Source organism: Pelodiscus sinensis, chromosome 27 (genome assembly GCF_049634645.1).
Source record: "Pelodiscus sinensis isolate JC-2024 chromosome 27, ASM4963464v1, whole genome shotgun sequence".
In the NCBI taxonomy this organism is placed as follows: Eukaryota; Metazoa; Chordata; order Testudines; family Trionychidae; genus Pelodiscus; species Pelodiscus sinensis.
The window spans coordinates 3,681,165-3,753,253 of record NC_134737.1 but is presented as its reverse complement, the minus strand read 5'-3'; the positions used below and the strand labels follow the sequence as shown (position 1 = coordinate 3,753,253).

Here is a 72,089-nt window from a genome sequence, read left to right as displayed (position 1 = left end):
GTGAAGCTCAGGATGAGGTCTTTTAAGAAGGCACATTGCACCTGTATGAATATGCAACACTTTGCTCGATGAAACTGCTTCCTCGGCAATCCTGAAAATCAGTAAAGATCTTTGTCTTTCTAAAGATCTAGTGATATACAATATGAGGCCCGATGGTGACTGCCAGTAGCAAAATTCCCCGACTGCTGGAGACGGCACACTAGATGGGGAGGGCTCTGAACTACTAGAAAGAATTCTTTCCTAGTTATCAGCCTGGAGGGTCTTGTCCACAAGCTCAGCTTCTGAGTGCCATATTTGAGGTGAGGAAGGAATTCCCCCCCTCCACAGTCACATTGGCAGAGACCCTGGGATGGGGGTCAGGGAACAGGTGTAAACTTGTGTCAGTGGTGAATTTTCCGTAACTTGAAATCTTAAAAATGATGTGTGGATTTCAGTAACTGAGCCAGAGGTGAGGGGTCCATTTCAGGAGTAGGTGAGTTTCTATGGCTTGCAATGTACAAGAGGTCAGATTAGATTATAATCATGTTCCTTCCCTTAAAGTCTGCGAGCCTGCAAGCATTTGGAAATTGTCAGGAAATGGCCTTATTTCCTCAGAAAGGAGTATTTGCTTGTGACCAGAATCGATGTTGATGCAGTGACTGTTTCATTAGAGAATCCAGCTCCCCTTATCTGTTTCTCCAATAAATGTTGACTAACAAGAACAGAAAATCCCCCAAGATGTTTTGCACCAGGAAAAACTTGGCTTTCACTGATGTGGCAAACTAATTCCATAAGAGAACTTAGACATCTTCCGCCGCATTTAATAGAGATTTCATTCCTTTCTCCCATGACTTGCTTATTGTTAATGTTTCTTAGAGACAATAAATCGACTTGAAAACATAGTAAGACTGAATCATCACTGTGGCCTTGTGGGTATGTCTATGGAATTCTGCAACAATTTTTTTAATTAAGTGTAATTAGAAGAGAGGGGCCAAATCCACAGTTGGTGTAAATTTCAATGAGCATCAGTGGAACTACGCCAATTTATATCCTAGGTGACAACCAGCCCTTTATCTTTGTGTCAGTCAGAGCTATGTAAAAAGGCAAAGTGTCTTGATAATGACCAGGAAGAAATAAGGGAGATAAATGGCTCACGGTGCTGTCTTAAGAGCATGAGACAAGAAGGTGGATGCCCTTAGCGATCAAGCAGCATTTCTGTTAACCCTTTTCCCCAAGCACAATCTGCACGCTATTATATCATATGTATTATTTTTATTACACTAATGTCTAGAAGCCTCAACCAAGATCAGTGCCCCATGTTATTAGGAATTGTATGTAAACATAGCAAGAGGCAGGCCCTGGCTCAAAGAGATTACTGTTTAATAAACTACCTTGATAGACCAGGGCTACGTCTACACTGGCCCCTTTTCCGGAAGGGGCATGTTAATTTCAGAAGCCGTAATAGGGAAATCCGCGGGGGATTTAAATATCCCCCGCAGCATTTAAATAAAAATGTCCGCCGCTTTTTTCCGGCTTTTTTAAAAGCCGGAAAAGAGCGTCTACACTGGCCCCGATCCTCTGGAAAAGGGCGCTTTTTCCAGAGGATCGGGGCCAGTGTAGACGCTCTTTTCCGGCTTTTAAAAAAGCCGGAAAAAAGCGGCGGACATTTTTATTTAAATGCCGCGGGGGATATTTAAATCCCCCGCGGATTTCCCTATTACGGCTTCTGAAATTAACATGCCCCTTCCGGAAAAGGGGCCAGTGTAGACGTAGCCCAGGAGACTAGAAGAAGGACAAAGGGTGGGAGAAAGAGTAGTATTAGCCCCATTTTACAGATGGAGAACTGAGGTTCAGAAACTTTAAATGATTTACCGGAGATTTCACAGAGAATCTATGACAGAGTTGGGGTTTAAACCTCAGATCTCCTTATTCTCTGTACAGGGTAATTTGCCAGAAAACATTTACTCTAGCCAGGCCCGCTGACAGAGGGTGGAGAAAAGGTGCAATTACACGGGGGCCCAGCGTTTCAAAGGAGCCCAGAGCTCTGGGCCCCTTTGAAACGCCATGGGAACACTGCTCAGTCACTGCATGGGGCTCTGAGGGCCAGAGGTAGAGCCCAGCACCATGCTCCAGGTGATGCTTAGGGATAACTGCCCTTGGCTCTGCCCCTTCCTCCTGAGGCTCCGCCCCTTCTGGGGTGTGAAGCCAACCCTCCACTCCTAGCTCCCAGGCCCATGGTGGCTGTCAGCCCCGCTGACTTTAGTTGCACCTGAGTTATTTCTGTTAAGATATTTCAGATATAGAATGGTAAATAATATTTGAGCAATTTGTAAGTATGAATAAAAGATGCCCATCCTCCTGAGGAAGCTGTACTCCTTAAAATTAAAGGAACAAATGAGTTATATCCATTTCGAGCATATTTCCCCAATAAAGTCATTATCCTTGGCATTGTTTATTTGTGGGCCAGTCTAGCTGAAAAACAGATGCTGTAAGCTGACTGTGTTCCCATGGAATGCTCCATTATTTTATTACTTATTTGTATCAATTATTTATCTGGAGAATTGCTGATCCTGACCTATTCAGATAAGAAATGTCTTTCAAAGAGAAAAAAACACTTCTGCAGGGACCTGGCACTTGTGAAGAAGACAAAACATTGACAATGGATTTTAATTCTTTTTTGTTAAGGTTCTGGAGAGCCAGTTGCTTTCCTGTGTATGGCTTTGCTTTACAGGAGGTCTCCATTACATCTGTAAATTAGATTTTTCTGGCAACTTCAGAATTGGCTCTGCATAGAATCTTTTTGTGTCTTGTTTATCATTGAATCATAATACCTTGACTTGGGTAATCATAATATTAAAAGGTTACATTTTATTCAAAATGCTGCTCTGGTGACAAAAAGGTCACCTTGTGGCACCGTTGTTGAGAGCCATTTGCTGGTACATTTCACTTTTGCATTGTCATTTGGGTGCAGCTTAATAGTCAAAAGTCTAACAATTGCAGGTACAATCTGCTCCATGTAGCTTTCAAAATAAACAAGTAAACAAAACCTGAGCCCCGGCATGACTGCACTCAGTCCTTTTGTCAGCTAAGCCCTGCTTTTATTGCTTGCCCATTGCTGTCTGTTGGAGAGAGACGTGTGCAGGCAGAATACATACTCCATATACTCCAGTGCTGAAAAGTTCACATATGTTCAGGCAACAGAACTTACCTCCCATGCTTCCAAATATTCCATGACAGAGCACAACAGTTGCACAGCTGACTATCCCAGGTACATCTTCACCAGCCCATTCTGAGATCTGGTGGGGCTGAGGAAAGAAAAAGAGCTAAAAGCTTTCTGGAAAGGAGCAAAGGGGGATGGGATAATTTAGGACAAGCTTTGGCTGATTGTCTGCATTTGCAGTGATGTTTTGCTTGCACCTCTCCACACACTTTTATTTTACCTGTTTTAAAGATGGGGGAACTGAGGCACGGAGGCTGAAGTGCATCCAATCCACATGTGTGGACTTCCTGTACTCACTGGCTTCAACTAGAGCCATATTGTCATTCTCAGGATCCCACAGTGAGTGACAGAGGATTAGAATTTAGCATCCTGCCTTCCCAGCGCCTCTACACCTTTTATGGTTTACCTTTGATCAGCTGCCAACCAAAGTATTCTTTCCAGCAGTCATCATCCCCAAACACTAACCCAACAGTCGATTGGTTTACCACTGCATACCCTGGAATGGTGTATTGACTCACTGTACTACACAGAGCCCACTTGCTTTTTACTGATAACCTCCCTCTGCCCTAATTGTCCTCATCTGTTTTTGATATAAGGTTTACTGTAACCATAATCCTTCATTCAAGGTTGCTACTTCAAAACCTGTTGCTGTGGTAGGTTCTCACGATGCCGACTGTATAACCACAGGGTAAACTTTCACTGTAACGGGTCTGGCCATGAAAGCTCATCACCTAATAAACCATCCTGTTAGTCTTTAAAGTGCTGCATAGTCCTGACGTTTGTTACTGTAAAAATCACTGCCTGTCAATAGTTTGCTAGGGGTGCCCTCAACCCAGAAAGTGATCATGGGGTTCTGATGAAGCCCAAAGGGAGCCAGACACATAGATACAGTTGCACTATTAATCCCCAAAGGGTCTGAGACTGAAGACTGTCCACATTTTTCAGTAAGATAAGCAGAGTCTTTTTCCCAAAAGCAAGCTCAGAATGATGGCTTGTGAGCCTGGTTCTTAGGTGGTATAAATCATTGTTGAAAGAGAATTTGGTTGTTTAGAAATGCACAATCTTGTCTAGAACCTACAACAATGAATATGGGACCATTCAATGCAACACGGCAGCATATTCGCACAAGTAAGGACTACCCATTTAAGTAAGGGGTTCAGAATCGGACTCTTGAACCTTAGTAACAATAATTTGCTTCAAAGTTGTGTTGTAAGTAGACTTTTTTTTAAATGAGTAGGTCTTTCATTTACTGATTTAAAAGACACATGAGAAATGATCTTTCTTCTGTTCAGTTATTGCATTCTAGAGCATAACTTGGAATGCCAAGTGCTTCCAATTGCTATTTCTCTCCTCTCCTTTCCACCCGAATTCTTAATAAATGTTTTTGTTCATTTGCTGTTGCTGCTTTGGATTCATTCGGCAATCGTTCATAATGCACAGCGCCGCTGAAGTTTACAAATATTAGATTTGGCTTGGAAATGTTTACGCAGCAGAAAGCATAAGTGCTTCCAAAGATACTGAAGGGCTCCAGGACTGTATTATATAATGGAACAAATAATATGTCAGGACTGTAAATCCAAAGAGCATGCAGCCCTGCTGTGCTACCGTAACTAGTTCAGTCTGATGCAAAATGTTAGAATTCATCTGAACTTGGGAAATATTTCTACATCTAGAGAATTGAGCTAAGTGATCATATTTGACCCCCTTAGCAGCTCATTTCTGGGGTAACATCAGAGGGCTGATGTCTTGCTGGCAGTTAGAGCATGCATGCTTATTATTAGTCTGGCAATTGGTACATATTTTGTGTCCATTCGACTTCCTTGCAGTGGGTTTTTTTTTTTATTAAGGTGCAATCTCATTTTGCCGATTCCACCTGGCTCCACTGTTTTTGTGAGATTATTGCTACTCACTGCCCTTTTTGAAGAGGGTATTGTACAGCCTCTGGCTTGCATTGCTGAATGTAATCAAATACCATTTCTGACTTTTCTGCCATGGGAGTGCGGAGCGATGTAGACAGGCTGTGAGGGTACAGTAGCCAGGAAAGGTAAAATGCCTTCACACAGTCGATTATTAACCAGGTATGTGAAGAGTTAGATATCACAAGCTCAGAGTTCCCTATAGTGCATTATGCTCTAGTGAAAAAGCCCTCACGGGATTTCTGTATTATTAAAGGAATTTTCATTATGTACAGTTGCTGTGTATCTATGTAGACATTAAGGCTGTATCTAGACTGGCAAGTTTTTCTGCAAAATCAGAAGATTTTATGGAAAAACTTGCCAGCTGTCTACACTGGCTGCTTGAATTTCCGGAAAAGCACTGACGGTCTCATATAAGATCATCAGTGCTTGTCCGGAAAACTATGCTGCTCCCATTTGGGCAAAAGTCTTTTTCCGAAAGACTTTTGCCCAAAAGGGCCAGTGTAGACAGCATAGTAGTGTTTTCCGCAAAAAAGCCCCGATCGCGAAAATGGTGACTGGGGCTTTTTTGCGGAAAACCGCGTCTAGATTGGCCACGGACACTTTTCCGCAAAAAGTGCTTTTGCGGAAAAGCATCCTGCCAATCTAGACGTGCTTTTCCGAAAATGCTTTTAACGGAAAACTTTTCCATTAAAAGTATTTTCAGAAATTCATGCCAGTCTAGAAGTAGCCTAAAAGTAGCCATTCTTCTACAAAGGAATTTCACTACCCAATTACAGAGAGAGTCCGCAGAACTGGAATTTGTTTTCAGATTAGACACCTTTTCCCTGACCCCAAACAAAGACATTAACTGGTTGGCTCATTACAAATCCAATTTCTCCTGCCATTAACATATGCATTTCCACATCAAAAGCTATGCATGGGACACGTCCAGCCCAATTAATTAGCCTCATTAACAGGGGTACTACAATTGATAGTTACTTCTGCTGTTATATATACATATATCTTGGTTTCTGTTATTTCCACTCCAACTCAACAGATGAAGTGGGTTTTGCCCATGAAAGATCGTGATCCTACATACTTTGGTTAGTCTTTAAGATGCCACAGGACAATTCATTGTTTTTAAAGTTACAGACTAACTTGGCTAGCTCTCTGTGTATGTATAGAGATTAATCTATTAGTAGGCTAGACATTGCCAGTTTGAACAATGCTTAAAATGCTTACATTGGTGGTATCTTCCTCTAGAATCAGTCATATTTTTCTGGGCAAAGAGTAAAAGAAAATAGTATTTTTACATACACTGAACGTATATAGGCCTTCACATCGATGTGTTCCAATCTGGGAGACTATGCATTTTTAGATAAAGTCCTGTCCTCAGAAAGTAATGTGGACTAGACCACCTACTCACACATTGTGGGAACTTAGGCCAATCATACTGACACATACAATTTGCTGAGACTCCGCGAATGTGTGTATATACATTCACACAAGAGATTGGCTAACGATACATCAGTGATTGGTGTAGCCCATGTTACTTTCTGGGCATAGAAATACATTCATTGTTTGTGCATTTTAAAAGTCAAAGATGCAGTACGGCTTAATGAAAGTCAGTCAGAACACTTTAAATATTAAATTGAATAAAGGCCTATTCAGGTTTCCGTGGGGTAGACAGCAGGGTCTATATACCCAACTCCCCCATCTATCTTTTTCCAATTAATCACTTTTTTCCAGTAGATCAGAAACCTCTGACAAAAGAACTGTCCTTTTTAATCATGGTCTCCCCTCTTCTTCCATTCTCTCTACATGCACTCTTACGTTCCATTTGCTGATCCCATCTGAGAAGCCTCAGGGTCCAAAAAAGTCTTTTTTAGTATGATTATATACATCTCTTCACCCTTTCTTTTGCCCCTTTCCTTTTGACTGCCATTCAACATTACACCGTTCCATTGCACCACAAATTGAATGTGACAACCGTGTTCTTTGGATGCGTGTGCCGTATACATACACTCTATGGTATGTGTATCAATAAATGCATTCTTTTTTGTAAGTGATAATGAGGAATCCCACAGCGTGCATCCTCCCTCCAGTAATTGATTGCATTGTTTTCTTTTGTTCTGGATGCTCAGCAGAGATGAATAATGGAGTTGACAGGAGTCAACTGATATTCCAGTCTAGTATATTACTCTCTTCAGAAGCTGGGAATCAGCATGGAATGTTATTCTCCTGCAAACTGTTTGATACAAAATTCTGTGTTTCTTGATTGTTTAGTTTAGATGTCTACGTAAATGTAGGTAAATCCTGCACAATACTCTCTATTCAGCTGCCAAAACTCTTTATGTTTCTGTTCTTCCCTTTGTCTATCTAGACAATGAGATTGTAGGAGGCTGCCAATCTGAAATATGCATCGGCACTGTGCATGGAAACTCGTGGTTAAACCATTAATTACTTCTCAGATTACTTCTTTCTAAGTTGTTTTCAATTCTGCAAGTTATGAGAACAATTACCATAGTAAAAGTATTGCTTATATAAAGTCTTACCTATCCACTCTGCACTGATTAGGGTCCTACTCTATGCTGATTAGGCCTCAGATGAAGTACTGTGTCCAGTTCTGGGCACCACATTTCAGGAAAGATGTGGACAAATTGGAGAAGGTCTAGAGAAGAGCAACAAAAATGTTTAAAGATCTAGAGAATATGCCCTATGAGGGAAGAGTTCAGTTTTTTTATTCTGGAAAAGAGAAGTCTGAGAGGGGACTTGATAGCAGGTTGCAAGACCCTCACAAGGAGGGAGAAAAAAATATTCTCTTTAAACTCTGAGGACAGGATAAGAAGCAATGGCTTAGATTGCAGCAAGGGAGGTTTAGGTTGGACATTAGAAAAAACTTCCTAACCATCAGGGTGGTCAAACACTGGAATAAATTGTCTATGGAGGCAGTGGAATCTCCATCATTGGAGATTTGAAAGAACAGGTTAGACACCTGTCAGGAATGATCTAGATGGTGCTTGGTCCTGCCGTGAGGGCAGGGGACTGGATTTGATTACCTTTCCAAGTTCCTTCCGGTTCTAGTGTTCTATGATTCTATATTACCCTTTTCCTTTTTTAGTTCTGCACATTGAATGCAGGGCCTATTTTATATATTTGGTCCTAGCAAGTGACCTGGGGTGAACCGAATGGCACAGCTCCTAATGGATAATGGCTCTCTCAGACACTGAGGGAAGGGAAGCCGCTTGATCTTACCCCATCATATGGGCCTACACACATCTTGTCAGGGTGGAGTTGCTGCAAATGAGTTAAGGAGGCGTGTGGTGAGTCACAAGCCTTGTTTTAATAATCACCTCTTAACAGGGGACACAGAAGTATTTACAGACGGCACAGGGCAACACAAAAAACCTTTTAATCCCTTTATCAAAACAATTGCAGCTCCCATTGGAGTGAAGGTGAAACAATGACAAAGAAACCAGGAGGAGAGACCATTTGCATTCAGAGCAGAGAAAGGTAATCTAGAATCTGGGCATTGTATGAAATAGAAATCTGTAGATAAAATAGAATTAACTGTGACCAGATCAGGAGGAGAAGTGGATGACTAGGCCAGGGAAAAGCAGTTGGACTGAAAGGAGTGGGAGGCCCTGGTGAATGATGACAGGCTAGGAAGGTTAAGTAAGCCATCTCCTAGGAGACTAGAAGCCTGTTTCACCACTACCTTGGGCTTGCTCATGTGCACTCACTTAGCACAGGTATAAATGACTGCAAAAAGTGCAAGGCTGTGGAGAATTAGGTCCCAAGCCTTTGAAAGAGTCTTGAGACAATTACATGGCAGTGAAGTTCATCATCATCCCCTCTCCTCCTCACATTCCTGAGGGATAGCGCATCACTTGGCCAAGGCCATGCCACTGAGGGTCTTTTGCAGTTAAAGTCCAATCAAGTCAATGAGGGTCTTTCCCTTGAATTCTGGCCCAGGGTGAGGATGTAGACAAGACACTTAGTTACCTAGCAAAGTATCCTCAAGTTTGCAGTGAGACATCGGGCCAGAAACTCATCTTGGTGACTTTGTCTAGCTCCATTGACTTCAGTGATACTAATGTTGACTACACTTGCTAAAGATCAAGCCCTCCATCCTTACGCATCACATAACCTAGTACAACCCCACAGAACTTCTCTATCCCCTTGCCGCATCCACCAGAAGAAGTGGGAATTCAAGGCTGTTAAAAGCATCCCTATGAGGTTATGTGTTTAACAGCTGTAAACCAGGATTGCTCCCCTGACTTCAAAGTCACCAGGTGACTTTTTACCAGATGACAATCTGTCCCCACAGGTCTCACCCTTAGGGTGTGTCTAAACGACACCCCTCAGTTGGCAGAGGAATGTAAATTAGACACATTGGAAGTGCAAATGAAGCGGGGATTTAAATATCCCATGCTTCATTGCATAATCACATTCTGGTGCTGTTTCATATGAGAGTCATTTCAAAACTGAAACCGCACTTTAGACACGGTTCTGCTGACAGCGGGATGATTTTTCGACAGACCCTGTACTCCTCAAAAAAAAAAAAAGGAGTACAGGATCTGTCGAAAAATCACGCCGCTGGAGTAAGGGTTATTTTGAGGGAAGGATTTTATCTCGAAATAACCCCATTTTTTCTCTCGACATAGCACTATTCCACAATAGCGCCATAAAACGATTATGCAAATGAATCATGGGATATTTAAATCCCCGCTTCATTTGCAATTTCCGGTGTCTGCTTTTGTATTCCTCTCTCAAAAGAGGAATGAAGTGTAGACATTCCCTTAGAGAAACACCTGGGCTAAATATGTTGCAAACTCACCCTATGTCAATCAATATAGGAAGCACAGAGTCCTGAACTTTTGCATTTCATCTTGTGCTGAAGGGAGAGAATGTTCTGATTTATTTAGACTAGAATTTTAAGAGAGGATCCTAAGGGAATTAGGCTCCAAAATCTCATTACATTTAAATCCTAAGGAAGTCAAGTATTTAAATACCACAGAATTGGCTCCAACTCCCGTAGGGTCCTTTCAGAATCCCTTATTTTAATTTATTTGTTTATTACAGGATCTTCCTATTAATCACCTGACATATCATAGAATGCTCTGCAGGCCAGGAAGAACATCTTAGGGCTAAAACACTGCCCAAGGACAGAAGCTTCCTTCAAAGATCCTGGAGCTGCCCTTGTTTCTGTCTTCACAAGGCCACATGGGTCTCATCCTTTTAGGCTGGCAGGGATTGCTGTGACATTTTACAGTTCCGCTCACGATCCTCAAGACAGAGTTTCTCTACCACTAATCATTCCAATGAACTTAAAACAAAACTAGTTATGGTATGGATCACATTATTGCCTTAGACTGCTGGTATACTTAATGTGTAGTGACCTTATCATGTTGCAGTGGGGATTCACTTGGGGGGAAGTAAAATCTAACTTTCCAAGGAGTATTTTAACTGGGTTAGGAAAGTGACTTAATGCCATTTTGAATGGTGCCAGGGAAATTGCTTGATTGAAACAAGAAAATAAAACTGAAAATGGGAAAATAATGAAATAGTGGGAGAGTTTACGGGAAAGTGCATTATATAAAAATGGGAAAAAAATGATACAGACAGAAAGAAAGAGCATTAGCTATGCTGCTCAAAAAGGTATTAGAGATAATTAGTCCACTGGCCTCTGGGCTGGGATCCAGGTGTGTAAATTAAAGTGATACAAAGTTTTGAATTAGATTAAAAATATTTGAAAACCCTTTGAGGTTAGAAACAGTTGGGTGACTATTCCTTGGGCATATACTCTTGCTAAAACAGGGCAAAATCAGTGGCAGCAGGATGTTTGAATAGAATAGATCCTGATTTTTAGCAAAACAATGAAAGAGGAAAACTGGGCAAAACTATTATAAGTTTCAGCCAATGTAACAACTATTTTCCTATTCTCAAAGGTGATATTTGAAAAGCAAAAATTTCTGTAATAGGAACTCATGCATATGTGCCATGGGCAACGCAACTTAGTGTAGTATTGCAGATTCATGCTCCGAGACTTGAAAGGTTATTACAAGAGAAAATGTACAGTATATAAAGGCTTGCAGCAATCAAATACAGAATGAGAGTATCTCTGTGGGAATATAAGATACACAGAAAATAAGCTGCAGCTTTGAAATCTTACTTTGCTGTAAGCATAGAAGAGACTACTCTACACCAAGTGAACACATGTTGATTTTAGGTACATGCCCACATGTGCTTTACCAATTTATCTGACACGTGAAATTTTACAAGTGCTGTTCTCATGACTAATAAGTGGAGCAGACAGGTTTTATTTGCGAGCAACACAAGTTAGATTAATACAAGTTACATAAACATGAGCTGTAAAATGTGGAACACAATCAAAATCCAGATGTTATTGCAGAGAACTGCTTCCTTCGGTTTCAGAAACCAGGTGGGTGTGGTGATATCTTTTATCGCACACACGTGGGTGGGTGAGAGAAACCAGCTTTCAAGCTACACAGAGTGCTTCTTCAGGTCTGCGAAATGTACTTAGTGTCACAGCTAAATACAGTTTGTGTAGCAAAAAGTTAAGGTAAGTTTCCAGATTATTTTTTTCTTTCAGAGTCAGGGAGCAGATGATGATTTCTTGTTTGAGACGTGTGATCTGCTTGTGCTCCGTGTGGTACTGAGGGTGGGAGGAGGGGAGGCAGCACTCCAGGCTGGCTGCTTTGCACTCCCCAGGGGCAGATGAACCTGGACTTGCCCCAGCTGGAGGACATGCACCCTTCCCCAAGCTGTGCCCAATGGAACTGCAGTGGCCACGGAGAGATGCTTCTCACTGATCTCAAGCTGCTGGGGTGACAGAAGGCTGCGGTAGTCCTCTCTGCCTGGGGCAGCCTGCATCCTGAACCCCTCCTCCCCAGCCCCACCCCCAAAGAAATGATATAAATGAAGAAAAAATGAATTGAGTTAAGGACCCAGCCCATGTGGGGTAAATTTTATAGGTTAACGTAAGCTGTAGAATACCAATGAACTGGTGCTTTTTCTGGGAACTCACCTGGCCTGGAATGCTGTCATCTTCTAACTTCAATCTTTGCCTTTTGGAGCTAGATTCAGATCATCTGAAGAAGAAACATTCCGCATGCCATTATCAATCCCCTGAGACATTTTCTCCCCACCTCATAAAATAATTGCACTCCTGGCAGTTTGCACTCAGCCCCTCAATGTGTGTTTTGCTTCTTTTCTGAGAGTCTGATTCGAGGCAGGATTTTCAGACCAGGAATAGGTCAAGTTTAATGCTTCCCATGATCAATTCTGCACCATTCTGTCTGTGAAAACAGAACAATAATCAGAAATAAAGAATGAAAACTTTGTAATATAAGTAGAGCTCTGCAAATCTACAGCTATCCACTTTATATCCATGAATATTCGCATCCATGGATATGAATGAGGATATCTGTGGCTCATTTTTGTGGATACAGAAGCAGATACAAATTTTGTACCCACTCACGGCTCTAAACATAAGATTACATAAGATTTCCTAAAGCCTGTTAGTTGATATAGGTTTCCAAATTCTGAGCAGATGTAAACTGGTGTTACTCCATTTAATTCAGTGAAGCCTGTCTTCAAGTGATATAAATCAACAAAGCTCTTGCAGACTTGAATGGATCCAATCATAAAATGCTGTAAATCAGTGTAACTCTACTTTAGTAAATGGTAGTCAATTACAAGGTGGACCCTTAGTTTTGTAAATTTTGTATTTATTAGTGACTGCAGATATGTGAAATGCATCCTGGAGCTCACTCAGGGTACATCTACGCAGCATGCTTATTTTGGAATAAGCTATTACAGAATAGTTATTCTGAAATAGCTTATTTCGAAATAGCACATCTACACTGCAGGAAAGCCTCAAAATTAGTCTGAGGCAGGCTTCCCTAATGTTGACTTGATATCTCAATTTAGAGCCCCAGGAGGCACTGGGAAGGACTAACTTAGAATGGCCCTGGTAACTTAGAATGGCCCACAGTGGATCATCTACACATACCTTATTTTGAAATAGCTATTTTTAGAATAGGCATTATTCCTCGTAGAATGAGGTTTACAGATTTTGGAATAAGCCATCCGTTATTTCAAAATAAATTTGAAATAATGGAATGGTTGAGTAGACCATTGCGTGGTTATTTTGAAATAACACTAGTTATCTCGAAATAACGGTGTAGTGTAGACACACCCTTACTGAATAGGGGGACTGCAAGGGAAGCCAGTTACCTCCTGAAAAAATACTAACAGCTGCCAAGATACCGAAGTTTCATGTACAGATGGTGAAGTTAATCCACTAGATTAGTGTAGCAGAGTAAAATAATGTCTAACGTTAAGGTACTTATTTCTCAGCCTGTCTGGTTAATGTTACCATGCGTGCATATGGGTTTGAAGAGACAAACTCTAATGACCCACTGATCCTTGTTTTGCATGGTCTCATAGACATTGCAGAGATGTCTATTTTGTACAGTCAACACATGTCTGGGTAACAAAAAATAGCCAGAAGTGGCAAATTACTCAGATGGAACTTGGGTTTGCATGCATCACACTACAGATGGCATCCCTGCAAACACCCTGGCTAGATGGCAGTTTTCCACTAAAATTAGCGGGTGGATAGTTAGCAAGAGAACAGAATTCAAACAAGCCTAAAACATGAATCACATTGGATCAGGGCACCCCGGCATGATTAAATATACAGTGTTACAACAGATGAATAGGAAAACATAGCAAAAAAAGTTAATCTGGGCCAAAGTCTGCTGTCAATTAATATTTGGGCCAAAAGGATGTAGAAATGTTCATAATAAAAGCATCTCAAGTGATTATCAACAGTATCCTCACTTCACTCCTGTGTACAAGTGTTCGTTAATGGAAAGGAACAGAAATCCGGGACCTGACTCTGATCACACAGTAGATTTACACAGGTGTAATTCCATTTACCTCAGTGGAGTTACTCTTAACAGCCACTGCAAAGCTGAGGAAAGAAAGAATCAAAGGCACAGGCTCTGTCGTCGTAAGCCTGACATCTAGGAGTCAGTGCTGAAGCTGGTGTAAATTGGCATAACTCCAAATGGAGCTACACCAAGTTACACTAACTGAGCTACTGGCCCTAAACTTATTGGCTTGCATAGCATTTACTCCCCTGAGTTGTCCCATTTGGTGGGATTACTCAGGGTACGATCTACTATGACAGGCTGTTCACAGACACAGTCCCTTGGTTTGGTATTAACAGAGTCTGGCATTAGAATGCATTGTTCCTAAGCATTCTGGGAGATTCTGGAAAACTTTCAGCTGGAAATAAGGTAGGCCGAGAAATGGAAATAGACTCAGGAGCTGGAAATAATGAAGGGAAGTCCCAGAGGGTTTAGTTTTCCCTTCCACACTGTATTTTCAAACAGAATAGTCTGCTCAAGAAACGGTAAAAATGCAACGCACGTGAGGAGCCTTTTTTACACTATCCCCTTAGAGTAAACCCGTAGAAAGTGTGTGCGCGCAAAGAAGAAGTCCTAATATTGTTGATGTTTTAAGAGAAGGCTAAACACAGCAAAGATTAATCGTGGCTACACCTTAAAATTTAATTGTTCAAGCACCAGGTCATTCTAATGTAATGCACCATGAAATGATGTTATTCTCTAGAAGAATTTCCATAAAGCTTAACATTCCATGACGCAAATTCTTTTTTTTTCCTAGTGAAGTTAGTTAAAAAACAGTACATAAAAGTCCTCAGTGTGCAAAGCAAGTGTAAAGCTGGCTTGAAACAAGGCAGTTGCAGTTAGATTGTACTGCAGAGGGGAGGGGAGCTGAGCTGGGTACATTGTGGCACAAGGCAGACCCCATTACTTAAGCAGAATCCATAAAACACTGCCCGACTGATCTCACTGAACAGGAGTGCTGAAGGAACCATTAGTCTTGGTGTATTTTTTACTGTTATTCACACTAGGATAATGAGATTATTGGAATTTTTTTTAATGAGAATGAGACAGAATACCTTGGTCTCTAAATGATTTAGTCACAGAGGAAAGCCATTAGTCTCTACTTGATTGCTGTCAAATGGTGGAAAATTGGAATATTATACTGATATTTCTCGTGATGGGCCATATTTTTTCTGCTTGTTCAGTGTCAAATGAGACAGGAGAAATATTTGTCTGTAATGCACACGTCTTCGCGAGCATTGCAGTAAAGAAAACAGATCTACATCTAGGGTTTGTGGATGGCGATTAGCTTGGGAGATAATTGGAAAACTGCCAGGCTTCTGCCATTTTCATAAAAGTAGGGGAGGGGTCAGCTCTCCTAGAATATTTACTTGATGTCTGCACTTCAAAATTTTTGACTAATTAGACTCCACTTGAATTCATACTTTTGAGGGGGGGGAGGAAATATGTTTTTGCATAATGTCACACAAAGAAACGATCTGTTAATTTGTACATCTTTTATGTATGACACCTACAGCCTCCAGAAGGGTGGGAGATGGTTTGAATCTCATTTGAAGTGGTGATTTTCTTTTAAACATTGTATTGCCGTAATATTGCATGAGCTTAAACCTTTTAATGCCCTGTGTGTAAACGGGCCACACTCTCACTGACACTTAAAGCCCCTTTATACCACTCTCACAGTGCAAAGGAGGTGTAAGGCATGCAGCAAACCCCATTGCCAATTCTATCCACACATCTGTACAAGTGACACCATCACAGGACCTAACCACATAGGCCACAACATTAGTGCTCATACAATTGTACATCCTCTAATGGGATATATGCTATCAAGTGCCAGCAATTCCCTTCTGCCATTGGCCAAACTGGACAATCTCTGCGACAAAGGATAAATGGACACAAATCAGACAGCGGAGGTGGTAACACACAAAAACCTGTAGGGGAATATTTTTACTTACCTGGTCACTCAATCATGGATTTAAAAGTAGCCATTCTTCTACAAAAGAATTTCACCGCCCAATTACAGAGAGAGGCTGCAGAATTGGAATTCATCTCCAAATTTGACACTGTTTTCCTCGGCTTGAATAAAGACATTAACTGATCTACACTACAAAGCCAATTTCCCCTGCCTTTGACATCCAAATTTTCACATCAAAAGCTATTAATGAGATACATCTAGACAACGTAGCTTTATTAACACGGTCCTTCTTTTGCTGTTATATATATACCTTGGAGTCTGTTATTTCCTCTCCAACTCATCTGATGAACTGGGTCTTACCAAAGAAAGTTCATCATCCTATATATTTTGCTTAGTCTCTAAGGATACATCTACACAGCAGGGCTAAAGTCGAATTAAGCTACGCAACTTCAACTACATCAATTGCTACAAAATAGCTTAACTCAGCTGAAGACGCTGTCTACACAGCAGGAAGTCAAAGGAAGAACACTCTTCCTTTGACTTCCTTTACTTCTTGTGAAATGAGGATTACAGGAGTCAGAGTAAGAAGTCTTCCAGCTCAGAATTATTTTGAAATAAAGGCTTGTAGTGTAGACGTGCACTATGTTATTTCGGAATAATGTCATTTTTTCTGAAATAGCACTGCTATGTAGACATAGACTAAGGTGTTACTGGACTACTCATTGTTTTTAAATTTACAGATTAAGGGTGCATCTAAGTCGAAAGAGCTTTTCTACACAGCACCAAATTTCAAAATAAGGCACTATTCCAACAAATCCCTTAACCCTCATGGAACGAGGGTTACAGGGATGGCGTAATAGCACACTCACTATTTCGGGAAATAGCAAGCGCTTTTAAAGACATGGCATTGCTATTTTCGGATGCTATTTTGCAGTCTAGATGTACAACACAGCTAACCCTCTGAGACATTTTATGGCCATGTTAAGGACTTTTTATGCTGCCAGGGTGGTGTAAAGGGGCCGTAGTGTAAATGCGCATCAGGTAGTGCTTAGCAAAATTTTTAATTCAAAAAATTGTCACTAAAAAGTGCTGATTTGGGTTAACCAAAACAATTCACAAATTTAGGTCAAAATCACCAAAATGTTTCAGTTAATTTTTAATGAAATATTTTGTTTTGACATTTTTTGAAAGAAATGTCTCAATTTTTCAATAGGAAGTGACTTTTTGTTTCCAATTTTATTGCAACTTTATACATAAATCAAGACTAAAAAACTCCAAAACTAATCAAAATGTTTTGCTTCCAGTCACACAAAACATCTGTGCGACCCAAAACTAATATTTTCAAGATTTTCACTTCACTGACAAAATGAAAAGTTTCTGCTTCCTGATGAAGCCCAGTGTGAGTTGTGTGCCTCTCTTCTTTGGGCTGCTTCAAAAATAGTTATTAATGACATTTGAAGTTATTCTTGCTAAAGAGATAGTAATTCAACAATGTGCTTCATAACTGGTCACCTGCAGGGGTCAGGAAGTATTCCTTCTGTTTTGTGTGCAATGCTGAAATACTAACCAGATGCAAGGCATGAACTGAGGGAAGGACTCAAGAGTATTTATGGACAAGATACAATATGTACGTAATGAATATATATATAGCAAATCACATCTCTAAACCCCTAGGTTCTACTTAGCTACTTCGTTGAGTAAGACTATGCTACAAGACTGTGCTGGAAACACCACAGAAGTGACCATTATTGCTGGAAAATTCTGCCTTTTCATCACCAAGAAATACAAGATACGAAATTTTAAAGAGGTCTAGTCATCCAAGTTTTCAAACCGTTGAACAGATAGAAGCAGTAACCTGCTGGCTTGAATTCAGTTTATTTTTGGACAGGGAGAGAGCTGGTGCATGAATTTATTTCAGCTGGGGGTGGGGAGGAAATAGAGTGTGGGTGGGTGAGTGTAAAATTGTACATTAACTTAGCCTTTTACTCTCAAAGCAATTTCATCACAAAGATTGAAAGGCCTGTGATAATGTTATGAGGAATAATGTCAGTTTAGCAAGGGGAGAAAAAAAACCAAACTAACCCTGCCAGAATCAAGAGCAAAGCAAGTGGACAAATGCTTCATCTGATTTCATGGCTTGTGATGTCGCTGAATTTGTGCTCAGGATTTTTAATTTCCTCCCTCCCCACTTTAATACTTTGGCAGAAACAGAAAGCTGATGCAGGAGAGTAACGGAACATGCTCTGAAAAGGTAATCAAGAATTTTTTTTTACCAACAAAAAAAAAAAGTTTTATGCTGAGGAAAAGTGCTAAATTGAGGGCACTTGGAAAGTGAAGCATTTCAGATGCTCAGATACCATGATAGTAGTACCAATACAAATGAGATGATTTGATAGATAGTTAAACAAATAATCTTGGATGGAGATCTATCTACGAAAAGCTTTGGATAGTATGCATTCCATAAAATACTGTAGTTAGAACTAACTCCACAGTCTATCTTCTTCACTGGCCTCAGTAAAATGCTCCAAAATTGTTTAATAGTAAAGTTGACAGCACAATCCCTGCTGGAAAGTAAAAGCTGCCAGCTGAGGCTTTGTGAGTTAGGGAATGAAATCCAAAGTGTGACAAGAAGTTAAAGGAGTCTGGTTGCGGTGGGCATTTAAAAGCTGCTCTGCAATAATTTCAGATTCCCACCAATAACTCCGGCTTGAGGTTATGGTTCTGGGAAACTGATGACTCCTGGCGCACCCTTCTCTAGGATCATGTGCTACTTGCCAGCCAGTAACTGTTTACTAGGATCCCAGCTGTTTCTCCCATACCTACAATACTAAAACAAACAGAAAAATGGTAAGACAGATGAGCACAAGATCTGGATGCCCATGAGAAAGGAGAGCGTGAAGCAGATACCACTGTTGCCCCAGAGAAGGAATAAAAGCTAAAGAAAGGAAAGAAAGGACTTTATTGAATGTTGTTGATTTCATTTTGGCTTAATGGTGCTGAATATTCTCTGGCAACTGCATGCATTCTGTACATATGAGTATCCCATTGCATGCATTTATTAATAATGAAATCTTATTTCCGCTTATCCTCAAGGATCCCAAAGAACACTTCAATCATGTAACTTTCACAGGCTGTATTAATTAATGTTATAGGAGACTAAAGTAAAGTTCTGCTCTGAAAAGCAGTTTTGGACAATGGCACCTTCTTATTCAGCCGATTTGCTTCTTGTGTGTGCTCAGAGTCACATTATCCTAATTTGCAGACAAAAATAAGGGTCTCCACCTGAGAGCGACTGTCTCAACAGAAGTTGCAGGTATTTCTCTTTTAGGATCAGGCTTTTCTGGTCTGATTTTCAGAAGCCCAACACATGGTAAATATTTTCAAAAGCACTCAGATGACTAGCTGGCTTTCAAAGGGACTCACAATAGGAGCTTTGGAAAATTTGACCTCTTCAGCTATACATGAAGACAGCAGAAACAGGAGACACTTCAGAATATCAGACCTTGTGTTTTTATTTCTTTTTACTCTCCATAGCCCTGCAGAGGTAGCACAAGCTCTGGGATGTGGGATAGAACCTAGCCTCTGTCTCACCAGCAAACAGAATGGTTACCCATGTTCCACTTGGAAGGCCAACTAACTAAACCTGTGCACATCTCCTCACAGCCCTCCTGCACCCACAGGTGCTACTGAGAGCATTTGACTCTTGAAACTTTATATACTGGGGAGGGTGTAAGTAAGAGGAAAATCCCAGAGTGAGCCTCAGGACTAGCTTCAGGGCCACATTGTGGGGTAAGAGCCTGAACATAAACACAACACAGAGCCATGCTTTTATTGAATCATTTTTCAGAGTAGAATGGAATTTCACATAGAAAGCACAATTGTGAAGATCAATGTGATTAGTAATAGGGGGAAGATTGCAGATTAGTAATCCTTGCTAGTGATCTGACTGTGGTATCCTTAATGCTTTATGGCTACTGTGCTTTTATAGCTTTACAGCAGCAACAATGACAAGGGAAACAAAAGCGTCAGGAGGTAGCTGAGTTAGTCTGTTAGGGTATGTCTACACTACCACCTTAGTTTGAACTAGGGTGGTAATGTAGGCAACCGGAGTTGCAAATGAAGCTTGGGATTTGAATTTCCCGGGCTTCATTTGCATAAAGCCGGGCGCCACCATTTTTAAATGTCCGCTAGTGCGGACTCCGTGCCGCGAGGCTACACGCGGCACAGACTAGGTAGTTCGGACTAGGCTTCCTAGTCCGAACTACCGTTACTCCTCATTTCACTAGGCTTCCTAGTCCGAACTACCTAGTCCGTGCCACATGTAGCCGCGTGGCACGGAGTCCACACTAGCGGACATTTAAAAATGGCGGCGCCTGGCTTTATGCAAATCCCGGGCTTCATTTGCAACTCCGGTTGCCTACATTACCACCCTAGTTCGAACTAGGGTGTAGTGTAGACATGCCCTTACAGAAAACAACAAATGGTCTCGTAGCACTTTATAGACTAACAAAACATGTAGAGGGAATCATGAGCTTTCATGGGCACAGCCCATTTCTTCAGCTGTCTGGAGTTATGGGTTGGGGATATGAAAACTTGAAATAAATAGGAGAGGGGAGAGAAAGAAAAAAGGGAGGAGGGTAGGAGACAGAGCATCATTAAGAATCTGGAGAATGAGTACTGAAACCTAAGCAGATAAAAATCAAAGTCAACAGATAGATTCTTAGAACAGGAAGGATACCAAGACCGGCTTGGTTTCTGAAGTGACAAAATGCTTTGGAATTGAAGAGCCTGCAATAAGGGCTGTGTAGCTCATGATGGGATATAAGTGGGGAACTGGCAGTGTCAGGGAGTAAGAAGAGGTCCCCAGATGGTGGCATTGCTGTAGAGAGTTAGGCCTATAACTAAATATTCCATTTCACTTTTCCAACCCAAGTTTTCCCCCAAATTGTCCATACAATTGAAATCCCTGAATAGTCACCATACAAAATCTCCAAGCCTCTTCCTTGCTACAAAAGCAGGTTTTAGGGAGGAAGCTTATTCCCTCTAACCCCCCCACCCCAGATCACAAAACTCGTGTGTCACAATAACAACAAAGCAGAGCTTCTTGCAAAGAGTTTCCAGCCAGGGACCATATGCCACAACAGCTGAATTTTAAATGAAGAATGTTTTTGTTTTTCCTTCCCCCTGCTAATCTTTCACCCTGGCAGGGAGTTGTCAAAACAACTTAGCTGTGAGGATACAAATGGAAGACAAAAGGATTAGTGTATAGTGCTCATTAGAGCTCACCATTGCTTTTGGGGAACTAATAGTAACAAGAAAGGGGAGAGAAATTTTAATTTGCTTTTCTTTTTTTCCCCCTTCCTTTTTTGTACTATTAATGATTCTTCTCTTAACTGCGGAACATGTTAATAATTGTAGTACTCAGAATGTAAGGAAAAAATAGTCATATGGGGGAAAACCAGCATGACAAAACACTTCTGATCCCTTTTGGAATTAATGATTTTTCAGCAGCTATCAATTACCTCCCTTAACTGGGGCGCACAGATTATAAAGAGGAATATAATTAGTGGCAAATGCTGTGAGATATATAAAGACAAATAGGGGAGTGGGCTGAATAGGAGCTCATCAATTTTATTAAGAGCCATATTTGGACATTGTCATTTATTACTAGGGATCTTGTGAAGTGATTCTGAAATGCAGGTTGCATGTGCTGGAGTAGGGGAGAGGCTGCTGGTGTCACTAAATGAAGTGGAATAAGCTATTGATTCATAAAGAAAAATCGATGCATTTAAAGAGTGGAAACAAAAGAGCTGAACTTGTTGGCTCTTTGCTACCAAAGGGCTTCTCAGGTGTTCTCACTTGGGCCCTGATCCTGAAATTGGGTTCCTGCAGGGAAAGCCTAACCCCAGACAGAATTGGGCTTGTTTAGTTTAGAAGAGAGAAGACTGAGGGGGGACATGATAGCAGTTTTCAGGTATCTAAAAGGCTGTCACAAGGAAGAGGGAGAAAACTTGTTCATTTTGGCGTCTGAGGATAGAACAAGAAGCAATGGGCTTAAACTGCAGCAAGGGGGGTTTAGGTTTGATGTTAGGAAAAAGTTCCTAACTGTCAGGGTGATTAAACACTGGAATAAATTGCCCAGGGAGGTTGTGGAATCCCCACCTCTAGAGATATTTAAGAGTAGGTTAGATAAATGTCTAGCAGGGATGGTCTAGACAGTATTTGGTCCTGCCATGAGGGCAAGGGACTGGACTCGATGACCTCTCAAGGTCCCTTGCAGTCCTAGTATTTTATGATTCTATGATATTTCCTTGATATTAGGCCTTTCTGTGGAACAACCTAACATGATAGCCTTTTCATACAGTTTCATATTTTCAAGTAATGCAAGCTAAAGCAATATTTATGGCAAAATCTTGACCTGCAGGCATCCAAATGTAATTCATTTTTAAGTCTCATTCCCTCCCACCCCCAAAACCTTCAGTCTAATTAGACTCACATCAGTATATTATTACGGAATGTAATCATTCCTTTCTTCTAATAACATTCATGGATAATTTTATTTCTCATTTGCAGACTCCTACTCCTGTGGTGTAATTAGTGTCTCTGGCACCTCGTGATACTCAGAATGAGTTGCAGCTGCTAATTGCTAATTGAAAAATTAGAAACTCAGTTAGAAAAAGGATCTAATTAAAATGAAATTAGATAAAATCCTTCGAACTAGCTTCTCTCTTTTCCCCTGTTTTGCGATCTCAGAGCCATTAGCACTTGCCAATTACATTTAATTGTTAAACCCAAATACATTTTATTTGATTTTTTTACAATAACCTTTTAGTAGAAAAAGAGGGATGTATGTATATCAGGGATGGCATGTAGGTCTAAAGACCTCTTTATTCCAACAAACACATCCCAACATCTTCATCTTCCCTGAAACTACACTGTGGTGTTTTATACCAAGCAATATGTTGCTTGGTCTCCTATCCAGACATTTCACAGCCTTCCTCGCTATTAAAGTTGAACCTCTCTAGTTCGGCACCATCAGGACCTGACCAGGGCCAAATGAGAGACTTTGCCAAACCACGGGAGGTCAGTATTGTCTAGCAGTATTACCAACACTGCCACTGCTTTCGAGGCTCCTCCGAGACATTTAAGGGTAAATTAAAGCTAAATAACAGCACAAAACACTGAGAGCCAGGGCTGGTGGCTGTAAACAAACTTGGACACAACCATGATAAGCAGATATCCAGCTAACTAAAATCAGGCCGACCACAGTTGTTGCTGGAGAGTACCTGACTAGAAAGATTCAATTTGTAGTACCTTTCCCTTACTATTAGCTAAGGTCTGAGACACACATGTCCTGACTGTATAAGGAGAACCATCTGAGCAAACTCCTGTACGAGTTATTCACAGCCCAGATACAGGGCTCTTCTCATGGTGTTATCCTTCCACAATCAAAACATTTGTTTATGAGCTTTAAATGTCCTTTGAATTTAGAGTTTCAAAATGCTCAGCATTGGCCCCAAAGCTAATTGGATTGGATAGTGATTTCAGCAGATGCAGGGCTCATATTTCTCAATTCCAAGGCCAGAAGGGACCATTGTGACCAGGCAGTTAAGCTGACTCAGAGAGCTCTGGAAAATCCTATTCAAAGGGTTTCAGAGAGGGAGCCGGGTTAGCAAAAATAAGGAGCCTTGTGACACCTTAAAGATTAACAAATTTATTAGGCATAAAGCTTTTGTGGGTTTCAGCTCACTTCATCAGATGCATGAAGTGAAAGAATCAGATGGCAGGGATATATACATTTGACACCTTCAGAATGGGTCTGAATAGAGACTGGGGATGGCTATCTCATTACAATCAATAATTTTCCCTTTTAGGTATTCTCACTTTATCACTGTTGGAAATGGGCCAAGTCCACCCTGATTGAATTAGTCTCATTTACTCCGATGTAACACCTCCATCCCTGTACAAATATATAAATCCCTGCCATTTGATTCTTTCGTGTCACGCATCTGATGGAGTGAGCTGCAGCCCATGAAAACGTATGCCCTAATAAATGTGTTGGTCTTTAAGGTGCCACAGGACTCCACATTGTTTTTATTCAAAGGGTAAAATTCAGCTCAGGGCATAGTGCCCACAGAAGATCAGAGAATTACTTAAGCACACACCAGGTGCGATGTAAGGGATATATAAGGTTACATGTGTTCCAATATACTGGGATAAAGTTAACCAAGGCAGCAAAAGTGGGCTTCTTACTGGCTCCGTAAAACATCTCCCCATCTCTAATCCTGAATGTGGATGGAATTTCCTGCAGCCAGAACTAACTGCAATCTACCACATTCTGATTAGACACCTTTGAACAGAACTGTTATGCTCCTTTTTTGTGCATGCTAAATGCAACTAAATTTTGCAAAGTCAACCACAAATGATGCCTATTTTCCCTTTCATTCTAGTGCCTCATTTAGAAATATGCAAACCCCTTTAGCATCTGTATGCATTAGCTACTTTATATTTAAAAATGAATAGCTAGGCAAGTGGTGGGAGCTGCGTGTATTGTTAATGATTAGCTTATTACACCTTTGAATGGGACACACGGCTAATTTTAAACAGAAAAATATTCATTTTAGTCTTACCACATCCTATCTCCAACTTATATTGATTTCTTATCCTTACTCCATTTCCTACTCTCCTTTGCCTTTGGGATTGTAAACTTGCTGGGGAAAGGAACAATCTTTTATTGTATATCTAAATAGTACAGAGCATCGGGCCCCCTTTGGATTGAAATCCATAGGTGTCAATGAAATACAAATAAATAATACTAGTTGCAGTAGATGAATGTCAACAGCTGCAGTCAGTTCACTTGAGCTTCCTAAAGTCTAGGTGCTTAGCCAAGGATTTCTGAACTCTCCAGACCTTTCATTTTGTACAGCTGTGTTGGGCACCTTTGTTTTACATTCATGACAGCTTTATTGCTGCGGAATGTGCAAGGTATATCCAGGCAGGCTGTGCCTGCTGTGCTGCTGACAATTCCAGCTATATCCCTGGAGAAATATTCCTGTGGCGCTACCGAACTTTTTAGGCACACCTGGGTGGATCATGCCTGCTGTGTTGCCAAGTACATGTCCTCATTCTGATGCTTCCCCAGGAATGTTAACAAAGGAGAGTGAGACAGCAGATTTGGTGGGGCACCAGAAGTGAAGAGATAAAGGTTTTGTATTTGTGTTTGTTTTTTTCAGAAGCGGGGAGACAGCATGGACCCAAAGGAGAGTGGAAAGATACTCAGCTAATATTTACAGTCTCTTGCAGCTGAAGTAATCAGTCCAAAAACTCACTTTACATGGCTGCAGAACTAATTTTTAAAAAATAATAATCTAGTCCATAAGAGGATTATTGATGGGAAATCCTTTTATCCGTGGGCCGGTAAACTCAGCACAGAAAGATGTTATAACATTCTCATCTGGGAATTGTGCCTTTGACATAATTAATGCACATACATGGTATCTTCTCTGCCAATGTTCTTCTCCATCTGTCAGAATGGCATGGTGCTTGCTCACAAATAGAGCTGGGCCAGCAGGGTAGCAAAACTCTGTTGGTGTGGGTGGAAGTGGAAGGCATTTTTGGAGTGCTAAGCCAAGATAAATTGGGAAACCTGATATAAGAGAACAATTCTGTTTCCCACCCACACCAAAATATTTCTTTGGTCGAGTTTGTTGTCCATGCACTTTTCAAACCCTGTGTGGGTGACATTTCTAAGGTCAGGTCTTCACGAAAGGGGGACGTTGAAGAAATATACACACCTTCAGCTACTTGTAGTTCTCCTCTGAGTCACTGCAAACAGACTTTCTGTGACTGTGTGAAACTTGACCATACTCATTATAAGGGGAAATCCAGCTAACTAAAACCATGGCAAACCATGGATGTTGCCAGACCAGAGAGTGTTGGACTGAAGAGGTTCAACATGTACTGTCATAATAATTATTGATCCCAAGAAATTCATTTTCTGTTGTATTCTAGGGTATGAACTTGAGTTTTTGGGGTGAAAAGACTCTGTTAGTCCCTTGTCCTAAGCAATTGTATATTTCATTCCTTGCACACACAATGAATACTGCCATCAGCTGGAGTCATGCATATGTAAGTAGAAGCCAACATTGGAGCTGGCACTAACTGGAACTGTAGGTGGCGTTTTCAACTGTGGCCAAGGAATGGATGGCATAATAAAGGCTGAATTCTACTATCACAACAGAACAGCTCTCAGGCCCATTGATAGGAACAGCAGGTGGGGAAGTCTCAATTCCACCTCCAATGTTGTACCTGCTGTGGGGATATATTGATCCTGAATTGATTTACACCACAGTAAATCCAGGGTAATTTCACTGAATTTGCCAGTATAAGGGTGTGTCTAGACTACTGAGTTTTGTTGACAAAAGTGGACTTTTGTCGACAAAACTATACCAGCGTCTACACTACAGCTGAGTTCTGTCGACATAATGAACTCAGCAGTTTTGTCGACGCTAGTAAACCTCATTTTACGAGGCATAACACCTTCTGTCGACAGAGTTCTGTCAACAGAAGGTGTTATTGCCTGTAGGATTGCGTCTAGACTACAGGGTTTTGTCAACAAAGCAGCTTGCTTTGTCGACAGAACTGAATGTTTCTAGACGCTCTTTGTCGATAGAAGTTTTGTCAACAGTATCTGTCGACAAAACTTCTGTCGACAAAACCCTGTAGTCTAGACATACCCTAAGAGATCTGAATATGACCCACTGGGCTTCACTGTCCCAAGCAGTCAAACTTGTGTCTTTCCCCAGCCGGAAAGTAACTTGGTAGAAAAAGATTCATAAAAAGAAGCCATCAGGTTCCATTTGTTTTTTTTTTCCTCCCTCGACATTTTGAAAATGCAAATGCAGAAGAAAAGACCAATGTCTTTTCCAAACATTTATTTTGTCTGCAATAATGGCTCCTTTAGCTCCAGATACATTTATGTAATAGAATGATTGATATCGTATAGCTGAATGAAATTCTGTGGCCTGTGCTCTGCAGAATGGCAGACAGGTCTTCACAGTTAAGGGATCTATGGCATCCTTGAGAGTAGAACAGAAGAGACTTTCACCCTGCAAATGGGGTGAGAATGTCTGAGACAAAGAGAGGTGGATGGATGTCTTTTCCTGGTTCTGCAAATGCATTATTCAGGCTTCAGACAGGTTGCCTCTTTTCTAACATGAAACCCACTAATAGTCCTTCAACTTCCATATTCTTTGGCCTCTCAATTTTCCTTTGCATTGGAATATTTAGTTCTAACAATAGTATAATTTTTCTGAGTAAAATGAATAAAAAATATATTCTGATCATTGAGCAGTTCTGAGCCATTTCTGCTGTGTCTTTCTTACAGCAGCTAGATAGCTTCTCTCCCCCCGCCATTCATACAATAACTGAAATATTCAAAAAATCATTGTTCTACAATGCAGCTGATCTTCGAACAAATGTGCTTTGTACCACTCCAGCCCTTCTGGGAAAAGTATCTTTTAAAAAATATAATGACTTCTCCAGCAGTTTATTACCAACCTGAAGCCATTTTCACACCTCAGAAGTGAGGGTTTAATGAGCAGAGAAATTAAAGAGTAAAATTTGCCAGCATTTCCTTAAATGGATGAGTATTTTGGCAGATAGGCCTAGGATATTCCTTCCACGGGGGAGCCTGAATGTATTCAGCGTATTCTCCAAATAATCTTTCTATAATGAATCTGTTCAGCTTCTGTCCATGATGAAGAAGATTTATAAAAAGCAACGAAATAAACATGGGGGTGGGCAAAGGTGGCTGTTTAGATGAGTATGTGCATGCCAAAGGATGGGTTTCTGCATGAATGAGTCAACAAAGAGCTTTGTGGATATATCTACAGTGCAGTCAGAGGTGTGACTGCAGACTATGTAGACATAACTTTTAATGTAGATAGCTGGAAGGGCAACAGCAGAGAAATCACAACAGCACAGCCTAGCTGCTCGAGTCCCAAGCAGGGCGGAACCCCAGATTCACAGTGATGATCAAAGGTGTGTCTACATGTATTATGGTCACAACTCTTAGGTCAGTGCAGTTAGAATGTGTGGTGTATGAGAGAGTAACCCGCTCTGCAGGGTACGTGTTTCCCTGTCTGTGCCCGATTCGAAGAGCAGAGGCTGTAATAGATCATAATTATCAACCCTGGCTCCATAGCTCACCCTATCACAACTAGTTTATTAGCTTTGGAAGTTCCTAGCCCGGTTCTGCTGTCAGCCAAAATGGCAGCTATCACATGATCAAGGGATTGTGTGGGCACGTCTACACTACAGGGAAGAACGATGGTGCTGCAATTGATTTAGCGGGTCTAGCAAAGACCCACTAGATCAAACTCAAAGGGTGCCCATGTTGGCTCTGGTATTCCTATTCCTCACGAAGAGTAAGGGAAGCCAATGGGAGTTTTTGCTCCAGTCAGCTGCCTGCTGTATGGACAGCGCAGAAACTTGATGTAAGATATGTTGACTCCAGCTACGTAATTTCCATGGTGGAGTCAACGTATCTTACTTTGACCTTCTGATGTAATGTGGACCAGGCCTGTATATGCAACATAATATGAATGAGTCAGTAGACCTTGTAGGCCAGATCCATACTGGTGCCAATCAACATAGTTCTAGTCATTCATGAGTATTCTGCTGATTGACATCAGCTGTGGATCTGGTCCATTGTTCAGTGCATTCATTAGAATATCTTTTTCGTTTAAAGCACTGATGCTCCTGGGAGGTAAGGGCACTGAGGGACAATATATATTTCTCTCACTGTTAAGCTATTAATGTGTGCCTGTGCATAGATATAAAAGCTTAGTAATGGCAGAAATAGTTATTCTAGGAAGGAATAAAATCTGTGTGTTATTTTCAAGCTGTTTTAACCCTACAATCCCATTGGTCGCTAGGACATTTTCATTATGTGCCGCCTTATGCTGTTGCTATTTCCAGAAATTCCATAGTGTTGTGTCTGAACTTGGTGTTATGCATAATGATTAGCCAGCAGGCAGGTTTATTTTGAAGTGAGCTTTAGGTCACCCCATTACTTTGTGTCTGAGAAATTAGTTTTCTTTGCCTTTGAAAAACAGATGAGAATTAAGCTGCAGTTTATTGTCTTATATAGAAATAACAGACAAATTATTCAGCTACATCATATTGGTTAGAATTGTTAGTTAAAAGTGACAGCCAATGGTGTAATTTACATGAGGCTAGACTTTCACTAGTGGTCCCCAGCATTAAGTTTTATATTGTCGAGCTTTTGTATTTCTTACTCATTTTGTGCTGGGAATCATTTAACCATAGACTTAACTGCTAATACAGTTCCATCAAATGCAAAGAATAAATCAGAATTACTGGATCATTCAAACTCTGTCTGAGAAGTTGTTTATATGGTATTTTTCTTCTGCTTCTGTATGCTTGCAAGAGATGCCATTAAATTATGATATATTGTATACATCTTGCTACCATCTTGGCAGGCTCTGCTGCAAATAAAACATAGCGCTCAAACAATTATGGCCTAAGCTATCCAAAGGATAAACAATGGAAATAATACAAGAAGCAAGGAAAGGATAGGTGCAGTCAGAAAGAAGGTGCATATAAACAGCTCTTCATTTATTCATCAGATCCTGTTGTACACTGGATTCAAAATATTCCATTATATATCTAAAAACCCTGAGTGGTAAAATTCCTTTGTTTCCGTCGCAGACATCCTCAGTGGAACATGAGCTTAGCACTGGACTGAACAAGGCGTTTATCTAGTGCAGGGGTCTCAAACTCACAACCCACAGGCCACTGACAGCCCAGACGTTTTCTCACTCCAGCACAGGAGTGTCTGAGGCCATGTGTGTTGGGGTGTCCTTACCATCACCAAGCCCTGCCCCTTCCTGCCTCTGCTCTGCCCTCTCCACACCATTTCACCCCTTCCCCTCAGCCCCCTCCTCTGAGGGACATGGCCTCAGGGATTACTGGGGGGCCTGGTGTGTCACAGCAGGAGGGGTCAGGCTCCCTGCACTCCCAACAGCAGTGGGACCCATAGGGAAGTGGGGTTTAGGGAAAGGGGTGCAATGGGGGCAGAGAGGGCTGGGTGCAGATGGAAAGGGGACAGGTATGGATGCACCTCTGGGCCACAGGGACTCCTGGACTGGATTGCAAAAATGCTCAGCTCATAAATGGCCATGAGTTTGATACCCTGATCTACAGACTACAGAAGGGGCTAGGTATAAGGATGCTTGAATCCTAGCTCTTCCCAGGATTCACTTTATGATCTTGAATTGGACACATATCCTCAGGGTGCACACGTTTGTTGTCAGATAAAAATACTCGCCTGCCCTTTAAGTCTGTTCTGAGAATTATGATATTTTGAGAAGCACTTTGAGTTCCTCAGTGGAAGCACCCAAAGTCTTTATTATTTAATATTATTGTGACTTTAACTAAGAATTTGAAGGCTTGAACTGTGTGGTTTGCCTTAGGTGAAGGACAATATGAGCTAATATTTTTCTCACTGCCTTTACCAATATGTGTACAACTCTACGGGATGCTAGTAGACAGTAGATTGGACCCTACTAAAGGGGGCAAGAATTCCATCTCCCATCAAGAATTAAAACAGTAACAAATAATTATATTTGCACTGAGATTTTCAGCAGAAAATGTTGACTTTTTCTCAAAATTCCCAATATCAGAAAATCACTGTTGACTTTCTATTTTTTTGGGGGGGGGGGGGTCTAAACCAAATTCAAAAGAAATTAGGGCCAAACCCCCAAAACAACATTATCCAAAAACTTGTGGAAATTGAAAAACTTCAAGCAAAGCAGAAAAAAAAATCATTTACTCAAAAAACCATTTTCCATTGAGAAAAAAATTGACACAAAAATTCCAAGTAGCAATGAACCCTGCACAAACTAAACTTGCAGTGTCTTTCCTCAACCTGACATAATTGGAGCTTTAACTTTTACACTTGGAAAATAAAACAAACTCACTTCCCTCCCACACTACCCACAAATCTGACTTCTGTGAAAAAGCTCATTTCCAGTGTACCCTACTTAACCTAAATCAGGGGTGGGCAAATACTGGCTATGGGGCTGGATCTGGTTTGCCTGGGTTAGCCCCTGCTGGGCCCCCATATTGCCATATTTTCCTGCCCCTCTGCAGGTACGGGGGATCACAACTCTGGTTGACTGTAGATCACCATTCCTGGGCAATGGGAGCTGCGATAGCCCGTACCTGCAGAGGTGAAGGTAAATATAGTGGCAGAGGACCTCCAGGAGCTAACCCGGGTGAACCACCACCATTTTACTGCCCACCCCGGCCTAAATACATAAATCTTGCATTATGCTCTGAAGAATGGTTTTGGGTTGTTTTGGGGAGGGGAAGAGCCTGTCTCAGATAGAAACACTGTATGTCAGTCCCCTCTCTCTTATATTGGGTGACACCCAGCTTCTGCTGATTGCAACTGTGTTAATCTGATAGAAAGAGTATAGTGGCTTCTCTGGGGCAAGGCCCTACCTATTTAAAACCTTCAGTTCAATCTGTAAACCAGTAGCTATCCAGTGCATATCAGGGAGCTGCACCGGGTCATGTGCTGCTACCTAGTAGCATCACTGAAGGCATGTCTATACTACGTGGAAAATCGACGCTGCCCTGGTTGGTCTTCTGTGGTTCGATTTCATGGGTGTAGTATAGACCTGCTAAATCGAACTCAAAGGACACCCCCATTGTACCTGGTACGCCAACTCCTCATGAGTAGTAAGGGAAACAGACAGGAGCATTTTGCTCCCATTGACCTCCAACTGTGTGGACAGGGATTTAAGATATGATGACTCCAGTGTATCTTACTTCTGCCTTCCCTTGTAGTGTAGACATGTTTTTAATGTGTCAACTGCTGCACTTGCACTAATGTGAGTTTGTGGGTTGACCCAAAAAGGATCATAGAATCATAGAATACTAGGACTGGAAGGGACCTCGAGAGGTCATCGAGTCCAGTCCCCTGCCCTCATGGCAGGACACAGTACTGTCTAGACCATCCCTGATAGACCTTTATCTAACCTACTCTTAAATATCTCTAGTGATGGAGATTCCACAACCTCCCTGGGTAATTTATTCCAGTGCTTAACCACCCTGACAGTTAGGATTGCCCCATGCGGAGTGTATTTCAGTAATGCATATTAGAGCCGACAAAAGCAACAATCCCTGTAACCAAGTACCCAAAGCCATGTTTGAAAATCTTGGCCCTAATCTTTTAGAATCAAATGAGAAATGTATACCAATGTGGCACTAGATCAGAGTGAAAGCACAGAGGTACTTTTCTATAACTTAGCAATTACTATTAATATAATTCATTGTGAGAACTGGAGTCCTGCTGAAATTCCAGGTTGGAGGGAAGGGAAGTCACAATAAAAGCTACAAATCAAAGAGCTCTCTCTACATCAAGCCATCATGTTCATTAATCCCAAATTACCCCATTAAAATAAAACAGCAACTGATTAATATCCATCCCTAAGTAACACTTCCAGCTGAGTGAGAACTTGATGCAAATACATAGTTGACACTACAGTGCAGAATAAGGTACCGTTTTCTCTCTTTACCAGAACCAAGCTTGGAATTACACATTCAGTGAAAGCACACAATGTAGAAAGGTAAGAGTTGTTCGTATACTCCTGCTCCCATTGAAGTCAATAAGAAAAGTTTGTGTTTATATTGGGGAGGAAAGCATAGCTGTCAAGATTTGAGCGTTTCATTGCTGTTATCTGTCTTGTAGCTAAACTGTGTATAAATGGGGAACTTTAGAAGTCAGGGCTTTGTGATTAATTGCTAGGACAGGAGGTTTGGGTTGAATTCCTGTCTCTGTCAAATGCTTCTGTTATGATCCAGAGCAAGTCACACAGTCTCTCTGTGCCTCAGTTGCTTATCTGTAAAGGGGGGATAATTGCACATCACCTGCCTCACAGGAGTGTTGTCAGGGGTGTTGTGAGTCATTAACATTTATGAGTTTCTCAAAATATGGTTGTGGCATGCGCCAGGCCTATGGACAGAACTGTCGATTCACCATCTTTCACTAGTCGCTAAATTTCACACCACAAAAGCAGAACATTGTAATGATATATACAGTGTGAAATTACAATGTGAAAATAATTTTAATATGATTAAATAATTTTAAGTGAGCACAAAATGTGAGTATTAAAGACAGTGGGTCTGATTCTCATTCAAATTAAGGCCACTTTACATCACGCTGGCAGAATAAAGGGGCTTAAAATTGGATTAAATTGCATTTATGACCAGTTTATGCTTCAGTCTGGTATGAAGAAGCCTTATTATAAATGAAAAGGTAGGCCAAATATGATCATTAGCTTGGAACTCCTATCTATCTATCTATCTATCTATCTATCTATCTATCTATCTATCTATCTATCTATCTATCTATCCTAGGCATTTTAGAAAAATTGAAGTGATAAATCTGAATGTGGCAATTAAAATAATTAATTAAACTGTGCATAGTCCAAAAATTAACACAAACCTTCAGGGAGGCAATACCCATGCCAAGCCTGTGAAAAACATGGGGAGGCTCTGTGCTCCCAGGAGGGGCGGGGCCAGAGCAGCTAGGCTTCAGCTCTGCCCAGAGGATGCTGCACCAGCCCTCTCCCAGCCCTGAGGGTGCCCGGAGCATGCCACATGTTGCTCTGGCAATGATTGAAAGGACCTGAGGCTCCGAGTGTCATCACTGCTGAAGTAGAGGCCAGAAGCACCGGGCTCTCTAGAATCACTGGACCCTGGGGCAGTTGGCCCCATTACCCCGCACCATTCCCCCACTCTCCTCCCCCCCTCTCTAGAAGGCCAGCAAGCCTTTTAAATAATCATCACTAATGACCCAAACTAGATCTTTTCTCAGTTCCAGCCAATGCTTCACATGATCTCTTCCTGGAGCATCAGATATTGGCCATTGTCAAATTTTACATATGAAGCTCTGATTTGCTTTGGAAAATCCTGTGTTGTTGTTATTTATATAATGGGTATTTTGGCATTTTATTGTCCTATTTTCCTATGCAATCTCGCTCACCCAATTGCACTGACAGGTGGAATTACACACGTGCAACAAATAGTTTTTCCAGTTCAGTTTCTATACCATTTCCAAAGAATATTTTAAAATGCCATTTATAAGAAATGTCAGATCTGATTATGATTAAATTGATCCATAGCCTAATCATATGATACATTTCCTATTTAGGCTTTTTGAGCTGCATTCCAGGAGAAACCATGTTTTTCAATTGATTAAATTTATAAACAGAGCTGTTCAAATTTTTGTGGGAAAAGACTGTATCTTGAAAAATGTCCTTTTCCTTAAAGTAGTACTTTTATTTAAAACTATGAACATATGGAAATCAACATTTTCCAATGTTTAAATCTACAATTGTATCAATTTCAATGTATTTTAAATCACTATTGAACCTCTTTCATTTACCTAAGGGTACGTCTAGACAACAGGCTTCTGTCGACAGAAGTTTTGTCGACAGATATTGTCAACAAAGCTTCTGTCGATAAAGAGTGTCTAGATTACATCCAGTTCTGTCGACAAAGCAGACGCAAAGGACAGTATAGATGCAATAACGCCTTCTGCCAACAGAACTCTGTTGACAAAAGGCGTTATTCCTCATAGAATAAGGTTTACCACCATCAACAAAACTGCTGAGTTCTGTTGATGTTATGTCAACAGAACTAAGTGGCAGTGTAGACGCAGGTATAGTTTTGTCGACAAAATCCACTTTTGTCAACAAAACCCTGTAGTCTAGACACACCCTAAAAGCCTGTTTCTAGTGAGAACATCAAGTTGTCTGTAAAGGACAAAATGTTAATCATGATTTTAAAAAAATTCTGGATAAATTTCTAGTAATCGTATAGTGAATATTTTTGTGAAAAAGAGAAAATAAGCCCGTCCTCCACAAAACAAATGTAACTTCAACATGTCTATTTTTTTCCTGGTTTTAGTCAGCTCAGTCTTCAAATGATTTCATTTTTATGAGCATGAATTACAAACGAGGGGACTAATTATTCATAATTATTTAGCAAACTTACACAGAGAGGTTGGCTGTCAGGTGTCAGGCTTAGGGACCTTTTTCTCTTTTCTTTTACAGCCGAGTTAAAAAACCATTGAAAACAGGGATTTTAATGGAAACTGACAAATCACTGTAGTCAGGATGGCACAGCTTTAATAAATACATGCTCTTTACTCTCTTCTAGCTGTGATATTTTTTCCAGTGACACAAGGTCATGGAACTAATGAATGGCAAAGCAGACCATGAAAAAATGGATATTAATGAAGTGTAACTCTGAGTAATAAAGCTATAAGCAACCTCTGATAACAAACACATTTTCCTCATAACGTCTTCAGTTATTTTCATTAATGTCTACCCATGGCAAGACATAGTAGCTTGCCTTTCATGACCATAGACAGCAGCATACTTGGCATGCACTCTCAAAATGACCCCTAATGCACTCGGCAAAGTGTTTATCAATGGAAGACTTAATCTATGATAATGGGCATTTATCTTAATTTTTTGGTGACATATGCTTTGTTCGTGCCATAAGGAATTTGAAATTTGAGTGGGATGGCTTGAACTACCCGAGAGGCTTATGGGCTTTAAGGAAATATCTGGCACTGGTGTCTGTCTAATATTTACAGTCCTGCTTCTAGAACAATGTTATTACTAGTTTTCCTGGCAATGGCTTTTGTCCATCATGACTATCCTTGTCCCTGTCATGTGTTGAGTTTGAGGTTCAGTTCCAGTCCAGTTGGGCTGGTACATGCACATATGGGTTCTTTTTCTTTCTCCTGCATTGCTAAAAAGCATCTGAATGACAGTTCTGAGGAGCTCTCTGTAAGCTTGGAAGCTTGCCTCTCTCACCAACAGAAGTTGGTTAAGTAAAAAGATACTATCTTTCCTACCTTGTGTCTGGAAAATTAAGTCTTTTATCTACACATGTAACTCAGGATGTACATTGCCACTGATATCTTCCTCATCAGTATTCCTGTGCCTTGTTATGAAGGGACACACTTTTAGGAATAAGACAGGATCTCAGCCTGCCAACACAATGCTGAAACCTCCAACACAGAGGGTGATCAGTGCTTATTGTGAAACAGCTTTTACGATGAGGTGCATAGAGGATTGTGTTGAAAATTCAAGTTATCCCAGAGGCTAGGTCCACACTGTAGCCTTTTTTTCAGAAAAAGCTACACAAATTGTGCTCTGCAATTGTGTAGCTTTTTCCTATTGCTTTTCCGGAAGAGGTTTTCTGCCATTTGGCCCTGTCTAGACAGGGGAGGAGCCCTTATTCTTCATAGAACAAGGTATACAGGGCTCCTGAAAGAGCATGTTTGCTTTTCCACACAAAAAAAGCGGAAGAGCAAACGCATGTGGACACGGCAGAGTTTTTCCGGGATAATTCCGGTATCCCAGAAAACCTCCGCTGTCTAGTTGTACCCAGAGTGATGGTGGAGATGTTTTAGTCTTGCTTGATGACTGGGTGTATGTGTAGGTCAGTGCACAATCAGAGTCAGTTTTGCAGAGAACCAGCCTAGAGAGATGTGTATGTTTTAGTGAATGGCCTGCTTTTTGTTTTGGGTTCTTGTGCATTATCATTCTGGATTATAAGAACTAAAGCATAGCTTTACATTGCAGTCCTCCAGCAAAAATGTGTTTTCTTATCTAATCTCTTTGTGGATCTGCCATGAAACATAACAATGATACCATCCACTGGGAATTGGACTGAGATCCACCACTGTACTTGTGATCACTCTTTGTAGAGTAATAAGATGTTAAGGAAAGAGGTTTGGCCATTAGCCTAATTTAGCACCTTTGCATTATAAATTATACAAAGGAAAAAGAAGAACCTGGATGCTTCAGTTACACCCCTCAACAACCAAAGAATGAAAGGAAACCGATCCCTTTGACACTGTTGTACATTTATTCTGTTTTTCCTTTTAACTTTTTAGAACTTGGTGAGTTGACTCATGACAAGTGAAATCTGTCCTTCAGCAAAGACTCAGCACAAGGCCTCTAAATGACATAAACCCAATGTTAAAAGTTCCTACTCTTCTGTGGGACTTAGAAAACTCACAGGCCTTGCATTGGCCTCTGCATGGTGGTGAATTTTACCCTGAAGTGGACTTGCCAGGAGGCAAGTAAGTGGTTCTCAGAACAGCTCAACACTCATTGCTGAGACAGATTATAAAAAAACTGCAGCTGCTATGGAGTATTTAGCTGGACTAGAAAAGTGATCAGCACTCAGCCACTCCAGGTGAAGATAATGGGAGCTGTAGCACCCTCAGTTCTATGGCTCCAGTTGTTCATTGTGAGCAGAGAGAGGAGAGCCAACTTTTACTGGAAAAAAAGAGATTAAAAAATAAAACTGAATGGATGTCTCCACATGTTCTTGAAATAACAATATAATTTTGTAAACATTTAAAAAACAACAATTAGTCCTTCTATATCTTAGAGACTAACAAAACTTGTAGATGGCATCATGAGCTTTCATGGGCAGAACCCACTTTTTCAGATGAATGGAGTTATTAAAGGCCCAGCTTCTAAATAAATAGGAGATGGAGAAGGAAAAAGAAGGAAAAAAAGATAACTCCATTCATCTGAAGAAGTGGGTTGTGCCCACGGAATCTCATGATACCATCTACAAGTTTTGTTAGTCCCTAAGGTGCTCCAAGACTATTTGTTGTTTTTTAAGGTTTTCCAGTTACAGATGAACTTGGCTACCTCTCTGGAGCTTTTTGTTTGTTTTCCCCCCTCTCTTTTCTCTTCTATATTTCCACATGGAGGGAACTCCTAATATAATAATTGCCGCTCTGTTCCACTTGAATCCGAATGGTCATTTTGTTTCCAAATATTTCATCCAAAAATGAAAATGTTTAAATAATGAAATGCATTTCCAGTTCAAGTTAATGTAAAAAAAATTGCAATTTTGACCATTTCTAGTGCTAAGCTATTTAGAAAACTGGTCCCCATACCTCTTCAGGTACCATTTAAATCAGTGGTGGGCAACCTGCAACCCGTGGACAGGGCTGGCCCAAAACATTTTGGCACCTGAGGTGGGGAGCTCAAATGACGCCCCCATATGCACATATGCCCCAGCAGCAGACAGAATTTTCTACACTCCAGGTCCTAGTGGCTCCCCCCCACACACACACACAGTCTGGCACCTGAGGCGGCTGCCTCCGTTCGCCTCATGGTAAGGCCAGCCCTGCCCATGCGCCACGCGTGGCCCATAGGGGTTCTTTGAGACATTTGGCTTATCATTGCTCACGCACAGGGTTGCCAGATTCCACTGGTTTCTCTCCATGTCTTTTTTTCTTACTGATGTTACTAAAGTGACCTGCACATAAAGCCAGGGCATGTGAAGCAAGGGGTGTGCTAATTGCACACAACACTAACTGTGAGAGCCATGCACTCCTTCTGCATCCAATCAAAGCACGACTGTGGTTCCATTGGCACAGCCTGCAAATTCTAGACCATCTTGGGTGATGGCAATCTTGTGGTCCACTGAAGTGGAGGGCCACTCACTAGCCTAAATTGCCTGTCACTAGTTTAAATGCTTCTTCCCAGCTTCTTAGAATTCCGATGCAATAAAAGGAAATAAAGTCTTTTGAGTCTAAACACATTTTCGTGTTTCCATTGAAGCCTAACCTAGATATATTTAATATAGTAAGTTATAATGTGATGGCACTATCATCTGTAAATTTGCTCTCCTCTCCTTTGAATTATAAAACGTTAAATCCCAGCCCCTACAGCAGCACTCTGATGGCATGGAAATGCTAACGAGCTTGTGTCTCAATCTAAACCTCCCTGGTGTGAAGAGAGTAAATGAGTCTTTTAGACTCAGGAACCTAATTTATCTTCTGCAAACTATTCTCTTTTTTGTATTATTATTATTATTATTATTATTTGCCAACGTGGTGACAGGTTGTGGGGGGACGGGGGGAGAATAGCCTGCTGGGCAAGTTGGTTAGTGTTGGTTTTTTCTTTAAAGTTTATCCAGCCCGTGAGCCTGGGACAGGAATAACGGAAGTCAATTAGGATGGAATGTGAAAATGAGGGCATCCAGGAATTAAAGGGGCTTTAGGGATAGGGGTGGGGGGAGAAGACAGACACAACACGGGCATGAGATCAGGGCAAGCTGTGCAGGCTTCACGCCAGTTACCCTAGATCTGAGGGATCTGATAGGGGCTGATGGCGCAGAACCGAGTGATCCCTCTTTGTCCAATCAAAGCGCTGCTACGGTTCAGTCAGCACCCCCTGCATATTCTAGGTAAGCACATGCAGCTAGCAAGGGTTTAAGAAAACAAGCATCGGATGGGGCCTATAATGAGGCCGTCTAAGTACCCTGCAATAGCAGAGAATAACACAGATAGATAGGCCTGCTGAAAGGGGGGAAAAGGGGCAGTCACTGGCGATTTCAGATGGGCCTGGAGCTCCGGCCACTGCCATAGCATCATATGGTGTGACTGGACAGCTCTGAAGACTGGCAGGGAGGCCGTGTCACACTCCAGGTGGTGCTTTTCACCGGAGGCCCCAACCCTTCCAGGAGTGTGGAGCTGACCCCCTCTTGCCTTTCCCGCCACGTCTGTCAGTCCTCCTGATCATAGATGGCTGGCACGCTTGGTCATTTGCTACGTCTCCTCTACTGGAACCCCAGTTATGTTCATCATCATAATTGGCACCTTTCCTCTCAGGATCTCAAAGCATTTTATAATTTAAATTGAGTTGCTGAGCAGCCCTGTGGCTACTATTATCCTCAAGGCAGGGGGCCGGGGGAAGGGGGGACAGAAAGAGATAGGCAGCTTGCCCACGTTCATTTAAATCAGGAGTGGATGTCTTTCAGAAGATATGGCATAGCTCAGACATAGCTTATGGCCTTGACACAGGAACTCCTTTAAGTTCCTCAGCTTACGTGGTGCGGGAAATGGAATGGGATGAGCCGAAGGGTCTCTTTTGGCCTTGCGATGTCTGAAAGGTCAGCAGCGGGACTCAGGGTTTAGGCATTACACTCAGCCCACTTCAATCTGAAAAGTGCCTTCTTTATTATTACCCTACACAATTCTCTGCCCTCACAAATACAGCTGGGGCCCAATTCTGCTCTACTTCTCACTTGTACAAATCAAGAGACATGTCTGTGAAGTCAGCAGATAAAACTGCTGGGAGATAAGGATCAGGTCCTCAGGCATAATAGTTCTATGCCCAAAATAAATAACTCCCCCCCCCCCCGCAAAGGGGGAAAACATCAACCCTTCCAAAACTAGACATTCTTAACACCAATTTGGAAATGAACAGCTTTTTCCAGCCTGCCTTTTTGCATGTAACATTGTCCGAGATATGAAATTTTAACTAAAGAAATTCATAGTAAGGAATTAGGGAAGGGTGTACTGAAGTAATGCAAATAAGAACCTCCCTTGAAACATTGTTCTTTTATAGAGCCAAACTGAAACCAAATCATTTTGTCAAATATGCCCTGGTTTTATGTTGCATCACTCTGTATTTCTAAAAAAGCGATGAGGAATCCTGTGGCACCTTATAAACTAACAGATTTATTGGAGCATAAGCTTTCGTGGGCAAAGACCCACTTCTCCAGATGCATGTCACATGCATCTGACGAAGTGGGTCTTGCCCACTAAAGCTTATGCTCCAATAAATCTGTTAGTCTATAAGGTGCCACAGGATTCCTTGCCGCTTTTGCAGATCCAGACTAACAGCTACCCCTCTGATACTCTGTATTTCTAGAGTCCAGCTGGGACACAAGCAGAATTACAGTGAAAAAAAGACACATCCTGGTGGTATTTCCAGCCAAGCCTATGTGTGAAAGAGCTAGAACACAAAGAATTGTTATCCCAATTGTTGCAGACTCGCGAGCAAGGATGGGCAATGAAGCGGCCCGTGAACCAGACGTGGTTCACCAGGGTTAGCCCATGACGGGCTGCCAGACACTTAATTTCCCTGTATGTTCATAGGTACGGCTGCTCACAGATCCCGTTGGCTGTAGTTTGCCATTCCTGGGAGCTGTGGGAAGCAGCGCAGTCCAGGCTACCATGTCCAGCAGCTCCCGCTGGCCAAGAACAATGAACTGCAGGTAACAGGAGCTGGAGTGGCTGGAGCTGAGGACATGCAGGTAGATAAAGCATCTGGCTCCCCACCAGTGGCTAACTCTGGTGAACCATTTCCAGCCTGCAAGCTGCTTATTGCCCAGCCTTTCTCAAGAGTTTTCTTATTAATTTTTGAGAAACGTTCATATTGTGTCTGCTTATCTGAACCAAACTGAGCCCTGAAGGAGGAAATTCCTCTCTCACAAGTGCTCTGATAATACTTAGTGCCTCACAAACCTCATTAACAAACCAGAATACATTTTACAAAGTGTGTGGGTAACAGGATCACCATTTTACATGGGAGAAAAATTAAGCACAGAGATTTGAAGGGCCATATTTATGCTCCCAGAGATGTAGAGAAGGGCCCAGGGGATTTTCATCTGTTGAAATCAATGGGAGTTGGGGGCCTATGCACCCATCTGCATTTTTATAAACTTAAATATCTTTAAAAATCTATCTGTGCATATTTCTAGGCAGATCAATGACAGAGAAAGGAACAGGCACCATATCACTTGCTTCCTCGTCCTGCATTTACTCGCCCTGCATTTACTCATTGGGCACGCTGTCTGCTAAGCATGATCAACAATATGTCAGCCATAGGTGAGGTTTAGAAATCTTTGCTTACAGAACTGGGGGCATGGGCATATTCATTCCTAGTTCATTTTTGAAAACAGATTCCATGCTAAAAGGGAGTAAACTACCAATAACAGAGAACTTTGCAGACTTAGCAGACAAACAACTTTTCTTCCTGGAAAGGCAGGCTTTCACCCAGTGACTTCAAAAGGCTTTTTCCACCATACTTTTGCAGACTCACATGCATTTGTTACTTCTGCCATTGATTCCCCCCACATCTTAAAACATGTGCACTTTTTCTTTTGCTTGCCTTAGGATTTCAATTCTGTCTTCTAGTTACTGTCCAGGCAGGCTGAATCATTGAGTCAATTCTCAATAAAATACAGAAGATGGGTAGTTTTAGCACTTTTCTCTAGCTCTTATAACTCTGTTAAATGGAGTCATCCATACAAACTTTTTGGGAACCTTTCACATGGCTTCAGTTGGTTTTCATTGCAGATAAGAGCAGGGAATGTGTTCAAACCATGATATTGATGAGCCTGAAACATCTGCACTAATAATTCTAACTTTAAACAACTTCATTCTCCTTTCTGTTCAAGAAGCTGAGAGTGACAGTCACTAAGTGAACAACAATGTGTACAGAGCAATAAAGAATCGGATATTGTTGGGCCATTTGGAAGGTAAGTTACATGGGTACTGGAAATAATTTCTTTAAGGAAGTCTGTGTTATGAGTGATAGGAGGACTTTTGAGTAAATGAATATCACCCTCCAGAACCTTGTAGCTCTATATGCTATGGAAGTGTGGGCTGCCCTCAAAGAGACATGAACCTGGAATAAAAAGGTTTGAGGGCAGAGACCTAAACTTATTAGGTTTCATTTTTTTAAAGAAAATGAACTGCTTAAAAGGGCTGTAATTAATGGTGGGATGTTCAAATGCACTCCTCGGCTGCAAAATTCCCCCCTTCATTGTATTCAGTACTCTTTGTGGGTGTACACCAAAGTGTATTTCAATCAACAGCAGAGCTCATAAAAAATGTCTGTCGGAATGTGGTTTTGATGCAGAAGGGCTCATATGACAAAACAGGTAATTTCTCAAAAACAATTCAATTTTAATGAATTTTTTCAGGTTTTTTGAAGAGTCGAAAAAAAAACAAATCAACAGGAAAAACCCGGAGATGCTGATCACTATATTTTATAAATGTCAATTGGGTAAAAAAAAATAAAGAAAGAAGAAAGTGGAATATTTCCCAGAAGTTCTGGTATTTTTCTAATTTTCTTTCCTACATTTTTCATGTATTATGTTAACATTTTTCTTGTGCTATTTTAGTTAGCCTGTAAAATACAGGGACTGTCTAGGCGTGATCATCTTTACACAGAGGAGCTCAGTTCAGTCTCATATATAAAGGCCCATTTTGAAAGTGAAGTCCTGTTGTTATTGTCCTTATTTATTCAGTGAAATCAATGTGCATTGTGCACGGCAGAAAGAAAAGATCTGATCCTTGCTAGAGAGACCTTGCTGTTTAATCTTAGACATAATGTGATGAGAGATAACAACTGACAAAATATAGGCTTGTGGGAGAGAAGACAAGGGCAATGCAAATATGACTGTGTGGTTGTTTAGGTGTGTTAGATAAACATTTGATGGCTTGATAAAAGGACATTTTTAAACAAATCGGCTTCTAACTCTTTTATATTTGTAAAACAATTCAATCTCTTTTTATGCAGGCATTTCAAAAGGCAGGATTTATTTTTTTTATGGTGTAGGTTGTTTGTGAAATGATAGAGTAAATTTTTCAAGGCTGCCTTGTGACTCTTTTAACCCTTCACTCTTTCTGGCCCTACCACACAAAGCAGAAAGAGGTAGCATTGATTATACAACAGTGCCTGGAAGCTGCAAGCTCAGTCAAAGCCCTGTTACACTGATGCCATGAAGATCAGACAAGCTAGATTCAAAACTCACAAGACAGACAAAGTATGAGGTGGGGGGCGGGGGGGGGGTTGAAATATATGTCCATGGTCACACAGAAAAAGCAGACAACTTCTGAGCCCTATTTCAGTGGTTGGGACACATTTCCTGTGTTTTCTGAAACTCGTGCCGGTGTCATTGCTGAAATAACTTCCAGCACGCTGACCATTCAGGCATCTGCATCGTCAGTGGTTTCTGCACATTCAGGAGTCACACATCCTTGCGACGGGGTGCGCACAGCTGTCTACAAGCCTTACGCTGTTGCTTGTGGAAGGCACGCTCGCTGAGCACGAGCAACACTGGAGTTCACAGGAAGGGGGAGTGTCTTTCAAAACCATGCTTCCCTAGAATGACTACAAAAAAGGATTAGAAAAAGGTGTGAGTTATAGGCTCCTGCCCCTGTCTGCCCCTGTCTTCTTTAACAGATTGGTGAAATAACTTCATCCGCCAGTTTATTAACAGCTTGCCCTCTCTTGGCTCTCACCTTTATAATGAGATGGAGCAGATACGGTGGATTACATTTGGCCTCCTGCTTCCACTCAAAATGAATTATCATTACACCATCATCCAGTCAGTCCCTGGATCTGGGCTGCCCTTAGCTGAAGGGGATAAGACGGGAGAGGCTGGGGAAGAAAGGGATAGAAGAGGAGCACACCTGCATGCAGCAAAAGGCAAAGATACCACTGAGAAACCAGCTTTAATTTCCAGGCTTGGCAATGTAAAGTTAGTGGAGAAAATCTGCAGAGAATTGTTCTCTCCCATGTAGGATCTGTCTGTTCCTTGCGAAAAAAAGAGAAAAATCCTGTTTCAGGGAAATATTGAATGATACGTCTTTCAGTGGTTAGGGGTTGTGAGCCCTCAAAATTAAAGGAAGATGTTTGGTCACTGTGAAGTAGGTTTTACGATTTGCCCCTAGCCCTGAGCAAGGCAAATAGTGATGTGTTGCTCTAGCGGGAATCCTGGGAAACCCTTATAATCCAACAGCCACAATTCCTGCCCTTATTTGAGCGGAACATAAGAATTTAATTGCTGTATCAGAACAGACCATCTCCAGTGTAACATGTGAAGCCCTCTCCTTAATTAAGCAAAGGCCTATCTAACAGGTGACCCCAAGTTTCCCCAGCATACGGAGTGCAATTCTGTTCCACCGTTCTTAAAATATCAGCTGTAACAATTGTTTGTTTGTGCTCTCCACTCTCCTGTCTTCAGCACGAGCCATTTCAGGTGGCTTCAGTGGCAGTCTTGAAGTCGCACCGGGCAGCTAAATTTGTAGTGCTATTCTATGGAGGTTGAACCTTTCCGGTCTGGCACACTCTGGTCTGGAAACATCCATGGTCTGGCATGATTTCAGTTAACCAGATCTCCACTTAGCATAGGGGTGGCCAAGTTTCCCTCAGTCCTGTTAAGTTTGTTTAAATCCCCCACTCGTATCTCTCAGTGTTCTGTGCTGTTCTTTAGCTCTAAATGTGTTCTCAGAGCCCAGTACGCTGAGAAAGTGTTGGTAATTCTGTTAATGACCTCCTGTGATTCAGCAAATTCTCTGGTTTGGCACCGGTCAGGTTCCAAAGGTGCCCCACTAGGCAGGTTAACCTGTGGAAGGATGGTGCTTCCTCACCCCAGTGTATGTCCTGAAGGGTATGTCTACACTACCCCGCTAGTTCGAACTAGCGGGGTAATGTATGCATACCGAACTTGCTAATGAAGCCCGGGATTTGAATTTCCTGGGCTTCATTAGCATAAAGCCGGCGCCGCCATTTTTAAAAGCCGGCTAGTGCGAACCCCGTGCCGCGCGGCTACACGCGGCACGGGCTAGCTAGTTCGAACTAGCTAGCTATTCCGAACTATCTGTACGCTACACGCGGCACGGGGTTCGCACTAGCCGGCTTTTAAAAATGGCGGCACCGGCTTTATGCTAATGAAGCCCGGGAAATTCAAATCCCGGGCTTCATTAGCAAGTTCGGTATGCATACATTACCCCGCTAGTTCGAACTAGCGGGGTAGTGTAGACATACCTGAAGTGTGTAGACAGGTAGCACTTGTTACTTCTTTTCTTGCTATGAGATGCAGATTATATTTTATCTAATCTCTTTTTAAAAACATGCCAAGGATGATAATATGGAGCCATATATCTATTTGGTACCTGAATAATCTTTAGGTGTCAGTTATCCAATTGAACACTGGCTATCAACTTTAAGAGGCTAGGAGATGCTACAGTGATCAAGTAACAAGCATTGTGCAATTCAGCCCCCAGCAATTTGCCCCAGTTATACCCAACACCATCAAGTTCAGAATAATTACAGGTTGAGTAAAGAGATAACAGGCACCTTTTCATTTTAAATTCAATTTAATGCTGTGAAAATTCATGGAGCCAAAACTAATAAGTTTCATGCGGCTTCAACATTGACCTCTGATTTTTTTTCTCCCAAGAGCGTGTTATGGGTTTGGTTGCCATAAGTTGCTGCTTTCCTTAGAATCAAGAGCAAAGATTGGGGAGACTACATTCATTTAGGTAGCAGTAAGAAAATATCAGGGGACATCACTATGTTCTACATAGTGAAAAAGTGTGTGATCTTCCCCATAGCACACAAGAATCTCATGCTTTGGCACACTCTTTCCATGTCAATGCTATTTTTAAAACCCGCTTTAACCTATTTTAAAAGCCAATCCGCCCACCGTTAACATTAACACCGAACTGCAAATTAATACCTGAGGTGTAATGGATTTTTGATAGCAGCCGTATCCGAGTGGGTCATTAGCCTCATAAGGCACCTCCAGCTTATTTTAGTTAAACCTGATACATTGTTCATTTTAAAGCCTAAAGGGAAAAAGAAAAGAAAAAGGCTCAGCTGATTCTGAATAGTGTACCAGACACCTTTAATTTTCAACTTTAAAATTTTATGTTGTGGTGAACGCATTCGACATATTGATTTTGCTGATAAGCATGATTTAGTGTGAGCTCTAAATTTGATTTCAGCTACCAGATAGTCTATAAAATAAGGCACATTAAAAAAGAGTATCCCTACCTCTCTGTTATTACCGTATTTATTATTATTATTGCTGTTTATATCACACAAATACTTACCGACCACTGCTGAGACGAGGGCCCATTGTGCTGGATGCTGCATAGATACACAGGCTTGGTCTACACTAGAGCGGAAGGTTGATTTTAGATATGCAACTCCAGCTACATTAATTGAGTAGCTAGAGTTGATGCATGTTAAATCGCTGTCCACACAGCAGGAGGTCAACAGGAGCAAATGCTCCCATCTGCTTCCCTTACTCCTCATAAGGAGCAGGAGTACCAGCACTGACAGAGGTGCCCTCTGAGTTTGATGTAGGGTGTCTTCACTAGACCCGCTAAGTCGAACCCCGGAAGATGGACTGTGACAGTATCGATCTTCCCCATAGTATAGATGTGCCCATAGTAAGAGACAGTCCCTCCCTGCTCGGATGTGCTCAGTCTAAATAAACCACCCAGACAAAGGGTAGGTAAAAAGTCTATACCTAGACTTTAGTAAGGCATTTGATACGGTCTCGCATGATATTCTTATTGATAAACTAGGCAAATATAACTTAGATAGGGCCACGATAAGGTGGGTGCATAATTGGCTGGATAACCGTAGTCAGAGAGTTGTTGTTAATGGTTCTAAATCCTGCTGGAAAGGGATAACAAGTGGAGTTCCTCAAGGGTCTGTTTTGGGACCCGTACTGTTCAATATCTTCATCAATGATGTAGATATTGGGATAGAGAGTACGCTTATTAAGTTTGCAGATGATACCAAACTGGGTGGGGTTGCAACTTCTTTGGAGGATAGGGACATAATTCAAAATGACCTTAGCAAGTTAGAGAAATGGTCAGAGGTAAACAGGATGAGGTTTAATAAAGAGAAATGCAAAGTGCTCCACTTAGGAAGGAACAATCAGTTCCATACATACAAGATGGGAAGCGACTGTCTAAGAAGGAGCATGGCGGAAAGGGATCTAGGGGTCATAGTGGACCACAAGTTGAATATGAGCCAACAGTGTGATGCTGTTGCAAAAAAAGCAAATATGATTCTAGGTTGTATCAACAGGTGTGTTGTAAGCAAAACTCGTGAAGTCATTCTGCCGCTCTACTCTGCACTAGTTAGGCCTCAGCTGGAGTACTGTGTCCAGTTCTGGGCGCCACATTTCAAGAAAGATGTGGAGAAATTGGAAAGGGTACAGAGAAGAGCGACAAGAATGATTAAAGGTTTAGAGAACATGACCTATGAAGCCAGGCTTCATGAACTGGGCTTGTTTAGTTTGGAAAAAAGAAGATTAAGGGGGGACATGATAGCGGTTTTCAAATATCTAAAAGGGTGTCACAAGGAGGAAGGAGAAAATTTGTTCCTCTTGGTTTCTGAGGACAGGACAAGGAGTAATGGGCTTAAAGTGCAGCAGGGGAGGTTTAGATTGGACATTAGGAAAAAATTCCTAACTGTCAGGGTGGTCAAATATTGGAATAAATTGCCAAGGGAGGTGGTGGAATCTCCCTCTCTGGAGATATTTAAGAACAGGTTAGATAGACATCTGTCAGGGATGGTGTAGACGGAGCTTGATCCTGCCTTGAGGGCAGGGGGCTGGACTCGATGACCTCTCGAGGTCCCTTCCAGTCCTATTATTCTATGATTCTATGATTCTATGAAAAGAAATATTATTATCCCCTTGTTTCATATTATAAACACAAACACAGAGATCCAGGCATGGATTTTCACATGAGCTCTGCTCCTATTTAGTTACTTAAATAAGAATCAGATTTTCATGAGTGAAGGCCCCAGCAGCTCCCATTGAGTGCCACATTTTCAAGACTAGCTGAAATCCTTTAAAATATGGTCCTAATTGATTTGACCAAGATCACACAAGACGTTTGTGGCAGAGACAGGCATTAAAACTTCTTCTCCTGAGTTCCCCTTCATTGCCTTTACCACAAAACTAAAAGTCCCAGAAATACCATATTTTAGAGGATGCAAGTACAGAATGTCTTATTTCTACTAGAAGACTGGCCAGTAATCTCCTCTTTAAATAAAACTTAACCTTTTTCCATGATAACAGTCACCTAAGCCATCTTAATAGAATACACTGAAGGGCATTTGGAAAACTATGTTTTCTGCAAATGATACATTCTTTGTCCTTGGATAGCAACTGATTTTCAATGTCATCTTCAGTGTAGCTTTGTAGTCAGGAGGTTGGCTTCTGAGGATTAAAATTTAAACACTCAGATCCTGCATTCTGTTTCTAATAATCCTGTAATATCTCTAGTAAGGCTTCAAGGTAGGAAGAAAATAAAAGTTTAAAAGGAAAATTTCTCTCAATTCTTGAAATATGCAAAGAAAGTAAAAGAGCATGCTCTAAATTTGCTCTAGTTCTTTTCTTGAGCAGAACATGGGATGATAAGGTAAAAGAGAGAAACTTTAGAAAAGAAGAGGGTAGACTTTGACAGATGGATGTGTAAACATGCCTTTTAGTGCAGTAGAACAGTTGATTCTGGGGCATGAAATCAAATTAGTGCATTTGCAGCTGGCTATGTGTCATCCAGATTCATATTTTACACACCAATGACATGTTTTTAACCTCATGTTAGCTACGCTTTTTTTAATAAATGCTACATTTTCCAGGGTCTGTGAAGCTGGCATGTATTAAAAGGAAAGTTGCAGCTATGGTGCAATTTATCTTATTTCCCAATAGATCTTGGGGGCGGGGGGGGGGGGGGGGGGGACCTCACAGGCTCTATTTACTATCAGGTATAGTGAGGAAGCTGGTAAAAAATAAAATGCCAGAGCCTACCTAGAAATACTTCTCAGAAGTTGTGAGTTGATCTTTTTGCATGGGCTGCATTTTCTACTTCCTTTTCACTGTTGTAGCTGATGGTCCAACATGCAGTGTAATAGAGACTCATGCCCCTGGAATTACTATAAAATCAACAGTGATAGAAATGTAGCCATGTTAGTCTGGTCTAGCTGAAACAAAAAACAGGACTATGTAGCACTTTAAAGACTAACAAGATGGTTTATTAGGTGATGAGCTTTCGTGGGCCAGACCCACTTCCTCAGATCAAACAGTGGAAGAAAATTGTCACAACCATATATACCAAAGGATAAAATTAAAAAAATGAACACACAAGAAAAATCAACATTCTCTTTCTTCAACTCAGCAGGGCCAGACCTGTAAGGAAAGGAAGCCTAGAATGCCTGTAATGCGAGCCCACGGCATCCATCCTTACTGCTGCTCATAACTGTGTCTGAGACTTAACAGGGGACTCTGCCTTCCCTGATCCATGTTTCTCCTTATCCTCCCATCTGCCCCACTTCCTCCCCTATCCGTCTTGCATACAAACTGCCTTTATGCTTACTGTAAAAAACACATCTGTGATTAGTGATTATTTTCCCTTTATCTTCCCACAGGCAAAGAGCCAGATTCCCCCCATTTCACTTTTTATGTAAATGTTATTATGCTTCAGAGTATTTCATGGGCCATCCATCCTTTCCCTCCCCATGTATCCCTGCTGTGTGGGGGGTGTGATGCCTCCTTGTTTTTCTACAAGGGAAGTCATTGCTGACATGAGACTTTGCAGCTGCTTCTTTTTCACCGGGGCACTAGACAGCTGGCACCTTTATCTTGAAAACTAGAGCCCCTGCTTCTTCTAGCCTGGTATTAATCTCCCTGTTAGTATAATTAATTGAGCTATACAGCTGGCCACTGGAGAGGATTGGCATGGGGTTTTGGGGTGGGGGCGGAAAGACACGTCTAGCTTTTGTGTCTTCATTTACTAATATGAAAAGGTTTTTTTCCCCCCACAAGGAAGAAAGCTTTGAATGCTATGGATCCACTTGTATATAAGCCAGAACCCTCTTTGAACCTACTGGATTCCTTTGTATATAAGCCTTCTGCAAGAAACAGAAGTTTAGAAAGATCAGGGGAAGCTACTGAATGCTGAGGAATATGGAGTACAGAGCATCTATCACCACAGTGTTATTTATTTCTAGTGGACAGACTCTCAGCTGCTGTAAACTGGCATAGCTTCACTGCAATCAGATATTTCGCTTTCCTCCTGTTGATGATCTGGGGCGTGACCAATAATAAATACAAAGCATAAACCTAACCAGCCAAAATATAGAACAAAATGAAGAAGGGGGCTTCACCAAGGGAAAAGGAAGTGAAGCAGATGCACTGACTCTAAGCATGGAGACTGTACATCAAGTTTTGAGGGCCACTAGAGACAGGCTCAGGTAAATCTCTTCAGAAAGTACCATAGATCAGATCACATCTGCTCCTTTCCACTAGCCAGCACTGGGATACTATACGGCTACGTCTCGACTGGCGTGATTTTCCAGAAATGCTTTTAACGGAAAAGTTTTCCATTAAAAGCATTTTCAGAACAGAGCATCTAGATTGGCACGGACACTTTTATGCAAAAGCGCTTTTTGCGGAAAAGCATCTGTGCCAATCTAGATGGGCTTTTCCGCAAAAAAGCCCCAATCGCCATTTTTGCAACTGGGGCTTTTTTGCGGAAAAAAAAATCAGAGCTGTCTACACTGGCCCTTTTGCCCAAACGGGAGCAGCATAGTATTTCCGCAAGAACACTGACAATCTTACATGAGATCGTCAGTGTTTTTGTGGAAATTCAAGCGGCCAGTGTAGACAGCTCGCAAGTTTTTCCGGAAAAGTGGCTGATTTTCCAGAAAAATTGGCCAGTCTAGACACAGTCTATCTGCATAATCAATAATGCCATGCCATGCCATGCCATGCCATGACTATTCCTAGTACTCTTAGGGTATGTCTAGACTACAGGGTTTTATCAACAGAAGTTTTGTTGACAGATGCTGTCGACAAAGGGCGTCTAGACTACATCCAGTTCTGTCGACAAAGCAAGCCGCTTTGTCGACATAACAGTGTGGACGCAAAGGACAGTGTAGATGCAATAATGCCTTCTATCGACAGAACTCTGTCAACAAAAGGCATTATTCCTCGCAGAATGAGGTTTACATACGTCGACAAAACTGCTGCGTTTTGTTGACGTTATGTCGACATAACTCAAAGGCAGTGTGGACGCAGGTATAGTTTTGTCGACAAAAGTCCACTTTTGTCGACAAAACCCTGTAGTCTAGACACACCCTTATAGTCCCTCAATTAGATTTAGTGAATATAGACTAGATTTAGAGAATTGCATCATTTTTTTGCCAGCAATTGGAATCTTGATGTGTAATTTCATAGCACCTTTTAAATTTGAAACATTTCAACCACTTCTATTTCATGCCCCTTTGCCATGGTTTTACTTTTATTGTGTCACATCTAGTGATGGAAAGATCAGTAGAGTTAGGGTTTCCATGAAGATCTAGGTTGTTTCTTTTCTTTTCCAGACTTGTTTATCAATCCTTAGTTACACTGTTATAGTTTATTATCCATCACACAATTTGTGATGGATAATATACTATACTATCCAATTTAGTTTCACACACACGGTATCTTAGCTTTCTCTTTTTTCCCCTTTTGTTTCTATCTTCTGTTATTTCCACTACCCTCACTTCTACCCCCCACAATAACAAAAAGAACAAAACCATCTGATACGTTGGAATGTAGTCCTGCTCCCCAAAGACCAAGAAAGTGCTTATTGATGGAACTAAGTAGAGGAAGACAGCTTTATCAAAGGCCTGCTTAAAGTGTTGGAGCTACTCAGAGAATACTTTACAGCAAAAGGTCTCACCGTCCTATTGAGGTCTGCTTATTGGAGGGGAAACCATAAAACAAAGGTACATGTAGAACTCAGAGCCACAGTCTTTACTCAAGAGATTGGCCTATATTGCTTGGGATAAATTATATGGAAGCTTGGCCCTTGCTCACATTCTCCTAGTATGCATATGTGGTTACAGTTAGGATATGTCTACTCTGCAATGCTATTTCGGGATATTGGACGATCCCAAAATAGCTATCCCATGTCTTCACAGCAAGCCTGTTATTTCGGGCTTGCTATTCTGACATCTCTGTAAACCTCGTTCTATGAGGAGTACGGGACATTTCAGAATAGCGCTCTATTTTGAAATTTGGTGCTGTATAGACAGTGCCAAATGACAAAATAAACTATTTTGAAATGGCATTGAAATAAGATATGCAATTTGCATAGCTCAAATTGTGTATTTTATTTTGAGTTACAGTGCTGGGTGGACGCACTCTTTGAAAGAAAGCCAATGAACAAAAAGAAAATATCAGGAGAGGAAACAAGAGGTAGAGAAAATGGATTCTCCTCAAATGAAAGCCCCGCTCCCCCACAGCACCCAATGTTTTTCTCTGTTAAACTGAACAAAAGTCGCTGTGCCACAAAAGATGCATGCAGCAACTAGAAAAAGTGTCAACTCATTAGTAAAAGGGAGAGCTGCAGGCATATCTTGTGCAATAAAATTATATATTATCCCTCAGAGCTCATTTTACACGAGAGAGAGAAAACAGGCCATTCCCTCGTATTCCATGGTCACCATTCTCATCTACACAATGGTTCTGGCTGTGAAACTGAGGCTAAACATGGACATGAATAACATTTACAACCATTTTAAGGTCCCCTTGCCCTTTCAGAAGGGTGTGAAGGGTCCTTTATATAGATGAGAATCAGACCTTATATCTTTTTATTTTAATATGAGCCATAGTAAGAAGTCTAGGTATAAGGCCTGATTCTCTTCCTTTGGTGTCAGTAGGTAGCTGTTCATTTCAGTGGAAATTGGAGCATACCATTTTGCAGATATCTGAGACAGTGCACCACATTCTGTCACCAAATTTCGTACATACATACGATCATTAATGAGATCCAGTTTCAGACCCTCTGCATGTTTTCTTCATGATGGGGACTGGGTATTTCCCCCTCTCTACTAATTGTAGTACATTCTTATGAAATGTTAAAGGCCATATATTCATGTATCTAGGAAACCAGTTCTCCCTTTTGAAGATAATTAAACCGTAAGTTACTAGTAAGTGGTCAACTGTAATCAAGATACCTACTTTATTACAGGTTGAACCTCTCTGCTCCTGCACTCTCTGATCTGGCAACATCCGTGGTCCAGCATGATTTTAGTTAGCCAGATGTCCATTTATCATGGGTGTGGCCAAGTTTCCTACAGTCCCGTAAAGTTTGTTTACAGCCACCAGTGCTGGCTCTCAGGGTTCTGTGTTGTGATTTAGCTCGAATTTACCCCAAAATGTCTTCTAAAATTCCAGTAAGCAATTAATATTTTAAAACAAAGAATCTTATAAATCTGAAATCCAGAGCCATTTGTACTCTGTACAATTGAACACTAAAATTAAAGTCTGCATTAATCAAATATTGGGAACACAGAAACCAGATTTGATTAGAGTTTTTATGACTGGTCTTTTACGGTTGGGTTGTGGTACTACATTTTAGCTTTCTATAAACAGTAGAAACATTACACAATAATACCTGCCTAAAGCTCTCAGAATTGATCAAAAGTAAGAAGCTGAACTTGTACCATTTTTATAACAAAGTCCTAAGGGTTTGGCCAAATTAAATGGAGGATCAAATTAACTAGTGATTGATTAATGTAGAAAGCACTATAATTATAGGGTTGGTGAATTGTATTTACCACAGGTAAGAATGGACATGGTGTGAGCACAAATCAGATTAATTGCTACAGAAGAAGGGGGCAGGGAAAAACAATTTCCCCCTGCATTCTTTCAGTTCATGTGCCAAGCTAACATATAAGCCAGAAAAATGAGCAGATGCAAGATGAGTGAATGTCTTCTTATAATACAATGAGACAGCAAAACAAAATGAGGGTTTCGCAAGTCTTGAGCATTTGATTCCCATTCTTGATGCCTCATTTGTCAGTCTTTGTATTGCAGCAACTCAAGAATTAATAACTTACCAAGTGAAGAATTGTATTAAATAAAAGGAAGCAAGGGCTAGATTCTCTATTGGAATTATTTGTTCATGCTTCACATCCAAACACGAACTCATCCCTACTGAGTGATACAGAAAAAGGGAAGCGAGTTTTTGCTACCAATCTGGCTGGCAAAGAGGATTCAGTCTGCTATCTTAGCATCTTTATATAATTTCCTTTAGCACACTGATGGGGTGGCCCACAACTTATCAGAACTCAGTACATCTATGGCTGAGTCAGAGGTTGGCAAGGAGATGTTTGCCCTTTCACCGGTTCCTCGATGGCTGCCTTGTGTTTGTGTTTGGTGCCTAGACTTGTCATTAACATCCTACCTGCAGTCTGGTTGTTAAAAGTAGGCTGTTCCTTATGGTTATTGGTAAAGATATCTCATAGGGCAAAGTCTGTCCATGACCATGAGTCCCTCCCCACACATTTGGCATGGGTGGTGTTTGATTTCAGGGGCTGGATTGAGGCAAATCTACAATTTCGGTTAGTAGTATATTACCTGATCCAATGCTCACAGGTTTAAGTGAAAAGGCTCCTGTTGATTTCAAAGGACATTGGAGCAGCTCCTAAGCTCCACATTTTTCCTGTGTGATGGGAACCCTTTGCTTACAAACTTTCTCAAGACTTGTACTCAACAATGCAACAGGTTAATTTCAGCCAGGGTTTCTCCTCCCTTCCACACAACTGAGAGTCTGAAAAGTGTAAGTGATAAGGGGCACTCAGAAAATACTGAGATTAATAAGCTCCTCAAAGTATGAATTATGAGTACCTCTTTTAGGGGAGTAAAATTGGGTGGATATTCTACGGGAATAGATTTTTGATGGTGCTTCCTTTTTACCTGTGGGCTGGACATAGACTGTGAAGAATCATTCTTGTGGTATTTTGACATCTCTGGTTAAATTACTACATTAGAACACAGTAAGTACCACAAGAACAGCTTGTACCCATTCAGATTCTAGCAGCGCATTATTAACACACCTGTTACTGTGCTGTTTAAGCACAATATACTTGATTCAAAATACAGGTGGAACCTCTCTAGTCCAGCATCCTCAGGACCTGATCTGTGCTGAACTAGAGAATTTGCCGAACCATGGGAGGACAATAATGTCTAGCAGCATTACCAACACTTCCACTGCTACCTGGGCTCAGAGAAGACATTTACGGATAAATTAGATCTAAAGAACAGCACTGAACACTAGGACAGGTGGCTGCAAACAAACTTTAGAGGACTGTGGGAAATGTGGCCACACCCATGATAAGTGGACATCCGGCTAACTAAAATCATGCCAGACCGTGGATGATGCCAGACCAGAGAGTGCCGGGCTAGAGAGGTTCAACTTGTAGTACACAGAGAACCTGAGAATGGATGAATGCAAGGAGTTTCCAGGGTTTACAGCATGCTCAGCCTATAGATGCAGCCCTCTCGTTAGGGCAAATGGAGCAGTTTATTACATTCAGTGCCATATGCTTGTCTATGTTTGGCACCCTCCATAAAATGACTTTGTTGGAGCTCAGTCTAATTCCCAGTGGAAAAGTGTCCACAACAAGACAACACTCTCCCAGCTAGCACTGTCTGGCCTCATTGCTGGACCATGGATGGTGCTGGACCACAGAGGTGCAATCTGTAGTTTAATTTCCATCCAAGAGAACCCTGTACTCAGTTCCTTCTCACTTTCATCGTTTTCTCTTTGTTTCCAGAGGCTTCATGTAATCAAGGTCAACAGAAGGACTGCCAATGGCTTCCGGAGGTGTTGGTTTGGAGCACAAGTGAACACCTGCCTGTTCTGTCATCATCCAAAGAAAGTTTCCACCAAGGCAGGTTTCAGAGAGCTAGTCAGGTTAGTCTGTTTCAGCAAACAGAACAAGGAATTCAGTGGCACCTTAAAAACTAACAATTTTATTATGGCTTAAGCTTTTGTAAGTTGCAACTCATGAAAGCTTGTCATAAAAAAATTGTTAGTCTTTAAGGTACTACTGGACTCCTTGTTTTTCCACCAAGAGATGCATCCTACCAAGTACCCTAATAGCATTGTGCCTGATTCACTACATACTTCCACCAGTTCAACGCCTATTTACTTCCACAGACTTCCATGGACTTACTTCCTCTTTCCATGGATTTCAGGGAGAGTGTAAACACCAGTACAGTGATAATGTTAAGTAAGGATCAGTCCATAAAATTATCCACTGGCATGGAATGACACTAGGACAATTTATTACTTACCTAAACATTTTCTCCTTGATTTTGTGCAGCATTGCAGCTCTGCGGTTAATAAAAGATGGCTTACTCGGGAGGTGCACTGTGCTGTTTCACCTCTTTAAAGGCAGATCATCTTCACACTGAAGGATTCGTTTTTATACTCAAGCTGTTATTTGAATGTGCACGCTCAAGGCCAGCTTAATCAATAGAGGGAAGCGGGGGGAGATAGCAATTTGCCATCCACTAAAACATGGATTAGAATATTTCCCTATTCCACTATTGGGCCATAGAGGCCCCTATCTGCCAGCTCTGATACAAATCTTGCAAACCTTTCACTCATCTAGTTCTGAGGCAGACTTTATGGAATATACAAGCCTGTTTAGAATTCCCCATTCCGTCTTGTGCCTGGGATCATTTAGACTGAAGACGAAGATGCCTCATTTTTATGGCACTTGGAGAATGATAGAACCCTGACAGCTGATATAGTTAAAGGTCTGTCAGCAAAGCCATTCAAATTTAAACTACTGATTTTGGGCAATTCATAAGGGCTTTCAAAATTTGCTGTGGGCTGAAATTTGACACAAAATGTCATTACCTGGGTATTTTTGTTCCACTCTATTTTACATGTTCATGCAGCTTGAGAAATAACTTGTCACCTCAGAAGTAATTTTTTTTTATTTTATTCCTTCTGATCTGTAGACATTAATCATTCAGTCAAGAGATGCCCACTGACGGCAATAGCTTAGGAGGATTTGAAAAAGGATTGGGCAGTTATATGATTAAGATAAATATCTAATGTTACAGTAGTATGGATTACAACACTACCAAGTGTTCTGGAAGGGGAATTAAATCTTCTTGATTCAGGGTTTCAGACAGCCTCTAACTCTCTCAGGATTAAGAAGAAACTTCTCTGGGAAAATTATCCCATAGCTTTAGAGATTCTCTGAGCCTTCCTCTGAAACATCTTGTGCTGACCACTGTCATGGACAGGAGACTGGATGAGATACAGACTGGCAAACCCTAAGTCTATTCCATAGTCTTGGTATCCTTAAAATCTTTAGTGTTTGAATCCTTATAGAATTTCCATGAGGTGGGAAGCACAGAGTTTGAGGAGATCTCAGTTGCTCCCCTATATACCTGGAACCTCAGAGAAGAAGCCCAAGAAAGACAGAATACCTATCATGACTAATTGCTGAGGTTCTTGGTGGCCCCTCCTAACTTTTCCTAATGCTACTAAATTAATGTTTTCTCAGATTCCATTACACACTCAGATAGAGGAGGGAAATACTCAGCTTAGATGTGAAATATTCCAATACCTAAAAGATAATTACCTTCTCTGTTAGGCTACACTCATTTTAATTGAATGTGGCTCCTTCTGGGAGGTCTAGCATGTTTCAGGCACTTGCATCATGGTGTGTTTTATTGTGCAAAACACTGGATCCTTGCTAATGCTTCACTAGTGAACAGCAAACTGACTCCAAGCATTTAGCTTGGGACTGAATCTGCTCCCATTTACACTAGTGGGACACCATTCCAGCCATGCAATGTGTGAAAATGTTGGTCCTTTGCTTTTTAATATGGAACATTCATTTGATCTTGTCGGTCCAAGTGGTGTGTAAGGCAAGTCATATAAGTCAAACCTATCTAGTTCTGTCTCCTATTACTGTGCACAACATCCAGCTGCTGGTCCCATGACATAGGCTTCTTTTGTCTTCATTTTCAGTTGCTAAAAGCATCATCTCATATTTACAAATCATAGCTCTCTGTTCCTATCATGGCTGGACCACAAGGAGGTTTGAGTGGGTTGCACCCTTTACTACAGAGCTGAGAGTTCCCTGCTTTTATACCCAGAGGTCTTGGGTTCAGTCCATACTACTGATGATGCACCCAGCAGCATTGCATTACAAGTGACAGTCCATACTGGGATTGTAGTGTACTCCAGGATCTCAACAACTAAGGCTACATTGTCACTAAATGGAAGATCACTGTTACCGCAATTGATCTTCCAGAGTTTGATTTAGTGAGTCTAGTTAAGACTCACTAAATCAAATTCAGAGGGTGCCCCCCACTGGCAACTGGTACTGCTGCTTGTACAAGGAGTAAGGAAAGCCGAGGGGAGTGTATGCTCCTGTCAGCCTCCTACTATGATGATGGCAGGGAAACTCGAAACAAGTTACATTGACTACAGCTACGTAATTAATGTAGCTGGAGTTGTATATCTTGATTCGACATCCCCTTTTAGTGTAGACCTGGACTAAGTTTTTATGGACAGAGTGGAAAAATTCATGTCTGCTACCACAAAGGTTAAAGAACCAATGCCTCGCTATTAAAATGGGGCAGAGAGCCACTCTATGTAAGTGTGGGTTACAAAATGAGCTAAAATGCATTGATGACCAGATTTGGAGAATTGTTGAGAACCCATACATTCATCTCAATAGGAGTGGTAGGTGCTCAGTACCTCTGAAAAACAGGTCCTTCATTATTATTATTATGTATTGTTTGCATTCCAGCAGCACTTGGGAGTCCTAGTCAGAGACCCAGACCACCCCATTGTGCAAAACAGAAAAAAAATAGGCTCTTCTCTAAAGACACTACAATTTAATGCCTTTCCTAATCTTAGTTTTCCATGTAAAAAACTGTATGGTTGCCTGTGATGGCGTGGACTAGGCCCAAAGTCCTCTGCAAGAGGACTTGTGGCCTTGCCACACCCCACTCCAGGAAAAAGAGCAGAAGAGAGGACCTCCGGGAAAGCTAGAGTGGCTGCTTTTGCTGCAGCCAATCAGGGCCCAGCAAGCCAGTATAAAGAAGCTGCTGGGCTAGGGCCTTGCCATTCCTCTCTGGAATTCAAGCCAGTCAGCCCCAGGGACTGACTGAATGAGAAAGCAGTGGTACCTTGGACAGCTCACAGTGTAGGCTGTATTGCGGACCCAGCTAAAGCCCAGGTCCTGTGACTGAAGAGCGAATTGCAGGACCCTGGACAGAGTGCAGTGAGACTTTTGAGATAAAGCTCTGAGAGAGGGCAAGAATGGAGGAGATTCTTGGAGAAGTGGCTCAAAGGACACTTAGCAGGCAACTGCTATTTACAGGGTCCTTAGCTGTAGCCCAGAGGAGCAGGTGGGCCTGGGTTCCCCCCCAATAGCGCCTCAAGGGGGCAGGAAAGAAGCCTAATCCCAGGTGACCAAGAAGAAAGGGCATCTGGGATACCTTCCACTCCCGGAGCCACTAAGACGAGTAGGAGCTCATGGACACATTTCCTTGGCCAGAAGGGGGCGCTCAGGAGAGGTTGAGCCCTTTACATTGCCCAAGTGATGCTATTCAGTCCCTAGTGCAAAAGGGGAGCAGAAAGTGTCTGCACCAAAATGAGCACCCCAACTCCTGACAACAACAGAGCTGGCTGGGAATTTTTCAACAAAACATTTTTTTTTTTTTGCCCCAGAATGCTTAATCCGCTAAACAAACATTTATCACGAAACAGAGTCAATTTGTCAAATGTCCTGATTTAAAAAGGAAGGCGATAGGGGAAAGCGTATCCTATTTCAACATTTTCAAACCAAAAAGTTTCCCGTTTTTTAAGTTAAAACAACATGGGTTAGAACATTGAGGTGTAATGGGTCAGAAAAAGAGGAAAGGTCAAAATTGAAATGAAATGCCATAACATTATCACAAAGAAACATTTTGATTGTCTGAAACTAACATTTGATATGGATTTTTGATTTTCAAAGAAATTGTGATTTTTAACTCTTTGTCCTGATATAAAAGAAGAACATTTTCTGATACAGCCAAAGCTTTGAGGTATGGGGAAACTGTTTTCCTTCCAGCTCTGCTCAACAATTGAGAAATTAAAACTCTGTTTACCAGATGCTTCTAAGTTTATTCTTTATGTATAGTGGATTCACCCCCCCCCCCCCCCCCCCCGTCTGCTCCCCTCTACCCAGGTTCCTTTATTTTCCTTGACAGCCAAGTGGTGTCTCTGTCATGTTACCTTTTACAAACTCACTGATCTTACACACATGTTACATTTGTTTCGCCTGCTGCAGTTATGTACTGCAATCAAAGTGCCAAAGAGCAGCAGGGAGAGGGGGAATAAAAGCAATCAGCTTAACCTTGGCAAAAGCTGTGTGTCGTTTTGCTTAGGCAGCAAGATGGCCTGAAATAACAGCATCAAGGCAGCATCTTCTCGTTTGACTTTTATATTTTAAGTTTATTTTTACTGCTCAACACAGGGTCACAACTGGCAGCCCTGGAAACTGTAAATCTGTTTAGACCCAGAATAAATATCAGTGACTCAGTGACAGCACAAGCTTCCTACACCTCATCCCCAAACTTAAGCCCACCAACATCCTGTTCAACAGTAGGCAGTTGGGAACAGTTGTTAGAGCCAGTCCCTTTTTAAAACCTGAAAGCAATGTTTTCTCTTTTTCCATCCATGTGTGGAATACATTTTAATATGTGTACCAAAGTATGTGCACCACCATTAGAAACACATGCTGCCAGGGGCTGCGGGATGTGGGTGCTCTGCAAATTAATGGGGTGGCATGTGATTCTCTCCTGGGCAGCTGCCCACATGCCCATCTTACAGAGAACACAGCTAGCAAGGCTGCATAGATATAAATGAGGGCAACATTTGGGCCATTGTTACTAAGCCTCTTCTATCTCTGCCATGACAACGGCGTTGGCCATTAGCCACAACATTTCTCTGAGGCACAAAACAGCTCAGTCCACTGATGACTGAAATATTTTAATGTAGCTGAAATAATTGGTCTCAACATAGGTGCATGGATGTAATTTAGTAGCCTGCACAATGCAGGAAGTCAGGCTAGAGTTGCTAGTGGTCCTTTATGGTCTTAAAGCCTATGAAACTCTATATAAAGGTCTTAGGCTTTATTGAAACCATTGGGCTAGATGCAAAAAGTTGCCCAGCCCTGTTACCAATCCCCTATAGCCCGACCCCAAACCTATCAGGATTATTTGTGTTTTATGCACATACAAGAAAACTCAAAATAAGGAAGCTAAGAAACCTGGATCCTTATGTTTTACAGGTGAAAATCCATCCTTGCCCCCGGCTCAAATGTATTGGCTTTGAGTGAGTTATACCAGAGATGAAGTGGGGCCAAAGATAACGAGGGTAAAGTAGATGGCAGAACACCAAGTTCATTTATTGCCTCATCTACTTTTATTATGACCAATATTAACACTACAATGAATACTTTGTTCTCATCTAGCATCTGCCATTTGGCGAAGCCAACGTGCTAAGCAGTCCAAAAAGAATCGCTCCTCCCAGCACCCCTGGAAGGGTGAAAAGGATTGTTATGGCCATAATTTTGTTTTTTCACCACTGGCAAGTGATTTGCCTGGGGTCACCCCCCAAATTGTGTCAGAGTTGGGAATGGGACCCATCTTCATAGGGTTGGGAAACCATATTGCCTGCCGCCACCCCCATGAAACGGGGGAGGGAGACACAGCAACATGGAGATCCCCAAGATAAGAGGTTTTACCCACTGGCCTGGGATACAGAAAACCTGGGTTCTGTCACTAGCCTGCTGAATGCTCTTGGACAAGTCGTTTTCCCATCTGTAAGGTGGGGCAAGGCTGCTTTGTAAAGCCCTTCTAGATCCACTAATGATAAGTGTGTTTGAGAGATGTTGTTTTAAGTCCTACAGAAAGCGAGGCCCCTCTACTCTCTCTGCCCTCTCCTGGGCCATCTCTGCAATCTTAGGCAGCATCTTGGCAGAAGAGAACGTCACAGATGGTGGCTCCCCTCCCAACTCTGCCCAGCCCCCTGGGAGCCCATCATGCCTCAGCCCCAACCATCAACAGCAGAGGGCTGACGGTGGGATACTGGGAAGAGGAGACGACACATAAGGGCAAACCCCTTCTGCGTCAAGCAATCAGGATCACTTGAGCTGATAGTGCTTTGAGTTGCACCAGCCTGCTATGTACCAAAGGGTACAACAGATCCGTTCGAATTCCCAGCGTTTACAGGTGGGAACAGAACATTCTTACAGTCGCCTTTCTAAAAAAAAAAAAAAAAAAAAATCACTGTTCCCTGAGAATATGTTGATACAAGTAAGAATTGATGATTAGTGTGGGTTCCACTACGGCAGAAGATGAAATGTGCTGGTAATGCATGACTTCCTGATGTCTGGATGTAAATTACATGAGCCTTATTTCCTGAAATCAGCATAAAAAAGTTGAAAATCTATTAGGTTGGAGAGTAAGCTTGGCATCAGTGTAATATTTCCATTACTGCAGCTATCCAATTGTCAAAAAAAAAAAAAAAAAACCAACACCCCAGCTCATCCTCTTATAATAAAAATAAGAGAGCAAGTTTCCTGCTGCTCATGTTAGAATGTTTGGACACTTGCAATATTTACATGTTACATATGGTTTATTAGCAGAGATAAAAGCTTGTCTTTGTTTTACCCCCCTAAATCAAAGTTGGGGTCAGTTCAGGTACTCATGAAAATGAAGGCCTGCCAGTGCTGTCTAGAGTCATGGAGAGCTGCTATGACACAGCTCTGCTAATGGACGCCTCTTTTAGTTAGGGGAAGTGACAGCCACACAGGTGCTGCACTCCTGGAAGGGACGGCGCCTCAGGTGGAAGGGGTGGGGCCAGGCAGTCAGGGTGCCACGCCAACCCTCCACAGAGCCCTCAGTGCAATCTGGAACTTTTGAGTAAAATAAAATATTATAAAGTGAAGAATTAAAGTACATAGTCCTTGTCTCTGGAATACAGCTCCTTCTTCATCCGTAATCTTCAGTAATTGTGAAGCTCTGCATGGTCCATTGAGATATAGCATGGTAGGACAATGAGTCAGTTTCCCATATAGTCAATCAAGTTTCCTGCTAATTACTGTTACTTATATATGAGAAGGGCAGAAGGGACCAGGCAGCCTATATAACATTGGCAATAGGACTGCCGAATTCCTGTTTGCACATAAGTTAAAAAATATCAAGTTTTGATTTATAAAACTGATATGATGGAAAATCCACCTTAGCCCTTGGTAAGTTGTGTAAATGGTTAATTACCCTCACTATTAAAAAATGAATTGCAGTAGGCAGGGCAGGTTACTGACTGCCACAGTATGCGCCATAGGAAGCTGTCTCTCTCATTCAGAAGGCTGTCTATAAGGATATGTCTACACCGCAACATTATTTCAAAGTAACTAAAGTTATTTTGAAATAACTTAGTCTGTGTCTACACGGGAGGCAGATATTTCAAAATAATGTCGAAATACTGTCAGGCTGGAGGACATCTTACTCTGACTCCTGTAACCCCCATTGTATGAGGAGTAAGGGAAGTTGGAGGAAGAGTGCTCTATTTCAAAATAAGTGATGTGTTGATGCTCCCAATTTCGAAATAAGCTATGCAATTGACATAACTTAAAATAAGCTAAGCAAATTGAGCTAAGCCCTGCTGTGTAGATGCTCCCTAAGATGTTTAAGGATCCCATAGAATGAAAGGTATTATTAAAACATGTTTGTGGATAACCATTATTTGTATTAGAAATAATGACCATTGATCTGAAATGACGTAAAGAATATTTGACTCCTCTTAACAAAATGATCTAATTCAAAGCACACTTCTATAGCTTGGGTCACATAGAAATTGAGTGTGTAGGAAGTACTATAAGAAGCTAAGTAAATGGAAGATGAAATCTAACATCTACAATCTGAGAACCATTTGCGGAAGGTTTATTTGCTGTTTGTCCATGGATGTGTAAAGACAAACTGAAAATTTCAACACTAATTTTTAATTTAAATGCCTCTTAGGATTATTTATAGGGTTGCTAAAACTTCCATTTATAAACAGGATGGTGCTAAGAGTAGAAAAATATTTTCAGTGAAAGTGCTAATCTAGCTAACAGCTCCCTCTAGTGTAAGTCCATATACATTCACGCTGACTGAAGCAGCTGGGCACTATGTACAAATGGCCCCTTGTAGTTAAGCTGTCAAGTTTAATATATTTATTTGACTCTCAGCTGTTAGAATGATTTCTGTGCAACATGGTTATTATTTATGTCTATTGTCAGCAGAGAGGAAAAAAATTAAGGGGTGTTCACAGATGGCTTACTGGCTCTCTCGGCTTATTTTGGGCATGTGAATATTTATGTAGCTGTAGCCCATGTTTTGTGGAACCTATTGCAAATCATACATTCCTGGGGATTACATAAAAATTAGTGTAGTCACATTAGCTAAAATTTAATTTTCAGAGACTGAGAGTGGAACTTTAAAAATGTCTCCCCATTTTGGTATATCTTTAATTTTCAGCATAAATGATCTACTAAAATATCTTACATTTAGCTTTGCAGTCACAATCCAGGATCAACAGAATAATGTGTTTATAAATCTGAAGAAATTATTATGAAGAATAATACATACATCGCTCTGAATTTTATAAAATAAAATAATGTTTGTAGGAGTTAACACTTTTTTTTCCTGTGACCAGATAATAGATTCAAGGCCAGAAGGGACCATTATGATTATCCAGTGTTTGACCCCCTGCATAACAGAGGTTGAAGAACCTCTCCCAATATTTTCTGCATTAAATCCATAACTTTTATCTATACCATATGTTTTAGCTCCAACTGACATTATGGTTTCTAAGCAGGAATTACTAGGTCAGCTTCAATGTGTCATCAAATGTTCTAAGAGAATGGAGAAGAAAAAGAGAATAAAAGAAACATTAAAACACTTCTTTCCTCTTCATGTTTAATGAAAAGTGCTGGATTGATTCCCTCACTAAACATTTGGGCCATCTGGTTCTGTGTGTTTGGGGGGTTTTATGGCATGTAGAGATACACAAGGTCAAAAGGCATGATATAGGTCACATCTGTTCATTGTACTGAAGATTATGGGAGATTCACTGGGGATGGGTCGGGGGAACCTGGGAGAGGTTCCCTCCCATGTGATTCCCCCCCAGACCAGGGGAGGAGAGGGACAACCCCCTCTTCCCATACCCCTCCTTTACCTGCCCCGTTCCACCCTCTCTCTGCCTGTCCCTGCTTCTCCCCAGCCTTGCTGTGCCCCCCCCATTTCCCCCAACTGAGGCAGCACGGGGATTAGCAAGGCCAGCAAACAGATCTTGGTGAATTAAAGAGTCTTTGATGGCACCACAGTCTCCCTGGTTGCGTATGTCACACGGTTCAGTCTGAGAACTAAAATTCTTGACTCTAACTAAGGTTTTGGGGCTTCATATGAAAGGATATGAGTGAAAAATGAAGGCCTACTGTTATATAGGAAGACAGATTAGCTGATTTCCAGTTCCCTTCTGGTCCTGGACCCAATGAAAGAATATCAGTTTCAGGGAGGGGAGCAAGTTGGGAATTGCCTGTTTCTCCTGAAATAGGCATGTGTTCACGAAACAAACAAACAAAATGGAGCAAATTCCTCCCACGTTTTGCTGAACTGTGCGGCATGGGCAGGGTTACATGAGATATGAATTTAACTCCACAAGCCCCCTTAAAACAGTCACATCTCCTCACAGGTGAGCCCTTCTCACACACGGGGTGCTAAGTCCTAGATCATGACCTCTCTGGGAGCAAAGCCTGTGTTTATGTCACTTGTTGATACAGGGCCTGGATCCTCACCACTGCAATACAAGTAGTAACAACATTATCTTGTGTGACTGTCACATCATAATACTCCCTGTCCGAAGGCAGCGCAGTCTGTAACACAGTCCTAAGGTTCAGGGCAGCACAGCCGAATGGCTAGAGTCAATAACACCACCATATGGTTCAGGGCAGCATAGCCTAATGGCTAGAGTCAATAACACCATCTTAGGGTTCAGGGCAGCACAGCCTAACAGTTAGAGTCTCAGGGGTTGGAGCAGCAGCCCTGGAAGGGGGGATCCAGGCCTACCCTTCTCCACCAGATCCCAACCTAGGGCCCTGTCAGTGAGGAAGTGATCCACCATTCGCTCAGCAGGGAAACCCACTGCAACATACTAGCTCATTCAGATGGGAGATACTGCTCACACACCCTTCCTGGGTCACTTCCTACCAGCTCTGGCCTTGGGGTGATCCATGTAGTTTCTGGGTCCTCGGGCTCCTCCAGTCTCCTCCTGCAGCTCCACCAGCTCTGGAGGCTTGATACAGTCTCTTGGGTCTAGTCTAGAGATTGGCTCATCCACCTCTGGCTCTCCACTAGCAGGTCCTTCCTCTTCAGCATCCAGCCCTGATTGAGCAGAGCTGCTCCCTTTTATACTACCCCAGCCCTTGGAGCATGCCCAGTGCAGCTGGGGGGGCGGGACTTCCTCCTCCCACAGGGCATTAAGCCCACCTTGGCCCACAGTGACCTAGATAACTATCAATCTATAAAATGCCATTCTGGCTCTACCATCCCCTCCAGCTTTCTCTTGAGATCGGAACGCCTTGCTCTCCATCTGAGCCTGTGAGTGATAGTAATCTTACTACAGCATAATGAGCAAAGCAGAGCAGAGGAAGGGAACACATGTGTTTCCAACTCATTTGGGCTTCTAATCCCAGACTTGGCCAGTCATCTCTGCAGAAGGTCTGCACTGGGTTGGGCCCTTTTACTGTGCTGTCAGGAGATGCCCTTAGAAATATGCCTGCATTTTGTCCGCATTGCTGCAGCCAGGTCCTCTGCATTCACGGCTTACACATGTTCTGACGCGAGAGATGGGTGTGTAATTGGCAGTGCTCTTCACCGACAGCATCTTCCTGGATGACCCTCAGGTAGACAAGTGGGACCTGGGAACTAAATTGGCTATCAGATTCCACTGGGTACAACGAAGTTGAAATACCTGTGTGGTGTATTTTGTACTTACTGGTTCATGGAGTTGTGCAGCTTTCTGTTGTTCTAGGAACTGCCGGAGCATATAATAAGAGTTCCAACGATTTGGAACCTCTCGCTTGTAGCTGGCAAATCATCCCCTGCTGCCATTCAGTCACAGAGCTCTTGGCCTCGTCACTATGGCACTGGGAAGAGAGATCTGTGGATTTTCCACGACACTTCAAACATGTATTTAGTCCTGATGCCACACAGGAAATAATGTATGCCTTTGTATGTTGTGATTTGGGTTTTAATTGGATTGTGTGAACAGGCAGGGATAAAAGAAGAGCCAGCCTCATCTGAGGCTTAATGATATGCAAGAAGACCCTCGACTGTCCTTCTAATCAGATAGCTTGCTGAGTGGAAGGTTACATTTGTGATTAAGATGCTAAGCTGGGAATCAGGAGATCCAGGCTGTACTGCTCAGCCCTGGCCAGTCACATTCTCACTAAGCATCACATTATTATTTGTATTCAAGTGGCACTAAGAGACAATGTTCCCACTTTTTTCCATCCACAGATGGATTTTTTCCCCATCCATGTGTGGAATAATTTTTATGTGCACCAAGGCATGTGCAAATGTGCACCACCAATAGAAACAGAAAACCTAGCTGTGGGCACTCTGCTAATTAGCTGGGTGGCATCTGAATTTCTTCTGGGCAACTGCACAAGTGCCCAGCTTACAGGAAACACTGCCAGACAATCCCGGCTATTGCACTAGGTGCTGTGCAGCTGATTAGCAGAGCGTCCACAGCTGAGCTGTTTTGTTTCTACTGGTAGTGCACATTTGCACATGTCACAGTGCACATAAAATTTATTCCACACATGGATGAAAAAGATTAGAGGAAACATTGCCGATGGCCAGGAAACTGTACTCATGCAGAGCTGCACTGATCAAAAATAGGGCTCTACAGGAGAATAATAGAGGTGTCAGGAAACAGGGAACATCCTGTTTGATTTACTATAACAGCTTAAAAGCTTTCTCCCTTTTTTCCTTGTTCTCTAAGGCCAAGTCTATGCTAAAGGGGAAGATCAAATCAAGATACTCGACTCCAGCTATGTTAATTTCATAGCTAGAGTCAGTGTTCCTTGATCTGAGTTTACCTGCCATCCCTACAGTGGGTGTTTTGCTCCCATTGGCTTCCCTCACTCCTTGCAGGAGCTGGAGTACTGGCCACTGGAGAGGGAGGGGAGGCATTTTCTGAGTTTGATTTAGCAGGTCTTAATTAGATCTGCTAAATCAAACTCCAATGTTGCCATAATCCATCTTCTGATCTTCCCCTGAGCGAAGACATGGTCTGAGCTTTTGTCACTGATCTTCCCCAGCTGAGTGGTCTGTTTAACAACCTTGCCTCGATCTCTGGGATTTTTAGCTTCAATGTATACAAGACTAAGTCCTACATACTTAAGATCTGCTCTGACCTTTCACTCCCTGCAAAAAGTCCCCAGATGTTCATGCTTTCAATAATGCTTCTGCTTTATTCTCGTATTACTCAGGAAGCCCACAGTATGTGGCACATTAAATGCATAATGTGCTCTGACTTGCTTCTTCGCATGGTTGCCTGGTGGGAGTATCTTCTGAGCAGCGTGTACATTATTTTTTATTTTGGCTATTGAAATGCAATTTGTTTTTATTTAAGTGCTGGTGGGAAGTGACAAATAGGCCTCCCAGGCACGGAAGCCCTCTATTTACAGCACAGGCACGTTAGAGGTGGTGATAGGGCCAGTTTCTTTCAGCCATGTTCTTTCACCCTACAAATAAATCTCTAGACTCTGCTGTTCTGCATGTCATATATGTCCTCAGACTAGCTAGTCAACAGAGGTATGACTCTACTACAGGGATGGAAAATACAGGCCCACAGGACAGATCCGGTCAGCTAGAGTTAGCCCCTGGTGGGCCCCCACACCACCATATTTACCTGCGCCTCCCATTAGTTCCCATTGGCTGCGGATCACCATTCCCAATCCATGGGAGCTGCTTGCAGAGGCACAGATAAATAGAGCGGCAGCGGCTCCTAGGGGATATCCCTGGTGAACCACCACCTTTTATTGCTCACCCCTGGTCTATTGTAACTCCCCACTAGAGAAATGCAGCTCAAGTCACTGAGGCTATGTCTAGACTGCAAGCCTCTTTTGAAAGGGGCTTTTTCGAAAGTATCTTTCGAAAAAGCCTCTTTCGAAAAAGAGCGTCTAGACTGCAAGCAGTACTTTTGAAAAAGCAAGCCGCTTTTTCGAAAGAAAGCAGCGAGTGAGTCTGGATGTTCTCTTTCTAAAAAGCCCCGTTGGAATTCAAGAACGCCTTTTTTCGAAAGAGCACTTTTGAAAAAAAGGCGTTCTTCCTCGTGCAATGAGGTTTACTGCCGTCGAAAGAAAAACCGCGTTCTTTCGATTTAATTTCGAAAGAACGTGGCTGCAGTCTAGACGCAGGTGAAGTTTTTTAGAAAAAAACCCCGAGTCTGGACACAGCATGAGAGGGATGGTTTAGCACTTGGAAATCTTGGGTTCAGCCCATGATGGCGCTGTTACCATTACAGCTTGTGTCTGGGAAATTGCCTGTAGAACTGAGAGGAGAGTTCAGCTCCCACAATCCTTTTTGTCATTGGCCCTGGCCTCATCGCACTCACCTGTTGGCTTCATTTAGAAATGGCCCAGAGCTACAAGTCTTGCATCCAGGTTTAAGTATCTCCTCGGTCTCAGTGTGTTCAGACAGGAATCAGAGAACTAGGGGTAAGTGATAGAATCTGTGTCCTGATCCAGAGCAAATTTCCTCAGTCTCCAGAGGGGTTCCAGTCTGGGATCTAGGTTTGGGGGTTCTGAGGTGGAAGACACGTTGATTATGATACTTCGCGAGTGTTTCAGTTCAGGCAGATTTCCAAAAAATCTGGATGCTCCCTTGAACCAGACTCCTCCTGAGTGAGAACTTCAGGGGCTGAGTCACAGAGATTCAACCACCATCTCCTCTTTTAATGGTGGTCCCTCCAAGCCAATGTGGAACCATTTTACTAACGATGAGAGTGGGAGTGGGACAGGGTGGTGAACAAGGGGAGAGCTTGCTCTATGTGAAAACTGCTCGGAAAAGAGGTCAGTCTGTATGTCTGTCGTGGGCAATTTCCAGCTGTAGATAGATAGACAGATTAGATAAAATGCCATGGTCTTTAAAAAATAGAAACAATTATTCTATTTGGAGTCCCCTTGTCTGAACCACATGAATACTGTATAAGTCTTCGCTTGATTACAAAATTGCTTTGTATTCCATTTAAGATTGCTTCATCTGTTATCTGGAGAAGTAGAAAGATTTTTAAATTGTGTCACTTCCTAGTCTTTCCAATAATGTCATAATTTGATATGGGAGCTATGCATACTATTAGCTCCTAATTTGATTTTTAAAACACGCTTTGGCAGCCGTCTGAATCCTATTGACGCACTTATCTGATTTTTCCTCGTGCCTTTTATTCTGAAAGTACCCAGGGAGAATATTTGGAAGGGAAAGTGTCTTATTGCATTCCTGATGCACATGCTGGATCCAGATAATGTTTACTTTCTTACTTAGTGTTTTGCAGGGAGGTGAAAATGTTAGTGCATCGGAGAGTAATAGAGCTGGCTCTGTTAGTGACTGCCAGCTGGGGGGATGTGGGCAGGTGCTGTACAAACACAACTCCTACAGCTTTATCCTTCAGCCCTGGATTCTTGCCATTTCCCAGCTCTCCTGAGGCACCTCTGCGCTGGCTTGCAGTACTTCTTGCCATTCCAGTTTGTGGCTTCTGGACTGCTTGCTTGGTGCATCTCAAATCCTGAGTGTCACAGCCCCTGCTATTCCAGCCTGGGGATTCCATTCCCATCTGCAAATCTTTGCTTCCATAAAGCACACAGGTGGGATTTTTCAAAGGAGCCTCCAGCATTGCATTCCAATGGGATGTGGGTTCCTAACACCCTCAGGCTTCTTTGAAAGTCCCAGGCATAGAAGAAACCAACGCCCAAGTTCCACATCCTCATTGGATCTTGCATCTGTATATTCTCCTTGGCATGGGGGAGAAGCAGAGAACAACTTCCCATTGCTGCTACTGGTATCCACTCTACATGTGGCAGGACCAGTAGCTATTCTCCATCTGAACTCATGCAGAGGGCAGTCCCGGGGCACACACTATATCTACGTCTACACTTTTTGTACAAAAACTCATGGCGCGTCCACACTACAAGCGTGTTTTTGCGCAAGAAAATTGACAGTATATCGTAAGAACACAGGGCTTTTTGCGCAAGAGTTACTCCTCATTCTATGAGGAATAAGCCTTTTTGCGTAAGAGCTCATGCTCAAAAAGGCATGTGTGGATGGCAAACAGGGGTTTCTTGTGCAAAAACAGCTTATCGGAAAAAACACATGTGTCGTGAAAAAACATGACCATCAGAGCTTTCTTGTGCAAGAACATTCATAATAGTGTGGACTCTCTCTTGTGCAAGAAATTTTTGCGGATGATCTCTTCTGAAAAAAGGTTCTTGTGCAAGATGCCTGCTGAGTAGTTG

The 72,089-nt window shown here is 41.8% G+C and overlaps 1 long non-coding RNA gene across 2 annotated transcripts; it reads right to left on the bottom strand.

The window, feature by feature from the left end:
• Nucleotides 1-42,868: 42,868 nt before the first annotated feature.
• LOC142820908 (uncharacterized) lies at nucleotides 42,869-66,908 on the bottom strand. Of its 2 annotated transcripts, XR_012897914.1 has the most exons (5): nucleotides 66,781-66,908; nucleotides 49,480-49,604; nucleotides 46,381-46,489; nucleotides 44,159-44,453; nucleotides 43,898-44,027 (listed from the first exon to the last, which is right to left on the bottom strand). It is a non-coding gene; the product is annotated as an uncharacterized LOC142820908 (long non-coding RNA). The 2 variants fall into 2 exon arrangements; XR_012897915.1 differs by lacking the exon at nucleotides 44,159-44,453 and having other exon boundaries at nucleotides 42,869-44,027.
• Between the last annotated feature and the right edge of the window lie 5,181 nt (nucleotides 66,909-72,089).